The 64,314-nt window shown below is 32.9% G+C and overlaps 3 protein-coding genes, 2 long non-coding RNA genes and 1 pseudogene across 6 annotated transcripts; 4 read left to right on the plus strand and 2 right to left on the minus strand.

The window, feature by feature from the left end:
- The window catches only part of LOC114736703 (MACPF domain-containing protein NSL1-like), a 7,053-nt pseudogene extending 488 nt beyond the window's left edge, over positions 1-6,565 (plus strand).
- Positions 6,566-10,018: 3,453 nt separating this feature from the next.
- LOC114736712 (uncharacterized) lies at positions 10,019-10,700 on the minus strand. The gene is made up of 2 exons (XR_003739369.1): positions 10,580-10,700; positions 10,019-10,316 (listed from the first exon to the last, which is right to left on the minus strand). It is a non-coding gene; the product is annotated as an uncharacterized LOC114736712 (long non-coding RNA).
- A 24,207-nt stretch (positions 10,701-34,907) lies between these two features.
- On the plus strand, positions 34,908-38,023 carry LOC114736685 (TMV resistance protein N-like). Its single transcript, XM_028924555.1, has 3 exons — positions 34,908-35,392; positions 35,710-36,934; positions 37,472-38,023. Exons 1-3 carry the CDS (start codon positions 34,908-34,910, stop codon positions 38,021-38,023), a joined length of 2,262 nt encoding a protein of 753 aa, XP_028780388.1.
- A 467-nt stretch (positions 38,024-38,490) lies between these two features.
- LOC114736770 (uncharacterized) lies at positions 38,491-39,451 on the plus strand. Its single transcript, XR_003739374.1, has 2 exons — positions 38,491-38,927; positions 39,189-39,451. It is a non-coding gene; the product is annotated as an uncharacterized LOC114736770 (long non-coding RNA).
- Positions 39,452-40,627: 1,176 nt separating this feature from the next.
- On the minus strand, positions 40,628-43,842 carry LOC114736522 (protein DEHYDRATION-INDUCED 19-like). 2 transcript variants are annotated; one of them, XM_028924384.1, is made up of 6 exons: positions 43,465-43,842; positions 43,243-43,382; positions 42,123-42,200; positions 41,898-42,006; positions 41,717-41,801; positions 40,628-41,133 (listed from the first exon to the last, which is right to left on the minus strand). In XM_028924384.1, the coding sequence occupies exons 1-6, from the start codon at positions 43,547-43,549 to the stop codon at positions 41,028-41,030; spliced, it is 603 nt and encodes a 200-aa protein (XP_028780217.1). In that variant the 5' UTR covers positions 43,550-43,842; the 3' UTR covers positions 40,628-41,027. The 2 variants fall into 2 exon arrangements, with proteins under 2 accessions (XP_028780217.1, XP_028780209.1); XM_028924376.1 differs by having other exon boundaries at positions 41,717-42,006; positions 43,465-43,841.
- Positions 43,843-52,213: 8,371 nt separating this feature from the next.
- LOC114736694 (probable polygalacturonase At3g15720) lies at positions 52,214-55,889 on the plus strand. Its single transcript, XM_028924566.1, has 7 exons — positions 52,214-52,336; positions 52,913-53,050; positions 53,386-53,568; positions 54,112-54,319; positions 54,954-55,032; positions 55,178-55,286; positions 55,545-55,889. The coding sequence occupies exons 1-7, from the start codon at positions 52,214-52,216 to the stop codon at positions 55,887-55,889; spliced, it is 1,185 nt and encodes a 394-aa protein (XP_028780399.1).
- Positions 55,890-64,314: the final 8,425 nt, after the last annotated feature.

The raw sequence follows: 64,314 nt of genomic DNA on the forward strand, positions 1-64,314 counted from the left end.
ACCTCCATCAAGTGCGACAAAGGTGAGCGCACCAGGTTTCGCTCCGATGTGCTGACGTTTAATCAGGTGATTAAGATTCTTATTTTTCACATATTGTTTCACTGTAGTGCTTTGCTTCCCATGAATGGCTAAGTCTCCCTTTATAACAACCTTGTCACCGGGAAAAAAAAAAAAGAAAAAGAAAAAAGGAAAAAAAAGAGGCAGTAAACAACCTTATTCTCTTAAAAAAATCATGCTTTTATTCCCAAATCCACCTTTATCCAATTTTATTGGAAAAGGCGAGTAGTTCTTCTTTCCTCACCAACTTATGAATTAAATAGGAGTATATTTGATTATGACTAATAAATATTGCATGTGATCATATACTTAGGACTAGGGAAAATTTTCTATATTTAGAACGGGAGGGGGTAATTCATCATGAACACGTTTATTTTATGTTCGAAGTTTGAACTGCTTGTTGAAACCTCAATTTTCTTTTATACTGTTCATTTTTCATGTCTTAATTCGTTGAATATGTACATACATATATGTGCCTCATATCTGAACGTTAAAATTTAGAACATTGTGGTATTCTTGTTTTGTGTCGTCTGATACTCATGCTTTTTTGTGTGGAAGTTTCATTTGAACCATTCTCAATGCTGAGACATAAGAAATCAGAAGAAATCCTTTAATATTAATAAAAGAAATATTTTTAAAGGGAGTAAATTTTGATCGCAAGACAGATTGAGTTATAGGAATTATGGGTGTTTGGTAAATGCCATCTTAACAATGCATGAAAGGCCTCGATGATATACATTTGAATATTATTCATGTTAAAGTTCCTGTTGAGCTTGTTGCAAACTCATCCTCCCCCCCCCTCCCTTTTTGGGTAATTCATGTTCGTTTTTGCCCCTGCCGTGGAACTAAAATCAAGAGTGAATAATGGAAAACTGTTAATGGATTTGATGAGAGTAGAAGGCATTAATAGGAGCTTACAATTTCGTTATATATAATATATTGCAGATGTCTAATCAATTCAATCAAGAACTATCTTTGTTGGGAAAAATACCATCTGGCCTTTTCAACGCCATGTTTGACATGAAACACGGCTGGTCAAAGGATGCATCTTCCACAAAAGCCCTTGCTTTTGATGGCTGGTTTATAACATTGTACAACATTGGGTTAGACAAGACTCACATGACTCTTTCTGAAAAGGTGATTAAGGAAGTGCCTTCTTCGTGGGATCCAGCTGCACTTGCTGGGTAAGCGTTACTATGATCATTCCCTCCCTCCTATCATCAATATTTGCTAATACCGATGATGACAATGATGAGAAATGATAATGAATGAAGTCACAATAAGAAGACACGGGGCATTAAGGTCTCTGTTTCTGTCTTAGTGGAGTTACTATTTATGCAGATGAGTGAGATGTACTCGAATACTCACTATCAATTTTTTCCCTTAGAGGTAGTTGCTGACCTTACAGTGGGAGACTTTTGTGTGTGTAAGTTCTATATAAATCATTTAGAGCTTAGAAGCTGAAAGATGAATTTATAAGTTGTATGTGTAAGTTCTATATAAATCATTTAGACCTTAGAAGCTGAAAGATGAATTTATAAGTCAGCAAACTTACTATAGCTGCAAGGTTTACGTGACAATCATGTGCAAGAACAATGAATTTGAATGTTTCAATTTACTAACTGGCATTATAATTTTACTTTAATGTTATAATGGTGATTTGAACTGTGCATATGAATCATGTGTGAATTAAATTTACAGGGAATATCTTTTGCACTTAATCATGAGGCATTTTAGAATGGATGGGTTTGTTTTGTCTTTTTGTTTAAACAACATATTTAGCAATGTATCATATATGGGATAAACAAACATGGTTTTCAATTCAAGATACTAGTTGACTAATTGTACGTTCTTACTGTATTTGGATCTGTTTGAATTGTCTTCGTGTTTTGGCAAAAAATCGTCTTTGTTTATTTTGTAAGAAAATATGAATGGTCTTCCTCTTGGACTTTTAACAGTGAACAACATAAAACATGACTCCTCAGGTTCATTGACAAATATGGAACTCATATTATTGTTGGAGTGAAGATGGGGGGTAAGGATGTGGTTCATATGAAGCAGTTGAGAAGTTCAGATCTCCAGCCCACTGAAGTGCAGAAACTCCTCAAACAATTAGCTGATGAGAGGTTTTCTGAGGATGCAGAGCTAAGTTATCCTGGCCAAGTATCAGGAAATCTAAAGGTAATAGATGCCACTCTAAATTTTCTGGAATTGGATCCCCTGGATCCTACTTTCTTGCTTGCTCTTAAAATCAATACACTCAAGTGTGATGATTTTTAGAGGTTCTCAAGTTTATAGCCTGGAATAGTTAATTATGAATTTATGATAATTTTGACGTTTGTGAGTGATGACACTTTTGCCCAAGTGCCAATGAATGGTCCATTTATTTTAGAATATAAGTGAGACATATTAGGTTACATGTGTTTTTGCTCCAAAAAAAAAAAATTTTAGGTTACATGTGTTAAGCTCATGTTTTCCGTTCTCCTTAAGAATTGCTTGTTGATTTCGAACTTTTTATCAATTTTTTTATTGGTTCTTACAGCTTGCAACACTGTTTGTCTGTGAAATTTGATTATTTTAAGCCTTTTTCATCAGATGAATTGAATATGTCGTAGTCTCTTTAAGTGTTCAAGATTCTAGAACTAGAACTCATTTAAATAAATTCTGTTCTGCAGATAGTTCATGTGTATATGGCTTAGTTTACCAGACGCTTTATCTCTTGATTTAACAGTGTAATATATAATGCAAAGAAGTGGGCATTTATATTAAATTTTACAATTTTTGTTATTAGTAATTAAAGATATGAGGGGAGTAGATGATCTATGATTATGTCAAACTTAAACTATGGAATTCCTAACACTTCTTGATTCTTACTTATCTAAATGTATTTGAGTCCATTTTTGCAGGATCATCATGCTAACCTCTGGGCAGCTCAGAGGCCTTTTCATGCTGCTGGCAGGCCAGTTGTAAAATGTTTCTCCAAGAATGATGTTAGTACTTATCAAAAATTTCATTGCCTTTCTTTTGCATCCCTTGTATCCTTCCTGCGTATCAGAGATTTGAACATTTATATTGTTTTCAATACAGGATATTGTGAGCATTTCAGTTCGAAGGGGAGGTATTGATACTGGCCAACCTTATAATCAGTGGCTTTCGACCATATCACAATCACCTAGTGTCATATCAATGTCATTTGTGCCTCTTACTATGCTGCTGAACTCTGTTCCTGGCAATGGGTTTTTGAGTCATGCAATGAATTTGTATCTGAGATGTGAGTAGATAACTGTCTTATGATGACTTGGGTTTCCCTCCTATTTATTGGGTTCTTTTAAATGTTTGTGTTGATAATGCTACTGATTAAAGTTAGGGAAGCTCATTTTCTGAGCTGTCTGAAGTATGAAAAGAATTACAATCTGGATCCTTTGCATTTAAGGAACAAATGCACAATGTGCACTTGGGGCGAGATAGATTAAGGACTATGGGCATGAGTAGCTTGCAACGTTGACGAGGAAGAGAGAAGTTTCTAACATTGAAAATTCTCATGTCTTTCTCTCTCCAATTGCAACCTGTACGGATATGCGAAGGGTCCATTTGCAGAGAATTGAAAATAATCAGACTCTTTGAAGTACTGTAGCATCTATCTAAGCTGTTCTGAAAATTTATTGCCCTTAGTCTGTTCATACTCATGATTCTTTTGGTTTGACACATTTGAAAGCATTTTTTTGGAGCTTTATTTTACATCTTGTTTGTTTTTCATGATTGTTGTTGATACAGATTTCATTTATGTTTTAGATGCTGATATTCCTTTTCATGAAGCCTAGGCATGTGAAATGGGTGTATACATGGAAAATCATCATATAACTTAACGGCTTGACCTTTCTTTTTTATTTATGAATACAAATACAATTCTTATCTGGTAAAAGTGTTTGACTTCTCATTCATCAAGCAGATAAACCTCCAATAGAAGAGCTTCATCAATTCCTCGAATATCAGTTGCCTCGACGATGGGCTCCCGTCTATGGTGATCTGCCTCTTGGTTTTGGTGCTGGACTCAGAAAGAAGATGTCACCCTCACTTAAGTTCAGTCTCACAGGACCCAAGCTTTATGTTAATACTGCAAAGGTAATCAACATATTCAATGGTCAGTTTGTTTTTTGATTAGTTAGTACTTAGTTCTTCTTTCTAGTGATCTTCACAGAATTGAAATCTGTCACTTTTTACCAAATAATGGGCGTGGCTTCAAAGTGAAGCACAAGTATCACTGTTTGTTAAAGGGTAAAAGCAAAATGTTTTGTTCGCTGTTGAACACTTTCCTTTCCTTCGGATGGGGAAAAAAGTGATTTTGGAGAATAAATTTTCTGAAAAGTTGATCAACCAAGCTTTTCCTCAAACCTTAACCCCTCCAAACCACAGTTTCTAGTTGAATAATCACTTTTTGATTTTTTTTTTTTTTTGGGTTGTTTGGATGATATTACATAAAACCATGGTTTTCTCTACAAAACCATGGTTTTGAGTAGCATCTAAACGCACTACATTTAGCATCAAACGGAGTAACATTAGGTATGACCCCTATAAATATGATTTGTGCGCCTGTTTTTTTATTTGCTTTCTTTGATTGTATAATAATATTATGGAGGGATCTGATGCTCGTAATCTCGACTTGACATTTTGGATGTCAGTCAATATCCAAGATACTTGTGTTGCACTATTATCAAAATGATAGGTCTGTCCTAAGTTGTTATAGTATCACACTTTTTGGATATCTCATACTACTTAAAAATCACAGGGATCTCCTATCTAATCTCCCTTGTCCTTTTTAACTTTTGTGAACTTTTGTCTTTTTCACATGCTAATTTTTAATTTCCCTTCCAAGCAAGAGTATCTAAACACCAATGGTCTTATATCTTGCCGAGGTATTTAAGATACTGTAGAATGAGATATCAGCGTACGACATGTTTCCTGTGTTTTGATCATCACTAAATAAATTGTTTGAATTATTTCTGGAAATCATGAATGCTTAATTAATCTGTTTATGGAACTATAATTCTTCTGAAATAACCCTTATCTGTATTTCTTTCAAGTAGGGAGAGGCATTGAATTAACTACTAAATAACTAAATATTTATTTTGAAAGCGTGCTTGTTAGTTAATCATGGATTTTGGCATTAATCCATTGTCAATGTGTCGCAACAAAGGGTCTTTGAGCAGTACATTTTCTTTTCAAGTTATCAAAAATACCTATGCTAATTGACTTGGCTTTTCCTGTTACGCATTTACTAGTTGTCTACAACCAATATACTAAAGACCAAAACTCTTCATTGTTTCTTTGTTCTACATTTTGCAGGTTGACTCTAAAAATAGACCTGTAACGGGTGTCCGATTATATTTGGAAGGCAAGAAAAGTGACCAACTCGCGATCCATCTCCTACATCTTTCAGAACTTCCTGGTATCCTTTCAATCTCAGATGATCATGAGCATGAACCTATTGATACAACAGTTGCAAAAGGCTACTATGAGGCTGTGAAGTGCCGTATGTTCTCCCATGTGTGCACAGCACCAGTGCAGTACAACACCTCCCATATAGATGAGTCCGCAGCTATTGTAACAAAGGCCTGGTTGGAGGTCAAGTCAATGGGAATGAAGAAAGTTCTTTTCTTGAATCTTGGATTCTCAGCGGTTGCTTCAGCTACAATCCGACGATCAGAATGGGATGGGACATTAACTGGAACTAAAAAGTCAGGGTTTTTCTCAGCATTGATGAGCACCACCAGGCTTAGCAAGGAATTGGCTTCTCCTGTAAAGCCAGAAAAAGTGGATATAAATTCAGCAGTTTATCAAGGTGGCCCTCCTGTGCCAACTAGAGCTCAGAAAATGCTGAGCCTCGTGGACACAAATGAAACGGTTCGTGGTCCGGAGGATTTGCCGGGATATTGGGTGGTTACCGGAGCAAAGCTTTGTGTAAATGATGGCAGAATCTCGATCAAGGCGAAGTATTCATTGTTGACTATCATATCAAATGATTTACTGTGATATGAATGTCAAGAGAAGGAATAAGGTGCAGTTCTTTATATGTTGTAAATACAATTAGTTTTATCATTTGTTCAATGTCAGATTCCATGTATATCTCATCTGGCACAAAGCGCATTGGATGAGAGGATTTTAGATAGAGATACGAGCCGGGGGAGCCTATGATTCCGAGGAGCTTCGTTGGCAATTGGATTTTGGGACGAGATATGGAAGTAAATTAGAGTGGATTTCACATGTTGGCATTAATCTCATGAGTCATGCCATTAATGTCTTGTGAATAGTAGAGCTTTCTACAACTTTCATAACATGGTTCTTCCTTTAATGCTTGCCTTCCTGTTAAGTTGTATCTTATGTATGTTTTTGTGAGCCATTCATACATGTATTCCTAACAAAGACAACAGTCTATGGAATTGGATTAAAGAAATGCTATGAATTTGCCAGGTATGTCGGAACAGCTGTTATATGAAAAATGAATTATATATCAGTATTCTGAAAAAAAGTTCCATTTTTTGCCAAAAAAATAACAAAAGACCCATTAACATAAATTATTAGATATCTGTGCCTCTTTGACCAAAAAAGCAGAAAGAGAAAAGGCATTTGTGCATGAATTAATAGTTCATAATCCTGTTGCCCGCAAACAGATGTGGATCCCTTTGCATATTTTGTAAGAGCTGGTAAGTGAAAGTAGACTTTGAGTTGCTAACTTGCTATAACATTCAATCTAGGTTTACTTTGTTCACATCCAAGTCCTCCAAAACAAACAAGAAGTAATCAAATAAAATTTAAACAAAACACAACATAACTTGAACCCACAAAAAAACTCCTACGCGTACGGATTCCTGTATTCTTAAAGTGGTTACAAAATTAGGGAATTTACATGAAAAGCATTAACTGCACAAACTTTGCAATTCCGTCCTTGTTTAGAAGAAAAGTACTGCTAAGTTCTAATCACATCACGTCACCAACAAATCCAAATTCAAGTAAAACTTGGATGCAATCAGGCCCTACAGACAATGAAAAACTATGACAATGGGGTCCAGACTTATGGGGTGGGAGGTACAAGAATGTACAAGGAAGGAGATGGAACAGGAAAAAGGGCCAATGAAGATGAGTGGTGAATAAGGGATTATTTATGTAAAAGATGGTCATGTGGGTCAACCCGTAAGTTGCCGGTTGGCACATGATAGGTTGTGCCTATACAATGTAGGCCAAAAAGATTCGTTCTCATGCAAATTTGCTAAACTTTGATAGGCTGGTGAGTTGACCTGTCAACAATTATTTATTTAATTTTTTTAAAAAATTATTTTTTAATATTCTATACAATATATTAAAAAAATACAATAAAATGATTGTTTTTCCTTCAAAAGATTGAAAGCACCAAATAAATAATATAGGTATTTTTTTAATTTTTTGGATAGGATATAACCTATAATAATAAAATGTAATAATTAAAAAAATTAATGGGGGTTAAGCCACCACTTTTGGCAGATTAGACCGGTGGATCCAACCTATATTTTCAGTTCATGTGGTTAGGAAATGTTTAAAAGAGATTGACCCAAATATTGTGATGAAGGGAACGGGAAGAAATGCCAACGGGTTTTTTTTTTTTCGGTTTTTTTTGGGGGGGGGGGGTGTGCTTTGATGCGCTTAGATTGGAGGAACCTTATTTTTTTGCTGTTTCTATGAATAGAAACATTCCGATTTTTGGAAGGAGGTGGAGAAAGGGTTGAAGATAATGATTAGAACAAGAAATGAATAAATATTATCTAAGATATTTCTATTTTTCATACATATTCTGAAAATTATATTAACTTAATTAAAACTGACCCGGCCACGATTTTATCATAGAATCTTGAACTAGTGTCTTGATGGGTAATTCCACAGTATTTGTTCCCTTATTTTTTTCCGCACTCTGTGAAATCTACATACCAGTAATTCCACAATATTTGTTCCGGTAAAAGAACTGGAAAGTCAATGGTCTTTGTAGTTCTTCGATCCTCAAAGTAGTCCCGACCGGCTGCGTGCAGGCTCAAAAATTTTCCTGCCATGTGTATCACTGAGACAAAGGATTTGGGCTAACGTTCCTATGAATGACTCTTTCATTTCTATGCCCAGAATATAATAGCACAAGGAAATTGATCGAAAAATACTTGTTAAATTTCAAAAATGATAAATAGACGATTTTAGCAGATTTTGACTTGTCAAAATTAGTTCAAGAGTCGTCAAAATTATTACAAGAATTTGTCAACATGATCTAATTATCTTTTTGAAATTTAACAGATATTGTTATTTCATTTTTCCTATCCTAATTGTACCTTTATCGACCTGTTTGAGGATATCCTTCACCCAAAGAAATATAATACCATGTAACAAAGGAGATAAGAGGCTTCCGAAAATTAAAAAATGTAATTAAATCTATATTAATCAATAAATTCCCACAATTATCTTTTGACACAAATCCAATTAGCATGCTTTGGCGCTATTCAAGTACTTAAAAGCTTAAAATTAAACATAGAAAACTATCTATGTTCAGAGATATATCAATCCTTCAACCAAGAAACTTGTTGCTAATTGACATTCAATTCTTATCCCTATCTCAGAACCAACTCGATATGTCTATCACGAAGGAGAAAAATTGTTCAACATACACTTAAGTTCGTTCATAGTTTTGTGTGATTGGGTCACAATAAATTGCATCAATGGGTTATCTTGAAATGCACTCTCCTATAGCTATGCCTCGTTAAGTTCTCTAAACCAACTTCTTCAAGCCTCCCAACGAATGAGTTTCACTTTCTGCCACCTCTTTTTATTGTTGATGCTTCTTCAAAGTTCAAAATGCTAGCATAAAATAAAAAAATAGAACAAAAAAAAAAAAAGAAAGAAAGTATTCCTTCTACTTTCTCTGGAAGAATGAGATGTTTTAGGACTTGTCCAATGTGCAAAATGGTATGGAATGAAAAAAAAAATGCTGTAATTGGATGACTTGTGTCGTGGGGAAGAACTCGCTCAGGTCATAAAAATGTTATTTTGGATATTTGGATTTTAAGGTGTAGCGGTGCATATCCCATCTCTGTCTAAGATTATTGATTAAAAAGTTAAAAGCGTAAAACCAACGAGGGTACTTACTGTGCTCAGACATAGTTCTCTTTAATAAAAGAATACGTGTGCATGACATTAAAAAAACGATTCAAAGCAAGGATATGAGTTGAAGTTAAGAGCTTTAACTAAAATAGCATTCACTAAGAAAGAGGCAATTGAGACTACTAAATTTATTTTGACCCTCGATATAAGATTTTCGAGCACATGATTAAGAAGCACATTCTTTAAAAACTAAAACACGTTCATTATAAATAACTAATTTAATAAATTCTCTTAATTTTACAAAATAATTATTTAATTCTTATCCTAAAGACGAGAGACAATATGTGAGGTTGTGAAATGGGTCCAAATTTATACTGGATACTGCTACAAAGGAGCCTGAATTTAACCTATTTCAAGAATAAAATCATTAGCCAATAACCTTATGACCTCCTCCGCATGGAAATTCATATGCAAGTGAATGTGGTGGATTTGATATCATTTGCACTTGTCACTTGTTTGATTTGAATAAATTTGGGTGACATTGAATCTTCCAAGTCAAAGTGGGGCAGGGCAGAATACTGGCTGTCCAGCCCCACCCCAAAAAAAAAAAAAAGTTCCTAAACTTGTTATGCGTAAACACAAAGAAACTCTTGAAACCGTTGTTTCATGGAGAATGACTTCCTTCTAAAGATAGATTGGCCTACAAGGGAGAAAAGAACAACAGATAATCCAATTTCCCCAGTTTATAATTAATACTAATGATTGAGTGATGATTGAAAAATTACGTTTCCTGTCCTTTCCTGGAATTTCCTGAATGAGCAAGGAACACGGCAAATCGTAATCTATATCCAAATAATAAAAAAATTCCAGTTTGGTATATAGTCCAATCCTTCAATTGCAAAGCCGCGTGAAATCTAAAATAAAACGAATCTATTAATTACAGGAGTTTACTTGCCTTACTGCCGTTCATCGTCGTATTTACAAATTTACACAGTAAGATATTCACAGAAATCTTGAAGCTCCATGCAAGCAACAACAACGACTAACAACAGAGTCTCAGATCTGAATGACTTTTGCGTGCAGATTCAATTTATTTTCTGCTTTCTTATTTTCTTCAAGAAGAGATAAATCACCCGACGAAACCCAAGAAACTGTGAGAAAACATGATTCAACGCTCAGAAACCAAATAGATCGAAAGAAAAATCACGCGAAAACTAAATAAATTGAAAGAGGAACCGCAGAAACGAGGAGAGAAATCGATCTGAAAGAAACTATTGTGAATCAATCGGTTTTTAATGAACGAGTAGTAGGTAAATTTGGAGATTAAAAGTCAATCCAATCGAAGAGGGAAAAAAAAGAGGTGATCAGATGAAATCAGAAATAGGAACAGAGAGAATGAGATGAATGGTTGGACCTGAGAGATCGAAGACGAAGGGGACGGGAAAGAAAGTTGAAGAAGAAATTGGCGCCGTGAAGGAAGGCGACGATTCCAGTGCAACCCAATATGAAGAGCTCCACCATCCTGAAGGAAAATTTTCCGAAGTGATTCCGAAACTCGAAATTCTGCAAAACTGCTCTGCTTGCATTTATAGAGTGGCCCCATGGCAAATAGAGTCGGGTTCCAAGAAACGACACCGCAAAGGTAAATTACCTCATGAAAGTGTACTGTGGAAAAAGGACCACAAAGAAAATCTGGGACGTTCGTTGAAATTTTCCCATTATAAAAGATTAAAAGTTACAACCTTGGCTACAAAAACCAATTTTACATTTAATTTGTTTCTAAATATAATATTTTAATTTATTTTATTTTTTATATTTATTTTTTTAAGATAATTTTTATAATAGTTACACATGTTAAAAGTTTTATGAAATAATAATTATAGTTAATACACTTGATTGGTCAAGATATTTTAGAAAAATTACACCTATTTATTATAAATAACCAGTTTAATTAATTTTTTTAATATACTTAAATTAGTTAACTAGCTTTTAGTTAATGATGGTACCTAAAAACCCAGATCATTGAGTAGGTATTATTTTTTTAAATTATCTTCATCTATTTGCTTGTATTTTCTTTTGGATGGCACATAATTAAAAATAAATTGAACATATATGAAGAAAAGTTGTTATGGTAAAGATAAGTTGTACCTGTTGAACAAATTTCAAGTATTTTAGACAGTAAATTGCAATGGGACATTTATCAACAATTTTTTTAAATAAAATGGTTTTAGATAAGGAACTGAATAGTATAACTCTGAGTTTTTATATTCAACTAACTTAGTTTAACTTTATTAGCATAATTTTCCCTGCCAATGGTCGACTTAACCATTTCATTATCCTGTTTTAATTTTAACAAAAACAATGTGTTTTAAAAATTAAAAAAAAAGCTGTGCGATTATAAATATTCTATCTTCCAATAAATTTTATCCTGTTATGTATTAACATGACGAATGCATTTTTAATTAGATACTAATAGGCACAATATATCATCCAATTTTTTTACATATTTATTTTATTGAGATTATATGATATTTGCATTAATTCATTCCTATATATATATATATATATATATATATATATATATAACAACGGTACATGTTTCCATATATTATAGGGAGGCTAAGAAAGTCAAATTGTTCATAATTTAAATAATGAAACTTTTTATGATTTTATATTTTATATTAGTGATAGATATAATTATGCTTAACACAACTCATCTTCACCCAACCCAACCTTAATGATGCTACGCATTGTTTTATTGCATATGAGATTTTCTTTTTTTTGTCTTTTTTTTTTGTATAATTCACAGTATCCCTAAATTATCATGGCTAAAATTTTGCTAGTTTTAATTTTATTTATTTATTTTTAAAACAATTTAACATTTTATTTATAATTTTATAAAATATGAAATTTGAACTGTTCAAATTGTAATCTTATCGTTGAAATGAAAAGTGAAGAGAAATGGAGGGACAAGGAAGTGGAGAGACCGCCCCCCTTCCCACTAGGTCTAAAGGTGGTGGCTACAAATAAAAGAAGAACCAACTTGAATCTGAGCTATGAGCTAATTTAGCCATCTCATCCACTACTCTAATCTCATTCATTCTAATATGGTATAGATACACCTACTAGTTCTTATGCATAAGTAATCTAATATCATCAATAATATCCTTAAAAGGAGTGGTTACTCTCACACCCTCGCAAAATCACATTCACAGCTCCAACAATACAATCATAATAAATACTCCTTCTGTCTTAAATATGAGACTTTTATACACACTAGTATAAGGGTTTTATATTTAGAACCGGAAGAGTAGCTATTTATCCAATTTTGGTCCATACAAGCTCTAAACAAGCTATTACAAGCATTTGCATGTTGAATTGTATAAATCTTTGTAACAATATTCATAAATCACAAATATTAAGCTCCTTCCCCTTCTCAAACTCGCCGTAAAGTATAAAGCACAATGTCTAATTACGGAAAGGATTTATGATTATACGACGGACTGAAAAAATAATTGAGCATATTTTCGTCACACACACACACATATATATTAAATCATATTGAATCATACCCATAATGCAATGCAAAGAACAAATATTTTATTGATTAAGAAATTCCGTAACAGAGTTTTATTCCTTTTTTAAAAAAACACACTTGTTTCCTCACTGCATAAAAATCTAAATAAATATTATATAATAGAGAATATTGCTGGCAGCGTGTTGCGTGCATTTACATGGGAAAGGGAATCAGCATCAGCAAATTTGGGTCTCTTGGCGGCGGTGACAGCTCATGGCTTCATCGTTTTCTTCTGGACATTATTCCATTGTTATTCATTTAGTTTTGGCCAATGGATTAAAGTATTCAGTGAAACATAATTATTAGGGATAAAGTGTTTAAATATTCTGAAAATATCCATGAAAGAGCACCCAATACTAGAAAGTTTTTTTTAGCTCTTATATGCTCTAATAGTTTATTTTCACAATAAAAATATATTGACTATTATCTCCTGTTAAATTTAACCGTTAAATAATCAATTGTGTTTAATATCCACGGCACAGAACAAAGTGTTTAATATCAGTTTGGGGAAACACGTACTTTGGGTGCAATTAATAAAAGAAATAATGTAATGAAATAATCTTTTTGAAAAGTTGGATCAAACGAAAAGAACTAATTCCTCACAATATGGTGAACTAATATTTGAAATCTCGTCAAGAGAGATACCTATATTTAATACCTAATAATATCTTAAATAGAATTATCTATAATAGAAAGATATCTATGTGGGGGGAAAAAACTCCGCAAACACAAACACCAGAAGAGATAGTAACAGGCAAGCAAATAACAGAGAAATCATAAATGTGGAAAATTGCACTACTTCAATTTTTTTTTTTTTGACCAGCTGCACTACAATTAAAATCATAGTCACAGATATATTTACACGAATATATTTGATTAAAATACAAAAGGGAACACAGTTTCAGATGGAAGGGCCATAATTCATGAAGAAAAAGGGCGGCAGGAGAGGGAAAGCGACTTCTTTCACGCCCCAATCATGCTCCAATTATGGACCTTAGCTCCTTCCAATGGGATCATAACTAGGCCCAATCGTTGTTTCTTCTTTCTCCTCATTAACGCAAAGCCCATTTATCACAGTAGAGTGAATGCGCTTTGCCGGATTGTGGGGACAAAAAAAGTAATGACCCCTGTGGCGTCCGTGTCCTTGCAGTGTACGTTTTTAATACTACCTCCGATTCTTAATATAAAACCTAATTTAATTTTAATTTTGATTCTAATTATAAGATTCTAATTCACATTGTTTCTCATATTTATTTATTTATTTTTCAAGGTGACTTGTAATAATAGTAGTTCTAGCCAATACATTTAATTAGTAAGGATATTTTAAAAAAACAACACTTATTTATGAAAAATAACCAACTTAAATTATTTTCTTAATCTCCTCAAATTAGTCAACTAATTAGGACCGGAGGTAGTATTTAATAATATTTCGAATAAGTTTGTATTCAGTAAAGTTTTGGAAAATGGGATTTCATAAGTATATACATTCAATATTTAAGTTGTAATTTCCATCACCTTAATTTTACCCACTTTCTCCACTTCCTCATTTTTTAAATTAAATTTCATGTTCTTTGAGTTATCTTAATTCAGTGTGCATATCTCACTTACCTATTTAATATCTTCAAAAATAGTGGCATAAATATCCAACATGATGTATATTAACTCCCGTAGGAGCCGTTTGGTTCAATTCTTATATGCCTAGAGATGGTAATGCAATGGAATATAATGCAATGTTTATTACCATCCATATGTTTGGTATGTCATTAAGAAGCTGAGCAAAAAAATTACCTTTTATATTTAATCAAATAAAGTTAATGCTAAAAAGTCTATAATGCCTCTCAACCGGGGAAAAAAAAAACTCCTTTCCCGATCCTTCCTTCCTAGATTCATTATCTTCTTTTCCAACAAAAATTTGAAGCCCGAGTACAGATTCACAGTCTTCTTCCTCGAGCAAACCCAAACAAAATAAAAAAATAAAAAATTGTTGGAGGCAGTTCATAGTGGTCTCCACCATTTCTATGGCTATCTCCGATTAGAGGCAGTTCATGATCATCAAACTTCTTCAGCTTTATGACAACAAACACTCCAATCAGTGTTATTTGGCGCTCCATATTGGGACATCATCCCTTTCCCTTTCTGCTGGAAAAAACAGTATCACATAGCTATTCTTTTTCAGATCTGAACAATACAATCGGAATATTACAATATTTTGGGTGGTGAACGTGGGACTGAAATGATGGTTATTGTGGGTATTGGGTGTGGCGGTGCTCACGGTGGTAAGTTCATCAACAGTGCCAAGGGGTGGATGATAAAGAAAAGGTTGAAGAAGGTAATAAAGATTGGAGGGCACAAGAGACTTTTTGAAGTATGCAATGAGATGGTAATAATGATTCATAAGGGGGGGAGGTATGAATGAAGATTACCAAATTTTTGGTAATCATTATTACCATGGTAAAGATTATTACCATGGTAAAGAGTAACCAAACATTCATATCTTGGTAATGTAATTACAATTACCATTGCAGGTCTACAATGAGATTGAACCAAACGGGCTCGTAGGATTTCCCACCGGAACTTGTTTCGGAACGATGGAAGGATCATTGGGTCATGGCTTTCTCGACTCTACTGTACGCAGTTTTTAATTTTAATATCACTAGATTTTTAAGAATTAACGTTTTAATACGGATTAAATTTTAAGAACTAAAAATTATATTAACTTTTATTTTGACCTTTCTTCTATAGATACATATGTTCCCATGGTCTCCGCCAACCATGCTTGGAAGGTGAAGTGATGGACTTCGATTACTTTTTCATCTCTTCAATTTTCATTTTCTGTGTTATGGATTCCGTTTTATCTCTTTGATTTCGATTCTCTTGGTGTTTTAGATTTCGATTTGTAAATGATGATTGAGTAGTAATTTCTCTCCTCGTTTATGTGATATTTCTCTATCGGTATTTAATAAAAACCAGTGGTGGCTTCCATAAGGGAATGGGTGTCTCCACCTCCCTTTTCCTTTATTTTCATCGACTTTTTATCCCAATCATTAAAATTAAAAGTTTTACGCCTCATATTTCATGTTTTAAAAAATAATTTCATAAAATGTTTTTAGTTTTTTTTTGAATTATTCTGACTAAAATTTAGTAGCTTTATTTTATTTTATTTATTTATTTTTAAAATTTAATATTCTATTTAGTATTTAATAAATATGAAATCTAAACTATTAAAGTTTTAATCCTATGATTAAGCCCTTGCCCCCGCTTGCACACGTGAGTGGCCATCAATTTCGTTTACTTCCTAAAGTCCAGTTGGCTGAGATGACTCAAGTTTTTCCATGGCTCCTTCATGTTGATTATACGGGGGAACTGTAAATTTTAAATTAAAAAAAGTCTACAAATCAGATAACTTCTATAGCTCCCAATAAATCTCTGATTAGTTAAGTACTTGATATCATATGTATCATTTAAATTTAAAATGTAAAAAGCTTAAAAATCCTAACCCATAATTAATGATTTTATTTGAATTTGTTGATTTAATTATTTGAATTTATTTTGAACTTCAGCTTTAATTAACTTTAAATGTTGATAATAAATTTGTATGCATTGTGTACTTTTGAAAACTCATATATGTTTTATTCTTTATATTATGCTGTAATTGAACTATGAGATTATCCCATGTGATTATTACATAGCCTACTTTTATATAGAAGAAAATATTATACTAATCCTATGTAATCATTGACTAAGTAACTATTGAATCAAATATATATGGGTCTTAAATGAGTAACCATTTTATCTCCATTCAATTTTGTATATCAGATAAAATAAACATCTATTTACTTGTACAGAGTTTTGAAAGCCGGACAGGAGCCGTCCAACATCTACTTTGTCCAATATAAGAGACAATTTTATTAATAACAAGATAACAAGATACATCAAAAAGGATTTAGTACAAACACTTGTAAAGCCCAAGTAGAAAACAAGTATTCGTATATAGTGTTTAGACAGTTCAGACTATATATCAAAATTGATATATTTAATAATTTACTAAAATTATTTAACAATTTGATATTTTATTTTTTATATATGACATATATAATATTATATAATATTTTTATTTAATTATTATATTATTAATCCAATTAAACGGTCTAACCGATCTGACAGTTTGAACTAAACAGTCTAATCGATCTGATAGTTTCAACTATGACTGGCTAATCTTTTTGGTTCAATGACCAGTTTAACTAAATATTCCTTAAACAAAGGGAAAATGACACTAAAATACCATGTGAATTTCAAAAAGACAAATAAGGCACTTGAATAAGCAAAATGACAAAGAAGGCATCAGGTACCAATATGGAATTGTGATTTTTGGCCTAAAGACTGAATTGCCCTTATTGTGTTTGAAAACTGAGGAGATAGAGAAAGGTAGAAATCGCCTCCTCCCAGCAAAAGTAATTTCCCCCACTCGGCGAAAGAGAAACTACCCCCTTGGCGAAACCAATCCATCTACTCGGTGAAACTAATCCCTCCCCTTAGTGAAACCGAATCCCTCTACTCGATGAAACCAATCCCTCCACTCCACGAAACCGAACCCCCTTCAGTTGACGAAACTAAATCCTTCGCATCACCATTCTGTAGAGATTGTTGATTTGGTGGGTTTTGGTTATGGGAAAGAGGATTTGTAGTGAGAGAGGGAGTGAACCTGTGGGAAAGATGAAGCGGAAATCAGAAAACAATGGCAAGCAATTACGTAATGTAACTGCTGTCATATGCTTGCTGGTTTTTGGTAAATCCCATTACGTGAATGATAAATTTCACTGTACATGTAGTTAATTATGAATTTTACAAAATACATATTGTGATTTACAACTTTTGTAGTGAAAGTGACTACTTTGTTAATGGGTTTTGCAACCTGTTTTCAGGAGATAAACAACTTGTTTGTAAAAACTAAAAAAATTTCACGTTAAATTTGACAAAACATATAGTGGGATTTACAACTTCCGTAGTAAAAATGACCACTTATTCAATGGGTTTTGTAACTTGTTTTCAGGGGATGGGCAGCTTGTTTCTAAAAACTAATAAAATTTCCTACTAAATTTGACAAAACACATAGTGAGATTTAACTTTCGTAGTGAAAATGATCACTTCTTCAATGGGTTTTGTAACATGTTTTCAAGGGATTGGCAACTTGTTTCTAAAAACTAATAAAATTCCATGCTGAATTTTACAAAACATAGAGTGATATTTACAACTTTTGTAGTGAAAATTACCACTTCTTAAATGAGTTTTGCAACCTCTTTTCAGGGGATGAGCAACTTGTTTCTAAAAATCAATAAAATTTGATGCTGAATTTTACAAAACACACGGTGATATTTACAATTTTTATAGTAAAAATGACTACTTCTTAAATGGCTTTTGCAACCAGTTAATTCAACGTGACTACAAAAGTTGTCACTTTTATTAGTTTTTACAAACAAGTTGTTTATCTCCTGAAAACAGGTTGCAAAACCCATTAACAAAGTAGTCACTTTCACTACAAAAGTTGTAAATCACAATATGTATTTTGTAAAATTCATAATTAACTACATGTATAGTGAAATTTACCATTCACGTAATGGGATTTACCAAAAACCAGCAGGCATATGACAGCAGTTACATTACGTAATTGCTTGCCATTGTTTTCTGATTTCTGCTTCATCTTTCCTACAAGTTCACTCCCTCTCTCACTACAAATCCTCTTTCCCACAACCAAAACCCACCAAATCAACAATCTCTACAGAATGGTGATGCAAAGGAGTAAGATAATAGCATTTTCAACATTCTTCTTTTCTTCTTCCCGCATTTCATCAGCGTCGGTCTTTCTCTCTCCTTTCTCTCACTGCATCGATCTTCCTCTCTCCTTTCTCTCACTTTCAGTGTCGGTCTTCCCGCATTTCATCAGGGCATTTTGGTCTTTTGGCCGAAAATATGAATTCCAGATTGGTACCCAGTGCCCTATTTGTCATTTTGCTTATTCAGGTGCCTTATTTGTCTTTTTGGAATTCAATTGGTATTTTATTGTCATTTTCCCTTAAACAAATCCTTTTAGGGTTTAAACTATATTCTAAGTAGATGACAGCTAACTAATGACTCATCAAAGAACAATAAAAAAGGAATTCCAATACAAAAAAGAAAAAATGACATATAAAGAAGCTTGAAAATGTGAAATGCCAAAATAGGAAGCTTAGCAAAATGTATTGACAAATAGGGAAGTGTTGCATGATGGGGGATTATGCAAATATTGATCAATTACCAAAAAGCCTTTCTGTTAGAGTTTGAAAGCAGAGAGAGAGAGGCGCGAATTGCAACTTGTGTTTCCTAGTTTCTCGCTTCCACCATCCCTATTGCTGCCCTAAAAACACAGGCAAGTTGGATAGTTGATGACTCGGAAATAGTGTGTGCATAAGAGAGCAGAGGAGTTTAAAGTGGAAGGGTGTGCTGTTTAAAGGGCAAACGTTGTCGTGTTTGTCTGATTGTGTGGAAGGACGAAGGTTGGCTGTCGGTGATTCACCATTGTAGTTAACAAGCATCAGCGGCATTTTACTGAGGTAAGTGTAGGGATTTTAGTTTCATACTGTGGTCGACGTTTTTGGGTGAGTAGGGGAAGCAATGATTAGGCAATATTTAGATATGACACGATGAAGTTTGTGAATGACAAGAATAGTGATTAAGGGTTTATGCTGAGTCTCTGTGGCATGATATTTGTTTTTTATAATGAAGTTGACAATTATGACGTTTGGGAAAAATGAGTTTTCAAATGAGTAGGAAAATTGTCTGATTGACTGGAAAGATTATATGAATGAAATGAAAATGACAATAACATATTGATAAATGACCATGAAGGAACTTGAAATGACCATATTCATAATAATGACCTTACTGTCAGTGTGTAATGGCTATATTGGTAATGACAATGAAGGAACTAGAAATGACCATATTCATAGTAATGACCTAACTATCAGTCTGTAATGATCAGATTGGTAATGACAGTGAAGGAACCGGAAATGACCATAACATATCTGGAAAGAACTAGATATTTAGTATATGTATAACAATTATGACTTAATGACCGTATATTGATGACTTTGCATAATTGTACGAGATGGTATTGGAGGGAGGGGAAGGGCCTACAAGTAAAGGAGTACACAGTGGGCTTATTTTGTTTAGAAGGGACTATATGGCAAAATGAGAGGATAAGTGTAAAAATGCAAGAGAAGAAAAAATTGAAGTGGGGAAGACATAGAAGGCACCGAGTCAGGAAGAGAAAAATAGGTATAATGAGAGGGCAAACAAAACAAAACCAGAGAAAGGTGAGAAGAAGAAGTATGATGTTCTCCTATACACCCAGTGCTCATTGCCTGGATTTAAGGTATTAGCTGAGTATGTGAAGAAGAACAGGCGGTTAAGATATAAATTTGAGAGGGTAAGCGACTTTTACATGATCTACTTGTGTCATTGTTGAGATACTTTGACCCACCAACGCATTTTTTTTACCATCAAGGGGCAAGGAGAGGCAATTGAAGCAAAAGATGCTCATAAGTTTTTAGGTGTACCTTACGGTGGGGAGGAAGTGAAATCTGAAGTTGGTGAGGATGACTCAACAAATAAGAGGTTAAAGGACACGTATTAAAAGGTTCTATTTACCCAGATACTGAAGAGGATATTATCTGGGACAGAAAATGATAATTTTGAGTTCCTATTCATGCTTTATACAGTTGGAGTTTTTTTATGTCCTAGGTCAACCACAACTGTTCATTTCAGTTTGTTGAAAGTGATGTGTCGCACGATGGATGGGTTTGGAAAATATGATTGGTCAACATACATAACCAAGGACTTGTGGAAGGAAATAGGAGACTTTGTGAAGATGACAAAGAAGAAGAAGAAGAAAGGAACAAGCAATGTTGGAGGGCGTCTTTATTTACTATTGGTAAGTCAATATTTTTATCAATCACTATAATTTTGTTTTATGTTATTATTGCATAAGTGTGACCTATATTTATTTGGTTTTGCAGTTGTATTTTGCTGAGCATTTTCCCCTGGGAAAAACTATTGACCAGGGTTCAACAAGCCTCATTGAATATTAGACCGAGGAGAAGATAAAGGAGAGGGTGGACAAGGAGAGAAGTAGTAGCATGGGAATATTTCATGGAACCAGTGGCAGCAAGGTTTACTCAACAGGGGATTATTACAATTCAATTCTACAGTCTTTAGATCTGGTATGTGGGAATTTAGAAAATTTAGCTGACCTGAGCTTAAGTAAGTCTATTAGCAAGGTTGATACTTGAGATGACAAGACTTTATTAGCAAATGACCAGTGAGATACTAGAGATGATAATAGTGATCAATTTGTTTGATATCTTCAACTACTGTGTATGCAAGTGTTGAAGGAGTTGAGAGCTCGTTTCATGAAGAAGCTTGAAAAAAGCCAGAGGATGTGAATCAAGGCTCTTGATGATGAGCTAATGGAAGTGCAGATTGGATTGAATGCCAAAGTAAAGGGGATGGGGAATAAGGAGGCCACTGCTAAAGAAGGGAACAGCTGGTGATGCAGGTGGTAATGTTGTTGAAGAAGATGAAGACGTTAAGCGAGTGGTGGAGGAGATTGTAAGAGAGGTTGTAGTGGGAAGTGGAGATGAGAAATTTGATGAGAGTGAAACCAGCAAAGGAGATGATGAGAAGGATGAGGATGAAGAAGAACATGACCATAATGACAAGGAAGGAGGTCATCATAACATGGTTGAGGAGGTAGAAGATAAGGGTGACCATAATGGTCGTGGAGGTGATGATGATGATGATGAGGATGAAAATGAGGAGGAAGATGACCATAATGATAAGGAAGGAGGTCATGATTATATGGTTGATGAAGAGGAAGATGACCATGATGACATGGAAGTGAGTCATGATTATGTGGTTAAAAAGGCAGAAGATGATGATAAGGAGGTTGAGGATTCAGATGATGAGGGTAAGGAAGACACACATGCAAAGACTGCAACCCCTACCAATGTTCTTTTACTATTAGATTGTGAATGGGAGAGCTGTGATAGTGGGGAGGAAGTAGGACCTAAAAAATTCACTGAGCTGAGGAGGTCAACAAGAGCAAAGAGTTCCACAATTAAATCTTTGTGGATGGAGTTCAAGATAGCTCTGAAGACGAAGAAGCCAAAAGAGGAAAGGGACATATTTTTCACTTTAATATCCCATAGACCCAAGAATGAGGAAGAGGGAAAGAAGTAAGTATATCCCTGGTTTGCCTGAGTTTTAAATGACACAGTGTGTACTTACAATGACAACAATAGAATTGAAAATGACAATAAACTATATGGGGATGACAAATGATGATGTCCCCAACACTATACTTTTTGTCACTAACATCTGACAATGTTTGCAGGACTGTCATTGTCATCAAAATATTTGATGAAGATATAGACCAACAACAGTTGTTTTTCCTGGGTGGAGTGAACAAAGTAAATAGCATGGTATTTTATAATACTCTATCTCTGCACCCATGCTTATGTTTAATAATGTTTGATGGGATTATTGAGTCAGAATGACGTTTTCATTGTGCAATGTAGGTGTTTAATTTGGTGTGCAAAGTAGTGATGGAGGACATAAAGGTAGAGTTGGGGCCAGGGAAGAGGCATATCTTTGATGTGGATTTCATGGTGAGGTCACTTAATTCCGAATTCAAATACCAATGACAACAATAGAATTAGAAATGACTTGTTCTCCATTAATCAATTAACAATTTCATGTCATGCAGAACATGATAGCACATGACCCAACCTGGAAAGTCCAAAAATATAAGAAGCTCTTTCTTCCTGAATTCATTGGCTACAGCTTAGGTGAATATGATTTCATAATTGGTTCTGCTCTTGTTGGCCAACACTAATTTTGCATTGTCATTCAGCCCAGCATATTAGATTGCCACATATTAAACTCCATGAGTGACCATTTCAGAGGTAAGGATAGAAAGAAGAAGAAGAAGGTTGTCATCAGCGACCTAGTGGAAATGGCTGTGGATGAATGTGTAAGAAAAAAAACCCATTGTGTTTATCTTAGTTTTTGGACTTGTCAATCATTCAAGTTTCTATGTTGGTCTTGAAATGTGGTAAACCACACCTGAATCTTTTTGCAGAGGAAAATGTTCAATATTATATTGGACTTGGTCATACCAAGACTAGCTAGGAAAAAGCCAATGCCTCCAATGATATTTGCAAAAGTTCCCCAGTAGAATAACCTGTCAGTCTTGTCAATTTCAAATTCTGTGTGGTAAATGAACATGTTAAAGGCGTTAACTAATTGTGTTGATATTGTTGTGTCCACAGGAGGGATTGTGGGGTGCATTGCATGATGTGGCTGAGAAGATGGGAACCTGGTGTGACTCTTACCTACACAAAAGAACAAATTGATGGCTTTCATTGTGACCTGACACGGTGGTTGGTGAATCATAAGATGAATAAAAAAACGTGACGAGGCATTGGATCTTATACGAAAACCACAACCAACCAAAAGCAGAAAGTCAAAGAAAAGACGTCTGTCCTAGGTGTCTTGACATTAGGCTCATAATTCATTTGTTCTCTGTTAGATTGCTGTATGTAATGTGCATTGTAGGCTGACTGAATGTGTACTTTGCTATGTGAATGAACAAGATTCTTCTGCTTCACAAAGATTGGTCTCCATAAATTTATGAATGTTGAGATGCAGGAACTTGTAATTTATTCCCCAGTGACACTAATGAATCTCAATTTAACCACACAAAAACAGTTGATGACAACAGCCACATCGGATATGTGCTATTGGTTTCCATTTCTTGTTCAAGTCACTGAATTTTACTTGAATATGTCCTATTGGTATCCAACTAAAAATGACAACAGGTGATTCAAATATAACAACGATAACCCTAAACATAACCTGATCTTTATATATAACATTAGTTTGACATAAACTGTTAACTTAGGATGATTACATCAATGCCAATGACCAGAATAAATTTGAAAATGACAACAAGTTATTCGAAAATATAACAACGATAATGATAAGCATAACCTGATATTCATATAGGCTGGTTACATCACTGCCAATAACCAGAACAAATTTAAAAATTACAACAGGTGATCCGAATATAACAATGATAATGATAAGCATAACTTGATCTTCATATATAACATCAGTTTAACATAAACTGTCAGCTTAGGCTGATTACATCACTATCAATGACCAGAATAAATTTGAAAATGATGACAAGTGATCCGAATATAACAACGACAATAATAAGCATAACCTGATATTTATATATAACATCAATTTAAGATAAACTGTCAGCTTAGGTTGGTTACATCACTGCTAATGACCAGAAGAAATTTGAAAATGACAACAGGTGATCCGAATATAACAATGACCCTAAACATAACCTGATATTCATATATAATATCAGTTTAACATAAACTGTTAGCTTATGCTGATTACATCACTGCTAATGACCAGAACAAATTTGAAAATGACAACAATTAATTTGCCATTAATAAAAGATAACATCTCCATAACAGTAACTTCTCTTCATGTATTCAATGACAAGTGCACATTAAGATATTGGTTACACTTAATGCTCCCTTGTCACTGACATTTCTATCACCTTACTTACAAAAAAATATCTCCACCTAGCTCCTAACTACAACCCCAGTCCTAAAAAAGTTAACAAGAATGGAGCATACAACTATGTACACCAAAAAACGACCTATTCCCACTATACTCAAAACTTCATGATGGGTTAGGATTTCTATAATTCCTACTTATGTGTCCATATTGGTGGCATGTTCCACATTGGTATATCCGTTTGTTTTGGAACTGTGATCCATCCCTGTTTGCTTTTGGCTTCCCGATGGTCAAGATGTAATAGGAGGTAATAAGAATATTTGCTCACTGACATTTCCTATCCTATAGTAATCATTTGGGTGAGGCATGTCTGTTGTTACCACAGGAATCATATTGTAACAACCCCCCCCGTAATTCATGGTAAATAAACATTTTCAAAATGATAATTACTTTGAAAGGTTAACTATGGTAGGAAGGACAAAACTAATCAAAGAGAAATTTACCATAGTCATTAACAATTTATTTCCATAACAAAGCAGTAACTACTATTCTAGAATAGTAAAGATAATTAAGGAAATAAGAAGTAATCAACACTTGATCTTTTCACATATGTATCAAATCCATTAGTAATACTCTGGAATCTCAAAATACAATTAAGACCAGTTGTAAATGGGCTAGGGTCTTTGAAGCTCGTCAGAATAACAGTCACTATCACCCATAACAATCACAACCAAAATAAAAAGTCACATATGTGTCTAAAAAGGCTCCGCCCAACAGCATAATTCCAGAATGCAGTGGAAAAGTTAAAATTATGTTAAGTATAACAAAAAAGCCCTAAAGTTTGGCAATATACATCAATCAAATCATGTATACCAAAACAGAGGTTATACAGAGTGGAAAGGAAAACTCAAGCCTCGAACACCTTCCCCTTAGGACCAACACCTGAACCCTCGCCTAAAAAATGTTAAATAACCACGGGGTGAGTCAAATTGACCCAATAACTACAATTCTAATTCAACCAGTATGCAGGGAGTGATTACAAGATAGTTAAGCGGGTAAAGTACAATTTCAAATAACATATCAGGTAAACATCTTTATAGAAAACAACATATAATAATTCAAAAAGTAACTTGCATGCACAAAACTTCATCAACTATCATTGTAATCTTCTTGTAACCTCTGACAGAACCCATGGGCTATTCACACATAACAGAATTCGTCTCTTTTACAAGATTGCACCAAGCTCTCCAATAATTAGGTGTAACTCGACCAAAAGTTACAGAGCTCATATCGGACCATGGGTTCTCTTTCCTTGGAATATGAAAAAGTGTCATGTCCCTTGAGCTGACCCTTGACCCGGCCAAAGGAAGGGTGGTACTGAGGGCCCTAAGAATGTTAATGCCAGCCACTGGGCGCCAACTGGTGACTATACCATGTGGTATAAATAATCAAACCTCCCACAATTACATTTCACCACAACCCAACCATCCAATTCCACACAATTCAATATTCATAAAGTATCTTAGATTCAATAATCAAATTTATTCAACATTATCAAGATATTCATAAGATGAAATAATCCATGCCCACTTATCTAATAAATTTATCAAAACATAAATCTTCATATAGATATATAAATTACTTTTTTTACATAAACCACCATAACATATTTTGATAACATTTATAATATCAACACATGCTTCTAATCACATCAACAAGCATACATGGTAAATTAGAAAGTGGTTACCTCAAGTTCTTGAAACAAGAACTAAAAGTAGGAGGATTCAAGACCCAAGAGCCCAAACCAAGCTCACTCTACAATAATAAATTTATAAACGTATATTAATAAAAAACCTAATTAATATAACACTAAAATAGTTTATTAACTAAATCTCTATAATTAGCTCACTTAAATAAATGTTTTTAGGAAAAATAATAATTCATCTATTCCTCCAAGTAACAATTTCTAGTACTTCCCAACTCTAGTTTCCTTATACATATTATTAATAAGAATAATTCCTTCAAATCATCCAAAAATCTCCAAAAAGGTACTTATTTTAATCTTAGAAAAAGAACCATATGTCAACTATGCCTCAAATCATTATTACAAATCCTATTCCCTTCTTCCATTAATCACCTCTCATTCACTAGGATTATTAAATTTTAACATTTCCCCAATTTACTCCAAACATCCTACTTCCAGTTCCACTAGTTAAAATCTTTCCACAAAAAAGCATCAACATTCTTATTTCAACAAAAATTCTCAAAGTTCAAGCATTGAATCCTCAATATAACCTCCAATGAACTAACTAAGAGATTAAATTCAAAATTAGTACTATGATTAACACAAATCACAATTTTTCAACCAAACCCTAACTTACATTGCCTCAAATCAACCATTCAAATAAAAATCTAAGTCATAAGACTCCTATTCTGACCATATGAGCTCCATTAACATCCTAATAATAAGTTAGAATCCTCAAAACTTAAAAATCTATCAAGCCCTAAAAATGCATTTTCTACCAAAAACTTAGAAAAATAAAAGAAGTTAAATAGAAAACATAGGAAGAAAAAAAAATAGCTTACCTAGATGATTTAGGTGACACCAAGCCAGACCCCTTTGCTCTCTCACACTCTCCACCTCCCTCCCACGATCACTCTCTCTCGCGCCTACCAAAGGAACAAAGCGAAGACGAAGACAAGTGGAGGGGGAAAGCGGACGGAGGGAAAGGAATTAATAGTGGGTCACGTGAACCACTATTTCATTCCAAATTTTCAATTTTTTTTTGTTTTAAGGGAAAGGGCACGGGATCAACCCTCCCTTTCCCTCACAACCAAACAGATAATATATTATATTATATATATTTAATAATAAAATAAAATATTATATGTATTTCTTCTTTCTTTCTTTCCTCTTTTTTTTTAAATAGAATGTTTCACATATTGCGAGCATAAATCTTTTCTTGTAATGACTTTTTATAGCAATTATTAACATAATCATAAACATTACTGTGGACAACGTTGATGGTTGCACAAGCATGGCAACAAGGGATCCCCGTCATTTGTCAAGATTTGTAACTGCACTAGCGTAGTCCAAGATCAACCGATGGTCTCCACATGATGTTGTGACCTTTACTCTTCCCTCAACAAAATTTTCAGCATACACATGCTTAGATCTAGCCACCATATCCATCACCTTACTATCTATATTTGGACCAACACAATTCTTCCATTTGGTCATAGCCACATAGGAGGCATGTGACTTTCTTGTTACTTTCTCTCGGTGCTCATGGATCAATTGGGATACAGTATGCTTTCTCTCATTCACCATCCATGCATTGAATGATTCTACTATATTACTTATAATATTGTCCCATCTTTTATATAGGAACTTGCTTTTAGCCCACCTATCTATATCCCCATAACTAATAAGTCAGTCAAATAGCCTTGGAGAAAAGGCTCTCATGTCATCCATTGCTGCCTTAAATTTTTCATCCGTCCTTGCATATGCAATTTTATCTAATAAATATAATGTATTCTCTTTTGATCGGCCATTTGTCCTTGTTTGCCCCTTATTCATTTTCATAACTTCTAAACTAAAATTCTCCTTGATATGTTATAATAAAAAGCATGCCTTTGACTCCCAAAGATTGATGCCACTCCTTCGATGATAGTATTGTATCGATCTGATACAATCGTAACTTCCACAGAACCCAGAATTTTTTTATCATACAGAAAAACCACATCCAGTGATCTGGTGTTTCTCCCTTGATAATTGCAATTGCAAATAGCAGCAGCTCGTTATCTGTATCATAAGCTGAAGCTGACAACATTGTCCCCATGTATAGTCCATTTAAGTAAGTTCCATCAACATACAGAATATGCCTCACACTACTAACATGAATTCTTTGCTATTCCTCACATACTTGGACACAAACTTGTGTGCAAGTGTAAACTTTTATGCAAACACCCAAAATATACCTGCACTTGGAAAACATTGACCCACCCCTGTAAAAAGTCCCTTCCATTTCACATGACCCATCTCACTACTATCCATATCTTCAACTCCGATGGATGTATCCACATTAGGGGGCCCACTTCTTCTATCATTGTCACATTCACCAGCATTTTGTTTATTGAGTCAGTCGTAATCATAACACAAACTAGCAGGAGAAGCATCTAGTTCCAGTTCTGTTTGTTATGACATACCCATGAATCTCTCTGTTCTGCATTCACAATGACAAGACTCGTTAACACGAATGAAAAAATGAAATTCATAAATGACAACAAATAGTTTGACAAACTTCCACTTACATTTCCGCATTGTCCCTTGGTTGGGGATCCTCCTGCCCTTTTTTAGCCACATACACATAACCGTTGTTCCCATTGTATTGAAAAAGGTTATAAATTTCGGCATTGTCATGAAGGTCAATCAATGTCTTCTCATCAAAGGCCACTATGTACTTAATGTCATAATTTCTTCCATTACCACCAATCCACTCAAATATCATTAGCTTCAATTCTTCAAGTGTCAACCCATCCTTAATGCTTCTTAATCTCACGCTACCTCCATTATATCTCACTTCACTTTCACCATTTGTCACAAATTTCCCTCCCACATGAAAATAACAGAACAACTCCTTCCCACAAGATGACCTAGCTTTAAAATTCATTTTGCTTCATTACCTGCACTGATAACAGAAGTTGAATGATTATATGACTTAATACCATCATCATCAACTTATATGACTAGATTAGGGTTTGACACATTCATGCTTATAATTTGCAACAAAACACTCATTTCTTTCCTATCCATACTAATGCTTCATTTTCTCAGAATCAATCCACTCCATTATTCGAATCCCCATTCAACATTGTGCCTTTATCTAACACTAATCACTTTGACCTATTTGTGACACTGTCAAACCCCTCTCCCTCAATGTTTTTGCTTCCCCATGCATTCACCCTCTGATCACTGTCCTTTCCCATAGGTTCTATACACCCACACCATCTCCTTACTTCGCCCTCTGAGCAAAACCAGCCTCACAGCGACAACATTGCCATCAAACGGGAATAGGAACATAAACCAGCGCATGAAGGAGACAGAGAAAAGAGAAAGAAGAACAATATAGTCACTGAATACTAACCTCACTTGCTTACTTCTTTTAGCTATTGCTTCACATGTTCATGCTCCCATATTCATGGTCCCTCCAAAATTTTTCTTCCAACTCTGGCCACAACTTTCGTAGCTCCATCGAGCATTTTTTTTTTTTGGGGGTCATCAAGGGTTTTTGGGTAATTGATCAACATTTCCATAATCCCCCATCAGGCAACACTTCCCAATTTGTCAATACATTTGCTAAGCTTCCTCTTTTGGCATTTCACATTTTCAAGCTTCTTTATGTGTCATTTTTCCTTAAAAAAAACTAAATAAAGAAATAATAAACAATATTATATTTAAATATTATTTGAAATTGATGTGTATGTACTGTGTGTGAACATTGAATTGAAAAAGATGCAAGACTCCAGCCAAAAAAAAAAAAGAAAGGGAAAAGATGCAAGACATCACATGAACGCATACTTTGAAAAACGCACCTAACTATTGATATGCTACTATTTTAACTTTTTTAACTAGAGAGTTGAGGATCTTGACTCCTGAAATAACGCCGGAATAAAAGATGATTGGGAATATCTTCATAAGAAAAGCCACCGACCAATCTACACCATTTCTACATTTAAGATTGGTATGCTACGTTATTTGCATGTTTGATATGCTACATTATTTGAAAGCCCACAAAAAGGAAGGAGAATAAATAGGTCAGGAGTATTATGACATGTTTGGAATTGTTTATCAACAGCTTTTTAATCATGATTTACGGAATACGAAGTAAATATACGGGATGAGTTTTGTTTTGGTTTGAATAAAACATGTTTATAAATGATTCCAAACAGTATACTAAGAAAAGTGGCTCATATTGACATAGGCAATTTTTGTGAGTTAACCCGAAATTCAGAACGGATTTGTGAGAAGAACATGACATTTTTGGCAACTCTAATGTTTGGATAATCCTGCTTTATGCTTGCTGATAAGGTTTCCCCCCCCCCCCCAAGATACTAACGGTTGAAGGTTATAGTGAGATCGAACACGCAACCTTGCAAGAAGAGCTATATGCTACAAGGCCATTTACTACTTGGTATTTCTAGTTTTTTATTTACTAATTGAGAGAATAAATATTATAACTCCAATCACTAATGGAGAGAATACATATTAGAACACCCCATATAGTGTGGGGTGTTATACTTATATGTATAACTAAAGAATTTTCAACTATTTCACCTATTTCCCTCCTTAAATTCGCTGTAAGGTATAAGCATAATGTCCACCTGCGGAAAGGATTTATGATTATACCGCGCGCGCGCGCACATATATATCAAACCATATTCAATTCTGTAACAGAGTTTCATTCCTTTTTTATTAAAAAAAAACACTTGTTTCCTCACTGCATAAAAATATAAATAAGAGTAAAATACTCTAACCTCTCTTGCATTTTGTCTTAATTATACAGACCTTCCATCTATTTTGAAAATATACACTTAAATCCAAACTGGTAACTCCATTAAGAATATTTTAAAAAGATTTTTTTAATTCAAATTTATATTGAAATACTTTTTATTTGCTAAATTACCTTTCATAATACGAAATCCCAAAATCTTGGTTAAAACTATATTGAAGAATTTAAGATTTTCTTCTTTAACTTAATTTTATTATTTTTATTTTTGAAAATTGTTGTTTGTTTAATATTTTTATCATATTGGGCCAAAAAATTAAGTAATTTAGTTAATACAAACATAAATTTAAATGATTTATATAAGTTTTCAAAATCAAATAATTTACATTATGTGATAAGAAAATAAGCATTCAAAATGTTTTCTAACCATTTTAAAAATATCTTAAGTTTCAATATTTCACGAGAAACTAAAATCATATAATTCTATAATATAATTGAAACTAAAAATTTTATAACATATTAAAATTTTTGAAAATATGTGCATTATAATTATTTTTTATTGTACCAAATTTTTTTTTATAGATATAAATGTTTAAATAACATTTATATTAAAGAGGGATATTTTGGTCAAAATAAAAATTTAAAAGTTAAATTTAATGGTCAACTAATAGTTGGATGGATGGAAATTGAGTCTTAAAAATATAAGAAAAGTTTGTGCAACATACATTTCAATTTGAAGGAAAGTTTATATACGTTTTCAAAATAGAAGAGAGATTTTCATAATTTAAGTAAAATAGAGAAATGTCAATGTATTTTACTTTATAAATAAATATTATATAATGCACTACATTGCTGGCAGCGTGTGCGTGCGTTTATAAAGGAAAGGGAATCAGCATCAACAAATTTAAAGGTGCGTTTAGAATAGCGATACAGAAGTAATTTTTTTTAATTTGATTTTTACAGAAGTCAAATTGAGTAAAAGTCAGATAGTATAATGTGATTTATATTTGAATTGAGTTTTGAAAAAAAAGTAGAAGCTGAAACTTTTTTGGATGATAAATGTAAAAGTAAGTTTGGATGTAAAATGACTTAAAAGGACATAAATTTTATTAAATAGTACATATCTAATATTAGATTTATATATATAATGTGACTATTTTTTAAGAAGTAAGGAAAATAAAATTATTAAAAGTAAAAAAATTTAATTTATTATTAGAAATAAATTATATATAATGTGACCATTTTAAAAGAAGTATTGAAAATAAAATTATTAAAAATAAAAAAATTTAAGTTATTATTAGAATGAAATTGAAAAATAATAAAATACTTAATTATGCAGACTAGCTTTTGGCAGCACACTTTGTATTATCCCTTGTTAAATACATTTCTGCTCCCAATTAATTTTTCACCGGTATTATCCCAATGCCCTCCTCACCCAAAAAAATGCCCCTTCTTTTAGCTTCTTACATAAGTCCATTTTGGCTCCGCAAGTCAGATTTCACAAACGTGGACCCAAACATAATTGTTGAGGAGCCTGATGACTTATGTGGTGGGGATGCACGTTTGGAGGCCCAAACGTGATCCCAAACGCAGCCTTAGTCTTTTAGCGGCGGTGACAGCTCAATTCTTCATCATGTTTTTTTTGAATTAGAACTAGATAACATTACTTGGAACAAGTAAACAGTTACAACTATCTTCTAGATTTAGAGGTGGAGGTTGGTCAAGTACGTAAAAATTGCTCTCCGTCCTATGAGACAGTTTAGCAGAAAAATCGACAATTTGATTGTCCTCCCCGTGAACATGATAAATCTGTTCCATTGTTATGCATTTATTTAAAGAGATTAAGAAAGTAAGTTAAGTTAGTTATTTGTAATAAATAAGTATTGTCATTCCTAAAATATCCTTGCTAATTAAGTATATTGACTAGAATTATCATTATTAGAAAGATTATCTTGGAAAAAAATGCATAAACATGAGAGACAAAATAGATTGGGGTTTTATAATTAGGACCGAACAAAAAGTCAAACGGGATCTTATAATAAGGACCGGAGGTAGTAATTGTTATTCTTAAATACTTTTTGCCACAATTTTTTTTTATCTTATCACTCTGCTTATTATGCTCACGAAGAGTTGAACACATAGCCTCATATTTCAATAAAGCTTAAGATTCAGTTGTGTTTAATATCTTCAGTAGAAAAAAATGTTTAATATCATTTGGGCAAAACAAGTATTTTGGGCGCAATTAATAAAAACAACAATGTAATGAAATAAAGTTTCTAAAAAGTTGGGTCTAATAGAAGAGACTAGTTTTCATAACATGGCAAACTAATATACAAAGCCTCGTTAGAAGAGGTGCCTATATTTAATACCAGATAATGTTTCAAATAGGATTGTTTTCAATAAAAGATACTTATATGTTAAAAAAAAAAAAGTCCTTGAATAATAACACCAGAAGAGAGGCAAATAACAGATATTTGATTAAAATAAAAAAAAAGAACACAGTTTCAGAAGGAAGGGTCATAAAAAAAGGAGGAAGGAGAGGGAAAGCTGCTCCATCCACACCCCAATGGCCCAATCTTGATCCAATTATGGACCTTAGATCCTTCCACGTTTGTCTATTTTGTCCCAACCGTTGTTGCCTCCTGCTCCTCATTAACGCAAAGCCCATTTATTACAGCATAGAGTGTTCGCCTTGCTGGATTGCGGGGGAAAAAAAAACCATAAGGTAATGACCCGTAAGGCATCCGTGTCCTTACAATATATACTTTTAATACTTTTAACAGTATTTTAAATAGGTTGTCTTTAATAAAAAAGATATTTATATTTGGAAAAAAAAAATTTGCATAATTTTTTTTGCCCAAACCACAATTGCATAATTGGATTTGTTACAATATTATATGAATGTAATATCTATTAATCTTTTATTAATATATAAAAGTAAAATACGACTCAGCATGCCACTTCCATATAATATATGTCATAATATATGACATATATATATAATATTATTTAATATTTTTATTTTATTATTATATTATCAGTCCCACTAAATGATTTAACCGATCCAACTATTTAAATCATGATTGGCTAATCTTTTTGGTTTGATAACCGGTCCAACTAAATATTCCTTAAACGAATCTTTTTAGAATTTAGACTACATTCTGAGCATATGACCGTTAACTTGTCACTCATCAAAGAACAATAAAAAACGAATTCCAACACAAAAAATTAAATAAAAATAAAAAATAATATTATATTTAAATATTATTTGGAATTGACGTGTATGTACTGCGTGTGAACGTTGAATTGAAAAAGATGCAAGCCTCCGGCCAAAAAAAAGAAATGAGGGAAAAGATGCAAGACATCACATGATACAAATTTCAGAAAACGCATCTAAATAAAGAATATCTGATTACTTGATGCTATTTATAAATCATTTCTAATATGTTTTATATAAACTAAAAAATGTTAAATTTCATTAACTCTCAATTAAAATTTAATAACTTTCTAATTTTATCCTTAGTTAATATATATTGTATTTTGTATGAATAAAATCAACACAATAATAAATAAAGTGTAAAATTACATATCCATACAAAAAATTTCTCCCAATACTTTATAAATAGGACTAAAAAATATCTTATCTTTCTATTTTATAAATAGGATCAGAGGAGCATTTTTTTTATGTTAGTTACTACCTCCGGTCCTTAATATAAGACCCCGTTTGACTTTTTGTTTGGTCCTAATTATAAGACTCCAATTCATTTTATATCTCATATTTATACTTTTTTTCCCAGATAGTTCTTCTAATAATGATAGTTCTAGCTAATACACTTAATTAGCAAGGATATTTTAGGAATGACAACACTTATTTATTACAAATAACTAACTTAACTTACTTCCTTAATCTCCTCAAATTAGTCAACTGAGTCTTATAATTAGAACCGGAGGTAGTATTATGGATATAAATCTTTGCACTACTACGGAGATTTCATTGAGAGTTCATTTCCCTTAGTCAACCTTCGATGGCACTTACTAGTGCTCCGGGTTCTTCTACAATCTCACTCATGAGTTATCATGTTTTCTTAAGTTTTAGAGGAGAAGATACTCGAACAAATTTGACTGATCATTTATACTTTGCATTACTCCGAAAGGGAGTCGTAACATTTAGGGATGATGAAGAACTTGAAAGAGGACAAGTTATTTCTGAGAAACTCATTAAAGCTATTGGGCAATCTCTGTTTTCCGTTGTTGTCCTCTCTCAACATTATGCTTCTTCCTCGTGGTGTTTGGATGAATTGGAAAAGATTATGGAATCCAAACAAAACCATGGGCAAACAGTTTTTCCAGTTTTTTATGGTGTAGATCCATCTGATGTACGACGTCAGAAAAACAGCTTTGCCACAGCTTTTGAGAAACACACACGCGTCTTTTCAGAGGATAAAGTACGAAGATGGAGAGAAGCTTTAACCATGGTCGCTAATTTGTCTGGTTGGGATACCAGAAATAGGTAAGATTTCGATCCCTCTTTTATTTGGTTGACATGCTAAGTAAGGACATGTAAGATTTAAATTCCTTGAGTTTTATATTAAACGATCTTCAAACTTTCTTTTAAAATTAATGGGTTTTATAACACTTACCTCAGTGCAAATTGCTCTGTTCTTCTGCTCCCACACGCTGCACTGACTCAAGAAATTTGTATACGTGGATTTTAAAGTTGCTAATCAAGAAATATTTGCTTCCTTTCAACTCCTTTATAAATTTGCCATTGTTTTCGTTCAAACTTCTTTTTAACTAATTAGAACACTGTATAATCATTCTGCACAGACATGAAGGAGAAATTGTCGAAGACATTGCCAAGTTCATATGGAACAAATTATGTGATAAATTGCCATCAAGTTTTGAACATTTAGTTGGAGATGTGCAATCAAAGGCAGAGAGGATAATCTCCAGTTTAAAGATAGGATTGGATGATAAGTGCTTCATAGGGATATGGGGTATGGGTGGGATAGGTAAGACAACTCTTGCTCGAGTTGTTTATGATTCAATCCGAAAAAAGTTTGACACTCGTTGTTTTCTTGCCAATGTAAGGGAAGATTCCAAAAGGGTTGCCTTGGTTGGCTTACAAAAGAAACTTCTTTCTTGTCTTGGACTAGGAGAACCAGAAATAAGTGACTCCTTTCAGGGACGAGATGTCATAAGAAATTTCTTGTGCCATAAGAAGGTTCTCATTGTTCTTGATGATGTAAGCCATAGACGTCAGTTGGATAATTTGGCTAGAAATAAAGAGTGGTTTGGTGCAGGGAGCAAAATAATAATAACTACTCGAGATATACAATTATTGACACAGTATGAACAGTTTGAAGCATATGAAGTGGGGAGGTTAAGTGCAGATGAGTCCCTTAAACTCTTCTGTCAGAAAGCATTCAAAAAAGACGAGCCAAACCGAAGTTATTTGGATTTGTCCAGAGAAGTAGTTGAATATGCCAGTGGACTTCCTTTGGCACTTGAAGTCTTGGGATCTTTTCTTTGTAGGAGAAAGCAATCTGAATGGAGAGACACATTAGAAAAACTGAGGCAAAATTTACATCATGATATTTTTAATCAACTTCGCATCAGTTATGATGGATTAGAAGATGAAGAGTACAGGAGAATGTTTCTAGATATTGCATGTTTTTATAATGGGGAGGCCAAATCTAAGGTCATAGGTATATTGAAAATATGTGGCCTTCATCCAATAATTGGAATTCAAGTTCTTATAGAAAAATCTTTGCTAGGCATCCAGCTTGAATCTAGTTTAGATTCAAGGGAAATTGCAGAAGATCATCATTATATGCCAGATGTTCTTAAAATGTTGAGAAGGGACATTTTCTTGCCAACAGATTTCTATGACACGTTGCTTCTTGATGCTTCCAAAGAATGTCTACATATGCACGATTTGCTTCAAGAGATGGGAAGAAGCATTGTTTTGCAAGAATCTCCTGGTGATGCTAGTCGGCGCAGTAGATTGTGGGTTTTAGAGGACATTGATCTTGTGTTGAAAGGAAATAGGGTAGGTGTTTGAATTTTGATTGTACTGAGGTTAGTTTATATGTTGCATCATTATTTCCATATTATGCTAGAAATCTTACTATCTCTCTTCGTTTTTAATCTTCATGCACGTTTCTTAGGGGACAGAATATATTCAAACTATAAGTTTGGACCCACAACAAGAATTTGAAGCAGAGTGGCACCCTGATTGCTTCTCAAGAATGAGAAATCTTAGATTACTCAATTTAAGTAAGGTGCGCCTTTTGCATAATCTCAACTCTCTTCCAAGTGCATTGAAGTTTCTTGCATGGGATCATTATGCTTTGGAATCTCTGCCATCATTTGATCAATTATATGAACTTGAGTGCCTTCAATTATGCAATAGCAAAATCACAAAACTATGGAATGGAGCACCGGTATGCTTTTCTTTTACAATCTTCTATAATATGTTATATTTGTGTGTATGATTGTTTGCCTATATGTTATTTACTAGACATTGGAAATACTGATGCTGTCTGCTCCTTTTTTTTTTTTTTTTTGGGTCTTATATCTTGCTCAGTCTTTGGGTAAGCTGAGGATCATTGATTTGAGTGATTCTGATGACCTAATAGAGACTCCAGATTTCTCTGCAACACCAAATCTGGAAGAGTTAGTCCTTACTCATTGCAGCAACCTAGTTCGGATTCATGAATCTGTTGGACAGTTAAAGAAGTTGGTTAAGCTACGTGTGGGATATTGCATAAATCTTGTAACTCTTCCAAGTTATTTGGAAACAAATAATCTAGAGGAGTTTGTTCTTGGTGGATGCATAAATCTTCAGAAACTTCCTGAATTTGGCAGAAATATGGCAAATCTATACTTCTTGGATGTGAGGAGCACTAGAATCAAGAAGATTCCTTTATCCATAATTCATTTAATAAATCTCAGATATTTAGATGTGAGTGATTGCAACATGCTCAAGTCAATGCCTGAGCTCCCTCCAAATTTGATCATATCTGGAAGCTATTGTCCTCTGTTGAAGCTTACGACAGCTCTCGTACACCTATACGACTCGCATGTCTTTAAGGTTTCATATCTATCTCTTCCTTCGTTTCTCATACATTTTTTTTAAAGGCCTAAAACTAAACTAAGACTCGCTAGTGCCTGAAGTTACCATCTCATCATCTATCTATGTGAATTGTTCTATTGAGTCTTCCAATAGAGAAAAATGGGATTTTCACATGGCTGTTAACTAACGAAAATGCAGATATTTCTTTTTTCATGTTTTTGTATCTTCAAGCACTAAAGTAGTGCCATTTGTGTATCAGAGAGAGAACAAAAAATATATTTCGGGGGCCATTTTAATTGTTTTTTTAATTTAAGATTAGAGAGATATTATATTATTCAGGGATCACATTAAAAGAAGTGTTTATACTAGTTTTTCCTTTTGTTAAGTCATCCTATTGTTATGCAGGGTCCAATTCATGTTTTCTATGATTACATGTACGCTACTTTTCTGTGGAAGAGTGGAGTTCCAAGGTGGTTTAAAGAATGGAAGCATTGCCGGAGTAAGGGTAACTCCGACGAGGTTGTGACCATAACAGCAAACATACCTGAAAATGCATATTCTGATAATGATTGTTGGGAAATTGCTATATGCGTTGTTTTCAGTCGCAGATCAGATGACGAAGCATGGAGTGGTTTCTCCATAAATTGGAAATTCCAAGATTATTGCGATGCCAATCCCCATAATAACGGAATGGATGAAGAAACTATGGAAATTTCCAATTTGGTCGGCTCCGATATCGAGTTTACGTAGGAGCTTATCCCATTGATAAGGAACATTGTCGACCACATCCCACAGGTGTAGGCAGTCAAGTTGATTTAACGCTTTGCTTCCCAACACCCAGCATTGCTGGTTGGAATCAAACACGTTATCAATACTTTGAAGTACTGGAATGTTGGTGGAGTGTGCAATGCAAGACTGAATTTGGAGCAAGGTAGAACTCAGCATGCATTCTTTCTTACAAATCTAGGTATGCACCATCATTACTACTCTCTATATTAGCTAAATTAGTTATTTGTAAAGAGTAGACACTAACGACAGGAAGTTATAAATAAGATCGAACCTACAACCTCCCACTTGCAAGAGAACTTTCATGGCAGTTGTATGGCAATTATTTCTAACATTTAGAGCTGGAGGGGTATAATTTCAAGTTTTATGTTCATCATTGTACTCTTGTCCTTGAAAAGAATAATTTCAGATCTAAATCCTTTTCATCTCTCTCCCTCTACAGTTTCGCACGATTATGCTAAGAGCTTGAAGTTGGACGGAGCTGCAAATTAATGTCAGCCCATGGTTGAGGATCTTTTCTTGGTGGTTTGTCTGTTTACCAAGTAAAAGAAATTATATTTTCCTTTGGCTTATGCGGTCAAGATATGAAAGACATTGACGAAAGCTGTATGGATTGAATGCTTGTTAAATTGCCATCTCATTTTGGCCATTTGCTTGGAACTCAGTTACGTGGCAACAAGACATAGTCATTGAGGGTTTTTTTTTTTTTTAATTTTTTGGCTGTTATGGTAATTTTTTTTTAATATAATCAATTTAAACAGTGGGACACAAGAATATGTCAATGTGAGATTTATTATCAAGACCCTATCCAAGCACAATAGACAATGTTATCATTGAAACAACTTGCTATTGACTACTATTATGGTAATATTTAATTCTTTTCGATGTAAAAATATAGGGTGCATTATGTCTTTTTATGATATTCTGAGGTGTTTTCAAGTTATATTATTAACAAAAAATTATGTATATGCATCCATATATATATATATGTATATATATAATTTAAGCCACTTTGGGAATCTACCCCAACAAAAAAAACAGTTTCTCTTTCCAACACAAACCTCTCTAATGTGATTACTTCGTACAATACAAAATTACTTGATATAAACTAATCCAAGCAAATATAACTTGTCAAAGAGATTAAGTACGTTCGACCATTTTTAAAAGGATAACGGGGATTGCATGATGATTTACGAATCAATCATTGAGATCACAAATTAGGGAGGCATGCATGTGGTGCTTTTCTTAAGAAAAATGCACTAAATTACAGTCCGAATTCATCATTAGATTATGGTCTGGCAATGTTATAAAAATTAGCCATGTCTTCATGATGAGGCAAAACATTGAATCACAAGATCCTTGATGAAGTCATCAATAATTGCTAATAATTGCAGATGCTATTTTCCCTTTAAATGATGAATATACTCACCATGGTTTCAAAAACTTGTACCTAACAATGATTATAATAGTCACCATAGAGTCAATAAAGAATTTTCACCATATAAAGCCCCAGCTATTTTTTGACGAAGGATGATCATACTAAATCCAGTTACATACCAATCATAATCCATACTGAATCTGGGATACTCCAGAAGATACTATCTCGTGAGGACACTTGCTTTGAAAAGAAAGGGGAAAAGACTCATACCTCTATGGCTATTGGCATCCTCAAAACTGAAGTCATCTATACTTCATTAAGTAAAAGGGGTTTAGCAGCTACATGCCATCACAGACAACAATTGTGAAATTTGAAGCTAAAGTTCATACCAGATATAACCTCTGGCATGACGAAGCTCAGGTTTCTGCTACATTGCTTCGGAAAATATAGAAGCAAATGTAAAATCAAAAGCAAGACTGGTTGTTGTTGAATTAAATAGCAAATATCAAACCCTCCCTAAACCATTAGGAAGCTAGTGAGTTGTAATTTGCACTTTCGATCATGTCTTCAAGATACAACTTCAGTAAAGACAGGGATTTAAACAACTCCATGAAGAACAATGATGAGCAAAACCCCATTCATAAAATCAACATCTAATTCAGAACTTATCATTGATAAGGTAGAAAACAAGTGTTTTTATCATAACGTAATACATATCTGTACTGTTGTTGGAGATGGTGTTTATATCTTAGGGACATCCAGCATTAGCATAATGCCTCGATACAGGACAACAAGGCTTGTCCTTGAACCACTGTATCCCAATGGAGGTTTCCTTCGACAAGATACTCCTCAAATGGGATCTTACATTTGATTATCCTTTCAGTATGAAACTAATAGCTTGAACTATTCCAACAAAGTTGAAAGAAACAAATCCTGCACAAAACCAGATCTCCCAGCAGCTTGTCTCATCCTTTTCTCCCGTTCTTCAGTACTCAAGGAGGGATCAAAACTGCAGGTAAAGACAGTGAGAGAAAGAAGTGATGGGTTAAGCATGGATACATTGGACAAAAATAAGAGTAATGCTTCTTGCACCAATATTTGTTAAAAAAAAAAAAAAAACTTGGCATCATCAGGCAGATCCTGGATCTTCAACAGATCAAATCAATGATCTGGAAAGGCGATCCCATGGGCATGCATGCATGAGGGTGAGTTTTGGCAACAAAAAGTTGTATTTGGATAGCCTAATATTAGAATTACTCCATTAATAATTGGTCAAGCAAATCATCATGCTTAAAGAGGCATGTCATACATTGCAAAGTGAACAGCACAGGGGATTACTGACAATTAGGATGACATCAAGGTCAATATAAATCTTTCTACCAGCCTCCCCATGACATTTTATATTCACAGATCATTTGATAGCTCAAATCAAATATTCTGATGAAGAAATCATACATGATCATTACAGCACAAGAGTTTGAACAGCTTGATGCATCTTGATTAGAAGGTTTGGTAATGACACATGTTATTGACATAATTCAATTAAAATCACAATCAAACACGGAAAAAGAAACAAAAAATCCAAAAGGTACCTTGATTTCCAAATATGTGGAGGTGCCATATTCTTTGCAGAAGAATCTTCAGCACTTGGTACCCCAGATTTTGAAATATCGTCCACTTCAGAAGCAGGGAAATTCAAAATAAGTGAGGACAAGAATGGATCAGTAGTTGCATCAGATACACTAGAACTGTTGGACCGGGAACCAGCATTACCACCACCAAGGAGCACTTGTAGATGAGCTTCACGCAGATCCCTCCCCAGAAGGGACAATGCCTTACTGTTTGGCATACCAACTTTTCTTAACCTATGTCTTCTCTGCAAGTAATCCTCAGTTAAGGGGAACCAATAAGAATAGTTGACCTTTTACTTGATAAACAACCTTTCAGTTAGACAAGCAATAAAATTTCAGATCAAAATAATAAAAGTAAAAAGGATATCTTAAACAAGTGTCCATGCTGCCGAGTTATGTGACTTAGCATGTCTCGAGCAACTTTAACTGAGCATATAGGGCAAATCTGCTAGACAGAAATTAAAAATTAGACACTAGATGTTCATTGATCTTGAGCTTCTTCAAAACTTGAGCTGATAAGACGCTAAGATGTGATCCAGGAGAAAATAAAACGATGCTTAAAATACGAATGCAGTCTAGATAGCTAAACTGCTCTCCATTCATTATTAAATTGTCACTAATACAATATTGCTTATATTACGATCAATTAACAAGGCAGCAAGTGCCAGAAATGAACTTACCCTCGAATGAAGCACCACACAGTGGGAACCATAAATAAGCACGTCTACTTTGTGTACGTGTTTAAACAATTGAAATTTGCTTAAAAAGAATTAGAGATAAAGCATAATAGACTAATCATGTTGACAAGTTGGGTTATCTTCTCCATCTCAAATAAGCTTTGGAATGAGAGAAGCACTTCTCAACTACTTAGATCGTCATGAGGAAAAATTATAAAATTATAATAAAAAATAAAAATATCACGAATCCTTAGTTAATGGTGTGTGTATTAAGTGATTGCATACCATAAGTTTTCAGTACAGTTAAGGATGCAGAGCATGAAAAGACTTGGAGAAAAAGGCAATTCATCATTTTTTAAAACAGTTAATAAGCATAAAGTCCGACCCTCCCTTGATTATTCACTAGCTAGCTACGTTAAAGATTTCAAAAAGAAAGGTTCTACTTCTGGTAAACCTTGCTACATAAGTTTCTCATAAAAGTTAACTTCATCTACTTCGGCTACTAACAACCAACGTAAGCAAATTTGACTGGGTCCTTTGCCTTCGTCCCTTCCCTGACTAATCTTAAATTTTGCTGTATATCATCGAACTTATTGTTTACCTAGGCGACAAAAGTACTCCTAAGTTACTCTGATCTTTTCATTACCCCTAGCAAAAGAGCATAAAGCTTTTAATTTGTTAAAAAATCCTATAAACGGAAAAACAGGATTTGACTATAGTTTCAACACAGGATCACTACACCGGTTCACTTTTTAACGCCAAAGAAACAGATGAATACCAATACAAAATAGATATGATAAAAGCGTGTACCGTGACCCTTGTTTCGCATGAGTGCTCATCTTCGAGATGCGAACAAAGCGAGGATATGTCGAAGTCTTCGTAACAGTACGGGCATGAAAAATAGAGCCGGACATCGTCCTCCACATCGAAATCGTCGATTCCCAACCGATCTGTGAGCCCCAAAACACAAGAAATCAGATTTTGCAAAAGAGAAAAACGCGGCCCATATATCGAATTGAAATCCATACGAACCCAAGGGCGAATTCTGACTCTGATGCTGAATCCCATAATGGCGTTTGGCGGCGGCAAGGCGCGAGGTCCAGAAGTCAGAATCCATGGAAGGATCGAGGGATGATCTTTATTATGTATGCAAGGAATGCAAAAAATCAGCTTCAGTCAAATCACCTCGTCGAACGAATCAAGCAATCACCCCAGAGAAAGAAAAAGGAAACTCAGTCGAGCAACTGGACTGATCAGAGAGCTGCAACTTGGACAGAGAGGGGTAGACTGGGTCTGGTCGTTTAGCGTTGATAATTTGAAATAATTTCTCCGTGGAATTGACTTTTTATAAGGATTTTAATTGCTCTAAGCTTCAGAAAAGTCGACCGAACCTTGAAAAGGCGTTCGGTGGCGAGGAAAATGTGTGGGTTTGAAGAGTTGGGAGAAAATGTCGGAAAAGCCTTGGGATTATATAAGACAAGTACACGCGTTTGGATTTGGACATATGTGCGTGTTTTTGCCACAGGACTGCTGAATTTTTGCCGCTTTGATTCTTTTTTGGGTCTCGGGACACATGTCTGTGCTTCGGTGCACAGTGTCCAAAGTAAAGGATCAAAGGAATCGAATCAAATAAAATTTGTCAAAGGATTAAAATGGAGATATCCTTTTTTTTTTTTTGGTAAATTAAAATGGAGATATCCAATTCCCCTGTGTGCGCCTATTTTTTTCTAGATTTTAAAATGATACAAAAGTATCCTAACTATTAAATCAATCAACATCTTTTTTAATAAACACCCGATATCCTGAGTCAGTATATTTTTCAGGTATAATAATGGGTCTAAACTAATTCGGATTGAAGCATGACAAGAACTATTAAGGTTGACGCCTCTCACTCTTATGATGTTGTATTCTCAAGCTTCAAACTCGAAACATGTGGTTAAGCTAAAACAGTTTAGCCAGTTGATCTAACGTCGAGTTAAATCAATCAACATCTTTAACAAGTATGCCAATTTAAAAAAATACTAGCATGAAAGTTCCAAACTAATACAAAAATATCATAGCTATTAAATCAACGAATTTTGATCATTTAGCAAACAACCATCACATGCGTTGCACATTATTCTTGCTGCGGAAAGCCTCGTCTGCCGCTACAAAGCCTTTTGCATGGGACAACAACTGCACCTTTGAAGCTACCTCTTACCTAGCCATCTTATTCACAGCCATTTTCTTTAATTTTCTTGTCGTGGTTTTGTCTTTGAGCTAATAAGCCGCAAATTAGGGGTATTGTTATAAATTATTCATGTGTGGGAATAAGACAAAGAAAAAGATGATGAAGAAGGGGCTGAGGATGATGACTCCACAATAGGAAGAAAGTCAAACATTGAGATCAGATTAACACCCAAAAAGAAAGTGAATTAGATTATCGATATTTTTTTTTGTACCATAGAATAATATACTCCTCCGGTCCTTAATATAAGACCCATTTAACTAATTTGATTAGATTAAGGAAGTTAGTTAAGTTAGTTAATTATAAGAAATGTGACATGTTTTTCTTAAAATACCATAATCATCTTTCTTAATACCCTCTCTTTCTCTTCTACTTAATTATAGCTTAGGGAGTATCCATAGGGGTAATTTAGAGAAAATTAATAAATATGAGAAATAGGTCTTATATTTAGGATTAAAACCAACTCAACAATTGGCTCCTATATTAAAGACCGGAGAAGTAACATTAAAGCATTTAAAAGCACAACAGTGAGCATAGATTAAGAAAGTCTCAATCAAGTTCACAAATAATCATAAATAGCCAGTCAAACAATAAAAGCAACAAGCTTACAATAGGGAATGAAAAAAATAAAAAAATACTCAAAGATAGGCTGGAGGGCAAACTGAATAATTCTCTCACCAAGCAACAAATCAGCAATCCAATTAGTCAATCCGATGTTTTGAACCTAACAACGAAATTTCAAATTGATCCAACAACTGACATATGTACAAACACCACTCTACGATGACTACCTTGTGAATGTGAACCAAGAATGACATGTTTGTACCAATTTATGATATTCCTGTGTGTTTGCACCATTTTATAACCTTCAATTGGTCATTAGTTTTCTCTGGGATTTTAACACAATATAATTCTCTAATTTTATTTATAAGCCACTTTTGGCATGTTTCACCACAAATAAGAAAACTCTTAAACCTCATGAATTATATCTTAACATATAATACATGCATTTTTTAGGAAAATGGCAATCCACAAAATAATAAATAAAGGGAAAAAACTCTCCTCTCCGTGACTTATAAATAAGAATAAAAAATATTTTGTTTTTGACAAACAAGAGAAGAGAAGTGTATGCTTTCTGCTACCAAGTCACAAATTCACAGACTTTGACTTAATCAGCTGATACTCCCCCTTTTCCTTATTACAAGTATTATTTTTAGCATACTTCATGATATACTATGTCTTCTATATAGCATTAATTTTTTTACTTAGTATTCCTAACTAATTATAAAACTTCCTAATTAATCTGTCAAATACTTCTAACTAATGACTTTTTATTGAGGATAATTTTAATATCTTATAAAAAATGAATAATCTTAATTAACTTCATTAATTTAAAATGATTCCTTGGTGTTTAAAAAAAAAAAGACGAGATGATATATATATTAAATATAAAAAGTCTACAAATTACCAAAGCAAATGCAGCATAAACAATTGCTTAGAACCTTAGAAAATACATTATAGGAAATAATCTTAAAAGGAAAAACTTGAAAATCATATAAAAATGTAAATATTTCTTGCCAAGTGATTAAAGAGTCATAGTGCAAAACCGACCAAAGTTAATCTATTTGATAAGGAGTTGGCTCATTACTCATAAAATCAGGAGGTTGAATCTTGCTCCTGATGTGAGGACATTTTAGTGAGCGATCTGTAAGTGCTTCTATAGACACTATAAGCTTAAAAGCATGTCCTAACTCTAATAAGTCATTTGGGTCAAACTCACCTAAACTTTAAAAAGAGCCATAGTGCAAATGTAAGTTTGAGATGTTGAAAGATATTTTTCGGTTTTTTAACTTATATGCTGTAACCAGTATAAAAAAAATTGAAACGCCATACTTTCAAAAATATTTACCAAAATACTTTACTTGAAATCATTCATGATAAGAACGAGTTTGGATCTGTAAAGAAATCGCTTAGGTCAAGGGTATCTTTCATCTTATGAGTGATGGAACGTTTGTTTTTTTAAAAATTAAAATTGCTGCAATTATTCTCTCTCCTCACTGTACCGCTTTCATATTCTCCCACCTCCATCCGGCTCACATTCTCGACGCATTCCCCCCAAACTGTCTCCCCTCAAATTCCTACATTGTTCTTTTATGACTGAAACAAACTTTTATTTTTGTCTCTTTTCAATAAATTAAATTCAGGACATACTTACAAAAAAGTTTTTTTAAAATAATCCCTAAAACTATAAGATGACTAAATTTATACTGATAACTCTTTTATTATAAACACTTGAGACTATCATGAATTAATTAATTTGGTTTTTTCAAAGAGGATGATTTTATCTTTATTTTTTCCTTTTAAAAAAAAACTTGAAAAGGGAAAATAAACTTCAACCTAAAAATTATGGGTTAAGATAGAAAGAGCAAATGAGTAATATTAACATGCGAGATTTGCCGGTTTCTGTATTTATTCCCACTCGTTCTCACCCTTTATTTATCTCCCATGTGGTCTTTGATTCCATCTGGAGGATAAAAGCAAATAATTAATTCTATAAACTTTTTAAATTTTAAATATAAAAAACTACACACCATCACGAAATTTTTTTTTTGTCATCATACACAATCACTTTAAAAAATGAACAGTCCATCACTCACAAGACAAAAGTCGTTCTTAGTCTTAGTCTGGACAATTTCTTTACATATTTAAACCCGTTCTTATTTTGAATGATTTCAAATAAAATATCTTGATGAAATATTTTTGAAAGTAAATATTACCTCTTATTCTTAATATAAAACCAAGTTTGATTTTTATTTTGGTCTTAAATATAAGACCCCAATCTACTTTGTCTCTAATATTTATGTATTTTTTCTAAGATAATCCTTTTAACAATAGTAGTTCTAACCAATATACTTGATTAATAAGGATATTTTAGAAAAGACAACACCTATTTATTACTCCCTCCGTTCCTTATTATAAGAGATAAATAACCAAACTACGTTGATTAAAAAAACAGTTAAAATTAGTTGAGGGCAATTAATGTGTAAAAAGTATAATATTTTTTCCAACAATGCCCCCATTAATAATGAAAGAGAGTATGAGAGAGAACAATTAAATTATTAAAAGAAAGAGAAGTGGGAGGGAGAGAGAGTATGAGTTGGAGACAAAATAAATAAAGGTAAAATAGGAAATCAATACAAAAAAAATAGAGACAACTTTTAAATGTCTCTTATATATTACCATAAGCATCAAATGTCTCTTATAATAAGGAACGGAGGGAGTACAAATAACTAATTTAATTTCTTTCTTTAATCTGTTTAAATTAGTCAACTACCTTTTATAATTAAGATGTAAGGTAGTACTTCAATATTTTTTCATACTGTTTATAGCATATCAGTTAAAAAAAGCTGAGATTTCCGATGTATTGTTGAAATATTAGGTATTTATGGTGAAATTAAGTCTTATCGAGAACAAGTGAGAATAGAGCTATGGAGCTGTCCCGCCTCCTGATTGGTGCAACCCTATTATAGTTGTTGAGAGCGATTTAAAAAAAAAGAGAGAGAATTGTATAACTGGAAAAAGTTTGAATAATGAATTAAAAATGATTGTTTTTTATTTTGAAACTAATCATTATATGTTGCTGAGTTGATTTTGTGATTTTTTTAATAGGATTTTGTTATAATTCTCCCTTAAAAACAACAAAAAAAAATCTTTATAAATTGATATTGCGACAAATTTTATGGCATATTTAAGGTGGAATATTTTTCATCACAAATTCTTGATTTTGTTGTTTAATGCTCACGCATGTGTACCACTTGAATACATTGATTGTTCTGTATGCTCATGAACCTCTTTTATTGGGTAAAGAAATTATGAATATGCATCTGCCTTTTTAATCATTAATATATTTAATCTTGTAGTTCATTGGATGAATAACATATCCATAAATTTGTCCACCCAACAACTCAATAGAACGGGTCAAAGTCGGGCGTTGATAAACATATTAATGAAGTATGAATTTCACTTCTTCCAGGTTTATGATTCATAGGATATGATTGGCTACATGTAAGGTCTCTATGCCAAACACAAATAGTATACTTCTTCCGGTTCAAAATATAAGCTAAACTTTATCTATTACACTTATCAATACATTAATTAAAATCAATTTAAAACAATAAATATGTAAGGCATATATTTATTTTTCCTAATATACCCTTATTAATGAATAGAATAAGTAAACTATGTAATAAATAAATTAAAGAGGAGATAGAATATATGGGAGTAAAATTAGAAAGCTTTATTAAATGTGTAGACAAAAGTGAATGTATCTTAATAAAAAAAAAACTAACCCCTTTAAAAAAATTTAGCTTCTATTTTGAACCTGATTAAGTATTTCAAAAAAGCCCATCCAGGCAACTTAACCTGGCTTTGTAAAAATTATTTTAATTTTAATATTACTTAACATCCTAAATTAATTTTTGATGCAATTTTGTTGTTAAAGTATTTTCTTAATAGCACTTAACACTGTAATATTGATTTTTGGGACCCCCCGGGGGTTATTTTTCCCTCTATATTTTTCTTTCATTCTAAACTAAGATTTAACGTATTTTCTTAGTAGTAATATAAACTATTTATCCTCTAATTTTAATTTCAAAATAAGATAATAAAAAAATGAGAAAAAGAGACAAAATATAGTTTAGGATGCTTACCGTTATTCAAAATAATATTTAAAGAACGAATTAAATTGTACTAAAAAATTATCTTAGAATTTGGAATATTACTGAAAAATACTCTAAAATGTTAAATACATTTTAATGGGCCATTTGCTAAATATACCTTTCGAACATATCAACCTTTATATTATTTATATTTTATATTTTTATTATTTAGCACGTGCAATTTTATATTATTTATACATATTTCTAACAATTTTAGTTTTACAAATAGACTAATAATATGTATGAATTTGCATGCATGTCTTTTCATTTCGAATTAAGGTAAAGAGGGAATGAATGTCCTTTTGAGATGGGAATTCCATATACATAACTATAAGAAAATTTTCAATTTATAATTTTTTTTATACATCATGAATGGAAAAAGACAACTAACGCAAAAGAGACAGCGGACAAAATGAAGAAATATATTTGCCAATTAGGGTTGTTTCAGTTGATAAGAGTCAGCTAATAATTCACAACATCGTGACTTTGAATCCTCTTTCTGATGTAAGAACTTTGTTAACGGGCGATCTGTAAATATATCAATAAGCGCTTTTTGGACTCAAGGCATGTTTTGACTCTCACTTAAACTTTTTGTCAAGAAAGAAGGAAGAAATATATAGGGTGTGATTGAAGAACTTGATAAAAGTATTATCCTTCTAAAAAATACCACTTTGTTCTTTATTATAAGTCACTTATATCCCAAACCTGCGAACCAAGAAATACATTAAATTAGCCAGTTTTTTTTTTTCATATTTACCTTTATTAAAAGTTGAGAGAGGAGGGGGGGAGGGGATGGATTGCATAGAAAATGAAAAGTTGAGAGAGAGATAGTGAGAGAGATTAATTTTTTTATTAAATTACTAGGGGTAAAATTAGAAAAAAATCATTAATTATACTATAAGTGACTTATATTTTGAAACAAACTTTTAGGGTACAAGTGACATATAATAAAGAACAGAGTGATACTCCTATTTATGTGGAAAGAGTATTAGGGAGATAATAAAAAAATTATTAAATAAAGAAAATGATACTTCAGGAAATAAAATAACAAATATATTAAGCATTAAAATAAGTAATTAATGAGAGTAAAATAGAAGACTAACCAAGAAAATTAGAAACATCTTGCAAAATGTTTCTTATAAATGGGAACAAGGTAGAGATGGTAATTGTTTCCTACAAAAAAAGATGGAGAGAGTACTGGTTTTGATCCTTAAAATTTGGTCCCATTTTAGATTTGGTTTACAAAATTCGAAACAGTAATTTTGGGTTTTAAAACCTTGTTTCAGGTGGGTAAAAACAATGTTGAATGAAAAATATAGTTTTGGGAATCAAATATCTTTAGGCAAAACAAAATAAAGTGAAATTTCAGGTACTAAAATTATTGGTTTCAAATCTTAAGGCGCAAATGAGGTGAAATTTTATGCTGTTAATTTGAGAATTCTTAGAAATGATGACCAATAATTCTGGTTTGATGGATAAAACCAGCTTTTAATTGATTAATCACAATAATTATGCCATTGGAATAGGAGATGATCATGCTAATAATTTGGATATGCTACATTAACCAGAAACATTAGAGATGCTGAACTCAAAGAGAACAATGAATTAATAGTTAATGAGGATAATATTAAAAATTATTTAAATTTAATGCTTTTAACTGTTTTTATTAGTAATTGTGAATTAGTTAAGAGTTTTTATAATAATTAGCAAAGGGAGTATTTAACTTATAGTTTAAAAAAACTCATGCATTTATCAAATCAAAGCACGGTTTAAAGTTAGAGCAAAAAATTAAAAGTTTATTGAAAGCGTAAAAAATTATACACACCCTTATTTATATCATTCTTTTAATCCTTTTAAATGTATAGTATGTTATTGCATAAGATCTCAGTCCAATTTTTTTTTTAATTTATGTCGCATTAAACATGCCTAGATTTAGGCGCATTAGAATTATATTGTTCACATACATGCAAGGAAGAAAGATAAAATGTATAGAAATAGATAAATGGGACTAAATTCATGCACTTAATCAATATCATTAATCATATTACTTGCTTATGTTCATTCCTGAATTGAAGGAAATAAAATGGTTGACTTGTGAATACATTAAAAACAAGGCTAATAAGGCAAACACATAAATGTTATAGTTGAGAATGTATGCAAACATTGTTTGGACTTCGAATGTGAAAACACTTATCTGTGAATATAATGAACTAAATAAATATTTCTATTCTACTGCAAAATTTATCTATTTAATTATTTATTTTGTAAGGTGATAATCAATATATTTTATTCTTTGGATTTATGGTAAAAATGTTGTCCATTTTATGTAAATTTTTATTATGCATATAGATTTTGATACTCGTGTAATGTAGGCGCCTTTTTTCGTAGTTATATACATAATCAACAGATTATATAATAGACAAATAGTGATTAAATATTAAATATTAATTTGTTTTTCCAATCATAGGAGGACAACATATTTATGATTAATAAATACGTTGAAATTAATACATAGCGTTGACTTCTGAATTTTGCATCAGAATGTGTAAACTTCTATTTTTAAAGAATTCAAATATGGGAATACCGTCATCTGGGATGAAAGATTGAAGCAAAAATTAAATGCATGGGAGTATTAATAATAGGAGAAATAAACGAAAATCCAAAAATAGCCCAAATAATTAATTATATGTGTCTTCCTCCAGACTATATAAGCCCAGGTGGTTCTCTTACTTGAGAACACAAACCAACCATACAAGTAAAAATTATATCATTCTATTAGCTTTCTCCTTTCTACGCTTAGTCAGTTAAGTAAAAAGTCTTGTGTGTTCAGTTGTAAATGAATATGCAAGGCTTATTTGCTATCCTCTTCCTGTGCTTTGTTACTTCTTCACAAGCTGATCCTATTTTTGACGTCCTCAAGTATGGTGCTTCGGGGAATGGACAAACTGATGATTCACAAGTAAGTATGCAAATATCACAACTTTTTCCTTCATTGCACTGAGTCTATATGTTATTAGAGAGAGTTTATCCTGAAAGACTAGCCTACTAAATAGGAGAATCTCTTGAACTTATAAGCCCCTCGCTTTTCTTATAATGCTTCTCAATATGACACTCGTAACAATGCATTTGAGAGCCAATGTTCTTGACAGCTTCACTTCATAATACTTCACCCAATCTTTTGCCAGTCAGTACCCTTTATGAATAACTTTCTTTTTAAATATCTACCTCAATGAAACATCAAAGTTACGAGCACAAGTCTAAATAAATAGTTACAGGGTACTGATTGGCAACAAAACTTACACGTTAAACCCCACTTTTCTTGTGAGATTCTCCTATTCAAAACTCATAACAGTCTAAGTATGTTGTTGTTTGTTATTTTGAAATTTAACTGCATCTCATTTATCAAATTTCCTGCAATGAATAAGAATATAAAGATAAGTAAACTTTTTTTTTTTACTGCCACTATCTTGATTAATTAATTGTGTCCTGTGGGGTTAACGTACTAATTTTGGTGCATTTGAAAATCTGTGGAAAGGCTTTCATGAAAGCATGGAAAGATGTTTGTAAAGCAACAAAGGGCTATCCAACCCTTCTGGTGCCAAAGGGAAGAACGTTTGTGCTGCAGCCCATGGTTTTCCAAGGTCCTTGCAAGGCTCCATCCATTAATTTTAAGGTAAGTCCATTCAATAATTAAACTTTCTCTTGTTCTATTTCTTTTAATCATATGTCTTTTACTTTGATGGACCATATGATTCCCTTTACTTCAGATCTCAATATATGTGTGTGTGTGTGTGTGTGTGTGTGTGTGTGTGTGTAAGAATGTAAATGATATTTTGTATTCATAAGATTACAATCACTTCTTCAGTTCCTATTGCAAAGCACATTTCATGAGGAGTGAGTGGTCTTTATTTATTTTAAGTTATGAAGTGAGGTATTAATTATATTTTTCTAAAATTTCATATATTTAAAATTTGACACAAATATTCATGATTTTATATGGGTTGGCAGATTCAAGGAACCATAAGGGCTCCAAGAGGCATCAGTTCTTGGAAATGGCCGAGCAGTGATAGAAACACATGGCTTCAATTTGAATACATAAAACGACTTGTTGTGGATGGCAGAGGAGTTTTTGATGGCCAAGGTGCACCATGGTGGGACTGTTTCAAAAAGTCCAAATGTCAAAGACCACGTGTAAGTTTCAAATCCGACTCGCTGAATATTTCAAATTAAAATAAAAAAAATTATATGTCTTTCTTAATTATTAAAATCTATTTTAAACCTTTTAATAAATCCAGTTTTTTTAATTAAAAAAAGGAGTTATATTATACTATATCTGAAACTTGTGGATAAAGCAACTTCCATCCTCCCTCTAATTCTATGTATAAGATACAGTTTTTGAGATAGACATGATCTTCTCTATTTATTAAAATCTATTTTAAACCTTTTAATAAATCCACTTACAGAATTTTTAAAATTTTAACAATTTTTTGCATTTTAGGCCCATTGGTTACATATTATATCACTATATTAATTAATCAAACACATATTTTCCCACTTACCCCCCACACAAATAGAGGCTTTTGCAAAAATATATTTTTAAACATTTATTACATTTAACCAATTGTAATTGACTTTTTAATCTGCATATTTTGATCATTTGCATCTTATATATATAGGATCACAGGAAGCATATTTTTATTCATTATTGATTATGAATGTGAGCAATTGGTGCAGGCTATATCATTTCACGCTTGTGAGGGGCTTAGAGTTAATAGGGTGAATGTGATTAACAGCCCCGCAGGTCACATATGCTTAAGTAGTTGCAATAGCTCTGTTGTCTCCAACATCCACCTTCGTGCTCCTAAGGATAGCCCTAACACTGATGGCCTTGGAATCTCCGAGTCATCCCATGTCACAATCCGAGATTCTACCATGGAAGTTGGTAAATAACTAACTAATCCCTTTTCTCAAGCAAGAAAGCATGAATTATTTTCATTTTGAAAAAAATCATCACAATGCTCGAGATAATTCTCTTTAGAAGTTGGGGGATCCATGTGGAGAGAAAAAGGAAAGAAATTGATAGGCTCCATATCTCAAATTCGACCCACAAAACCTCTCTTTTCTCTTTCTACTTGGACTCCAAGTTCATCTCAGTATTGCACTCCCTCTGTTTTCTTTTAGAGTCCGATCTTCACCATCAGAAATAAAAATAAAAAGAATTAGATTTGGTGTTTTAATTATTATTAAAATATTTTCTAAATTAGAATTTTTCTATTTTTGTTATATTGCATTTGTAAACTATTTAGGTCAAAGTTTAAGATTTTAAATTTATTTTTATAAAATATTTTAAGAATAATTGCTTAAAATATCAAATAACAACCAATCATTAATGATGGAGTGAGATTCTAAGAGAAAACGAGAGAATGGGATGTGAAAGGATCTGAATTTAGAAAGAATCTGGACTCGTAACAATTATTTAAAAAATAGAATCTCTTCTACTTACCCAAGTCATATTTGATTCTCATCGGGGTCTTCTGATCATTCCTGCACATCACCGTCTTCCACTTTTGCTGAAGGTGATGACTGCGTGGCCATTAACGGAGGTTCCTACATGAACATTAGCGGCATCTTCTGCGGACCTGGTCATGGCATAAGGTGATCTCACATCATAATCCCACTTTTCATTCATTAGAGTGTGTGTGTGTGTATCCATGCTTGGAAGCTATGAAATTTAAATGTGTTCAATAAATTATCTATGAAAGTCTTTGTGATGTTTGCTGGTATGAACATATATATTTAGCATCGGAAGCCTGGGAAGTGGTGGAAGCTACGGCGCAGTGGAAGAAGTCCATGTCAGAAATTGCACCTTCACCAGATCTTCAAATGGAGCGAGAATCAAGACTTGGGAGGTAAAACACACATATACCAGAAATGAATAAAATGAAATGATTTTTAACTGCATACTTCATCGCAAAGAAGATTCAGTATTAAAAAGATAAGAAGATAAAATCTAAACTTCTCAGATTAGATTAGACTTTCTCCATGCTGATAAGCCACTAAGACCAAAGGTTTAACTTGAACTTTCAAAAATAATCCCCAAAATCTACTCAACCCAGATAATCTTTACTTAATTATTAACATTTTCATTCAATCATGTTCATAACCAGGGAGGATTTGGGTATGTCAGAAAGGTCACATTTGAGGACATACTACTGAAAGATGTTCAGTACCCAGTGCTCATTGACCAACACTACACTGCTTATACTGCAGCTGACAACAAAAAGGCTATAAAAATCAGTGACATTACATACAGGAATTTCCGAGGAACTTCAACTTTAGAGGAAGCAGTCAAATTGATGTGTGATAATGCCGTAGGATGCACCAACATTCTGTTGGACGATATCAAAATTACATCGTCTGATCCTAAAATGAAGACCAAGGCCACCTGCTCGAATGCTCATGGCAAAAGTTCTGCCTCCAACATTCCTCAAGTTTCATGCCTTCTAAAGTGACCCGCTTCGTTAGGGCTCATTTTGAACTTAATTTCTTTAGAATATAGAAATTGTAGGCTATTTTGCTGATGAATACTAAGAGCTTGGAGCCTTAACTCTTTAAGATATCACTCCTGTTTGCCAGCATATTAGCAACCACCTAAACCCGGTCGCTCTGTTAGTCGTGAGTCATAACATAAGGAAATTGCATTTGAAAAAGCCTATGACAGATATAACAATTTTCAGCAAATGATGATTCAGATAGGACGACCAATCCTGATCTATCTCATGAAACAAACCATTAAGTTATGACTGAGAGAGGCACATGAAATACACGTACATTTTAGACCAAATTCATTAATATTTAGACAAAATAAATTACCTTGCAGTATCCTTTCATCACTCATGTCCCTGACTTTCATTATGCCCCTTGAACCAGGTGCAACAACTTTACTAGTTCCAGCATCTATAGTTTTGAACTTCCCACGTTGAAAAATCCAATAACCTTCAAAATATTGCATTTATAACATTTCAGATAAAAGGCCTCTTTGCAGGATAAAATATTGTTAAGAAAAAACTTCAGCCTGCATCAAAGATTACGGTCATTGTAATTTCAATTTTCTAGAAACAGACATGAGAAAGGCCTTTTTCAAAAGCAATCAAATTGAGTGCCACATGTTAACACGCTGCTTCTGGTCACTTTGCCTCACCTCCATTAAAAAAATTAGCCAAAAAACTTATCAAGTCATTTGGAAGAACAAGAACTCTCAAAATGACAAGCAGTTCAGTGATCATGTGCAAAGTCAATTCGAAACGTCAAACATGCCTTTTTCTTTTTTTTCTAAGTTTAAGCCCCAATGAAAACCATCAATCGCACACTTAAAGCTAAATGACATCGGCAAGACAAGTTACATAAAAATGTAACTGTTAAAGCACAACAATCATGGTAGAAAGAGAAGCAGGGTGTTCAACTATTTGCATATGGACTACGAACTATAAGAAGAATTTATTAAGACAAAAGAAGAATACCAAACAAAAGGTCCCCGATCTTTCCTTACATTATTGCCTTCTTAAGGTGAAGTACAACAGAAATTGTTCTAACAAGATGCACCACATATCAGTAAATTTAGAAAAACCATGTTTTTGAAAGAGATGAATGTCAATACAAGATAGATTTGATGAAATCGCGTACCGTGACTCTTGTTTCGCATGAGTGCTCGTCTTCGAGATGCCAACAAGGAGAGGTGATGTCGAAGCCTCTGTAACAATACGGGCATGAGGAATAGGGTCGGACCTCGTCGTCCACATCGAAATCATCGATTCCCAACCGATCTGAGAACACCAAAATACAATAAATCAGATTTGTTTCAAAAGCGGGAGAGTGTGAGACACATCACGAATTAAAATCCATACGAACTCAGGTGCGAATTCTGAGTCTGACGCTGGATTGCATAGCGCGTTTACCGTTGGGCCGCGGCTAGGCGCGAGGTCACGTATTAAATCTATTAAAAATATATTGAATCAATATTTCAAAAATATACACACACACGGATAGAATACAATACCATGCAGGGGGGATTGCTGTTAAGTAGAAGCAAGATACTATCTCCGTTCCTTAATATAAGATCCTGTTTGATTTTTATTTTGGTCCTAAATATAAGATCTCAATCCACTTTGTTTCTCATATTTATACATTTTTTTCCAAGATAGTTCTTCTAATAATTGTAATCCTAGCTAGTATAGTTGATTAGTAAGGATATTTTAAGAAAAACAACACCTATTTATTACAAATAACTAACTTAACTTCTTTTCTTGATTTCCTAAAATTAGTCAACTAGGTCTTATAATTAGGATCGGAGGTAGTATTTAATTATACAAAAGTCCATTAATAGCTTAAAATTTGGAAAAATGAAATAAAAATGACATTTAAGCTTGGAAATCCTAAAATGGTCATTTGAATAAGCAAAATTCCAACTTAGGTATGAGTGACCAATTTGGGATTAATTTAGGTATGAGTGACCAATTTAGGATTTGCAAATTTGCTGAAATGACTACACTACCTTTTTTTTTTAAAATTATTTTTAAAAAACCAAATGCCCTCAATAGCCGACCGGTCGCCGGAGCTCAGGTGGTCGCCATCATCAAAGCTTCAATGGCTGGTCGATGATTAGTCACAAGAGCTCTAGCAGCTAGCAAATATTTTTTTGAAAATTTTTATAATTTTAGTAATCTGGTTAATAAGTTCTGTAATGTTATTAACAGGTTCAATATATCAATTAAATCCATGTTTGGAATTTACAAATTATGAGAGTTGTTATGGTTATATGATTTGGTAACCGTATTATTAAAGTTGTAAAAATATCACTTTTTGAATTTTTTAAAAAACTTGTTAAATTTTATATCGAATTTGTTAATAGAAATATGGAACTTATTAACGATATTACTGAAATTGTAAAAATACTACTTTTTTGAATTTTCTGAAAAATTTGTTGTTAACTATTATATTAAACTTGTTAATAGTGTTACAAACTTGTTAACCGTGTAACTGAAGTTGTAAAAATTTTCAAAAAATAGTTGCTAGCCGCCAGAGTTTTGATGACAATGGCCACCTGAGCTCTAGCAGCTACCGGTGGCACTGGAGCTCCGGCAACTGGCCGGCTAGTGAGGATATTTGGTTTTTAAAAGAGAATAAAAAAAATAAAAGGCAATATAGTTATTTCAACAAATTTGCAAAATCCAAATTGATCACTGATATCTAAATTGAGATTTTGCTTATTCAAGTGACCATTTTGGGATTTTCAAATTTTTGTGTCATTTTTTTCTTAAAAATTTGTAATAAAAAGTTTCAGCATGAAAAATATAACACATTTAAACTATTCACTTACTATTAACACTTTTTAATAATTAAATTTTCTTATTGAGACTTTATAATAATTTTTCCCTGCATGTATCCTGACTGGAATTGATCATGACCAACATTCTAGTTTGACCGATAAATCCAAACATGGTGCTTTTAATTGATCACAATAATTACCCCATTGGAATTAGAGATGGTCACATTAATAATTTGGATGCATTTCATTGACTATGGACATTAGAGATAATGAAGTCAAATAGAACAATGAATTAATATATTTATTACGAATTAGGTCATGTGTTTATTTTGTTTGAATTACTCTTTTATAGTTTGATTAATTATAGGTATTCGCGGTTGACCGTACAAAAAATTAATTTTAGTTTATGAAATTTAATGAATTTTTGTGCAATTTTCTTTAATTTGTACGACTGATTTAACACCGTTTTGACATCTGTGCATTTCTATAAATGAATATAAATAATTTAAATTAAAATTATCAGATCAAATAATAAAAGTAAATTCAAATAAATGAAATAAATTATATCAATCTGATTTATAATTGAGATAAACTATAAGGACTTGTGAATGAATGTTCTCTCTGTTTTTCTCACATTATTCTTTTTCTCCATCAACAGAATTTTCTTAAATTTATAGTATATTATCATATAAAATCTCAATTCAATTTTTATATGTTGCTTTCAACATGCCTAGATTTAGGCGCACTAGGATTTTCATCACTTACGTGTATCGTATACACATGCAAAGAAGAAAGACAAAATTTATAGGAAATAGAAAATTGGGACTAAATTCATATATGCACTTAATCAATGTCATTAATAATATTAGTTGTTTATTTTCATTCTTGAATTAAAAGGTAAAAATGTTTGACTTGTAAATACATTAATTAAAAACAAAGCTAATACGGTAGACTATTGAATGACAAAATTGAGAGTGAAAAAGTGTTCGGCCTTTGAATGTGATAATATTATCCATAAAAATATAGAAAAAGAAATAAATGCTTTTATAATTCCATTGGCCATTGGATTACAACATCTATGAATATACAACATCCGATACTTAATACAATATCCAATTAATTAATTTAAGAGATTAAGTAATTAAGTCACTAAATTACTTAATTATATCATATATATATATGTTATATGATCTCTCTAAAAACTTATATGGATCATTAAATTATATATCAATTTATAAGCAAGACAAACTGATTTGGAGGAAAACGATAAGTATATATGAATAGTTTAAAATAATTTAGTAACTTACTAATTAACTGAATTTTATATTAAAGATGAAAGGTAATCTTGAACTAAGTAAATATCTCTATGCTAGTGCAACATTTATTCATCTAGTTATTTGTTTTGTAAGGTGATAATCAATATATTTCATACTATGGATTTATGACAGATATACTGTCCATTTTATTTTTACTCTGCATACAAAAATTTTGGTACCAGTATAATTTAGGCACCTTTTTTTCAGTTACACACATGATAAACAAAATGATAGGCAAATAGTAAATATACAACATATAATCGCCAATTATTTGTTTCATTTTCGAAGTATAGAAGGACAACATATTTATGATTAATAAATACATTCAACTAATGTACATGGTTGACTTATGAATTTTGCATTCGAACGTGTAAAACATCTATTTTAATGAATTAAGAAAATACATATATGGGTTTAATAATATGAGAAATAATCGAAAATCCAAAAATATCCCCAAAAAATTAATTGTATATGTGTTCCTTCGCACTATAACCCAGGTGGTTCTCTTACTTGACCACACAAACAAATCATCCAAGGAGAATTATATCATTCTATTAGCTTTCTCCTTTCTACACTTTGATTGTTGTTTTCTTTTGTCAGTGAAGTGAAAAGTCTTGTGTGTTCGGTTCTAAATGAACTTGCAGGGCTTCTTTGGTATCTTCTTGTTGTGTTTGTTGCTTCACAAGCTAATCCTACTTCTGATGTCCTCAAGTATGGTGCTTCAGGGAGTGGATAAACTGATGATTCACAAGTAAGCATGCAAATCATTTTTTTGTTTATTTGTTTTTGTATTGAGTCTACATTACAAGCATAAGTCTAGAGAAAGAATCTGTCCTAAAAGATTAGCATAACAGGAGAATTCTTTTAAACTTGTAAACCCTACTTTTCTTTTAAAACTTTGACATTACAACAAAAATTGACTTTCAGCAGAGACAAAAAGTCATTACTGAAAGTATAAAAATTGCTGCTAAAAAGTCATTGCTATAGCGACTATGACTAAAAAGTTTTAGTGGTGACAAAACATGGCGACTTTTTGGTCACTGCTGAAAGTCATGTTGAACAAAAACGGCTTCGTTGGCACCACCACTCATCACTATGTCACCACTCTCATGCATGTCACCACCTTGTCACCATGTCATCATCCAAATATTTTTAGCTTAAATGTGTCTTCTTCAATGTTCAAATTTGAGACCACCTCCTTTCATATGCAATCTTCTTACTGTTGAGTTGGACTAAATTTGCTGATTATTATGCAAAATAAAATGTATATTATCACATTATCTTTTAAGAGCGGCCTTAGAAATTTGTCATTGAAAGTCTAACCTTTAGCTAAAGTTATCGCTAAAAGTCTGAGGCTGATAAAGATCTCAAAGACTTTGGCCACTGAAAGTATGCTTTTAGCAGAGATAAAAAATGTTGCCACTAAAATTGAGTCATTTAGCAGTGAATTTAGGATGTTGTTGCTGAACGTATGCCCCTTTAAAGACATTTAGGGGCGACAAAAAATGTCGCGGCTGAAGGTTTCATATTCAGTGGCAACTTTTTGGTCGCTACTGAAAGATACATTTAGTGATGACTTTTAGTAGTGACATATTGTTGTTGACATAAATCATACTTTCAATAGTGACTTTCTAGTATCACCGCCAAAAGTTGACTTTCCGTGAGGACTTTTTGTATCGCTACTGAAAGTCGTCACCAAAAATCTTTTTTTTTGGCAGGCAGTGTGATATGAAACTCATGACAATTTAATATTGTTGTTTCATTATCTTGATATTGAATTGTAGCTCATTTCTCAAATTTCGTGCATTGAATGAGAATATACTTCTCTAATCCTAGGCAAGAGAGAATATTTGTTTTGGTTATCTATAATTCACATCATTAAATTTTAACATAAATATATATTTTTATTATTTATTTATTATTGCGTGGTATTATTCATTGGAAAGTGCAATATTAATTCAAAAGTTGTTAAATTTTAATATGAGTAATGAAACTTAAAGTTTTTCATAGTTCCAATTAAACATATAAAAGTGACTTATAAATAGAATTAAATGAATAAAAATTAATATAAAAAATTTTGGTCGCCAGCTTGGTAATTAATGACACCTATTGGGTAATTAATTTTGGTGCATTTGGGAATTTGTGGAAAGGCTTTTGTAAAAGCATGGAAAGATAAAGCAGCAAGGGCTATCTCGACCTTTTTGGTGCCCAAGGGAAGAACCTTTGTATTGCAACCTACGGTTTTCCAAGGTCCTTGTAAGTCTCCATCCATTAATTTTAAGGTAAGTCCACTCAATAATTAAATTTTTCTCTAGTTCTACTACTTCTTGTAGTCACGTGTCTTTTACTTTGATTAACCATATGCTTATAAATGTGCAAACCCTACACATTTTTTTGAATGTGCACAAAATTTGCAACACTTCTCATCTCGACAAAAATTATATTCATATTCAAAAATGTGAATCTTTGTATTCATAAGATTAACATATACTACCTTCTATTCTTAATATAAGATTCACTTTTGTGGCATTACAAAAAGATCTTATATTGAAGACTGAAAATAGTACTACACTAGTTTCCTTTTATAAGATTTATTTTAAAAAGGAATGAGTAGTCCTTATATAAGTTATGAAGTGAGGTATTATTACCTACCTTTTTTTTTTTTCACGTACGGTGAACTATAAGGGCAGATTAAAGGAACTATAAGGGCTCCAAAAGGCGTCAATGGTTTGGAAATGTCCAAGCAATGATAGAGACACATGGCTTTCAATTTGTATACGTAATAGGACTCGTTGTGGATGGTAGAGGGGTTTTTGATGGCCAAGGTGCACCATGATAGGACTGTTTCAAAAGTCCAAATGTCACAGGCCACATTAAGTTTCAAATCCCACTCGTTGAATATTTCAAATTATATTAAAAATATTATATATTTCCTCTTCTATTTTTAAAAGGAATTATACGATATTCGAAGCCGTAGGATAAGATGATTTAATTCCTAACATTTTGTTATTTTTTTTTATTACTGATTATGATAGTAAAAAACTGGTTCAGGTTATATCATTTCATGCATAAGGTGAATGGTTGCATGGCTCCGTTGTCTCTAACATCCACCTCCGTGCTCCTAAAGATAGCCCAAACACCGACGGGCCTTGGAATCTCCGGTCATCCCATGTTCCCGTCCGAGATTCCTACCATGGAAGTTGGTAATTAACCAACAAATCACTTTTTCTTACTGAGAAAACTTGACTTAGTTTCATTTACAAATCAGTATACCATCGTTGGTTCTTAATATAACAATTACTTAACTAATTTAGATAGATTAATGAAGCTAGATACTATAATATACAATTCAAATACCAGGAGAGGAACTTCCCACTTTAAAAAAACAGAGTCGCTTCCCTTACCCTAATCATACTTCATTCTCATTTGGGTCTTCTGATCATTCATATGCAATATGCATCATTGTTTTCCACTTTTGCTGAAGGTGATGACACTGCCTGACCATTGACGAGGCTCCTACATGAATATTAGTGGCATCTTCTGCGGACCTGGTCATGGCATAAGGTGATCTTACCTCATAATCCTACTTTTCATTCATTAATAAATATATATATATATATATATATTCCATACAAGAATTTACATGTGTTAATCAAAATAATCCATAAAAGTCTTTGTGGTGTGTGTTGGTGAATATACATGTCCAGCATTGGAAGCCTGGAATTGGTGGAACCTATGGTGTCAGTGGAAGAGGTCCATGTCAGAATTGCACCTTCATCAGATCTTCAAATGGAGCAAGGATCAAGACTTGGGAGGTAAATCACACATACACCAAACAGAATAAAATAAAATGATTTTAAACTGCATACTTCATCAGATAACGTTGATGATTCAGCAATAAAAAGATAAGAAGTTAAACCGTAACTTGATTAGATTAGACTGTCTCTATGCTGATAACCATTAAGAACCAAAGCTTTCAGCTTGAAATTTCAAACGTAATCCCAACTATATATGTTGGAACCACCTAAATAAAAGAACTTAAAGAAAATTTTACCTAATCACGTTCAAAAGTAACCATAACACATGAAGTTTAGAAATAAATTTGCAGAATTGAAAATATACACACATATACTAGGAAATTGGGGTTCATTTGAAATTAATTTTATTAGAATAGAAATTGTAAGCTGTGTTGCCGAAGAATAGTAACAACTTGGAGCCTTGACTCTTAAAGATGTCACTCCTGTTTACCCAGCAGATTACAACACTTAGAAGTTATGCTGATGTACGCAAAAGCAC

The sequence above is a fragment of the Neltuma alba genome, unplaced genomic scaffold, assembly GCF_004799145.2.
Source record: "Neltuma alba isolate B1F8T4 unplaced genomic scaffold, ASM479914v2 tig00002744_pilon, whole genome shotgun sequence".
In the NCBI taxonomy this organism is placed as follows: Eukaryota; Viridiplantae; Streptophyta; class Magnoliopsida; order Fabales; family Fabaceae; genus Neltuma; species Neltuma alba.

Bases quoted from the DNA above. Each gene is read 5' to 3' on its own strand.
- LOC114736685 (XM_028924555.1), top strand. From the start codon at position 34,908: ATGGCACTTACTAGTGCTCCGGGTTCTTCTACAATCTCACTCATGAGT. The intron at 35,393-35,709 runs GTAAGATTTCGA...CATTCTGCACAG, and splicing joins GGTTGGGATACCAGAAATAG to ACATGAAGGAGAAATTGTCG. The intron at 36,935-37,471 runs GTAGGTGTTTGA...TATCTTGCTCAG, and splicing joins TTGTGTTGAAAGGAAATAGG to TCTTTGGGTAAGCTGAGGAT.
- LOC114736522 (XM_028924376.1), bottom strand. From the start codon at position 43,549: ATGGATTCTGACTTCTGGACCTCGCGCCTTGCCGCCGCCAAACGCCAT. The intron at 42,007-42,122 runs ATATCCTTTTTA...ACTGAGGATTAC, and splicing joins AGCATGGACACTTGTTTAAG to TTGCAGAGAAGACATAGGTT. The intron at 41,134-41,716 runs GTACCTTTTGGA...CTTTACCTGCAG, and splicing joins CCACATATTTGGAAATCAAG to TTTTGATCCCTCCTTGAGTA.
- LOC114736694 (XM_028924566.1), top strand. From the start codon at position 52,214: ATGAATATGCAAGGCTTATTTGCTATCCTCTTCCTGTGCTTTGTTACT. The intron at 52,337-52,912 runs GTAAGTATGCAA...ATCTGTGGAAAG, and splicing joins GACAAACTGATGATTCACAA to GCTTTCATGAAAGCATGGAA. The intron at 54,320-54,953 runs GTAAATAACTAA...CTTTTGCTGAAG, and splicing joins AGATTCTACCATGGAAGTTG to GTGATGACTGCGTGGCCATT.